The sequence below is a fragment of the Benincasa hispida genome, chromosome 6 (genome assembly GCF_027475165.1).
Source record: "Benincasa hispida cultivar pf3 chromosome 6, pf3_genome.v1.1, whole genome shotgun sequence".
In the NCBI taxonomy this organism is placed as follows: domain Eukaryota; kingdom Viridiplantae; phylum Streptophyta; class Magnoliopsida; order Cucurbitales; family Cucurbitaceae; genus Benincasa; species Benincasa hispida.
In genome coordinates this window covers 25,322,292-25,394,380 of record NC_143483.1, presented here as the reverse complement: position 1 = coordinate 25,394,380, position 72,089 = coordinate 25,322,292, and the positions used below count along the sequence as shown (strand labels likewise).

Below are 72,089 nucleotides of genomic sequence, written 5' to 3'. Positions count from 1 at the left end.
TCGCACCCATATAAATCAAATGATTGCCCTCAATGGCAGGAGTTCCCAACTCACTCAGGATTGAGGTCATGTTACCTATGGTCATCCTAGTGAAATGAAGTCTCTGTCATGAACAGTGTTATATACACTTTGTGGTCAGGTCTTATATAAAATCTTTGTATAGGACGCCCCCGCTCACATGTCCCCAACACGAATGATCAGGATTAGACCATCTGTGGCAAGTCACAACACTTGTGCCCATTCTACAAAGCGGGTCGCATCCGTAGCATTACCAGGATAAGGTTTCCCTCCTATATCCATATACTATAGATCATTTTGGTTATCACTGAAGACAAGATCCACTTGTATGTCATCACATACATGCTTGAGTCACATACAGATAACTAGGGATTTTATGTTTATTGTTTTATGGTAAAGCAAATAAAACAAATAACTGAGCAAAACAACAAGATGTGAAGTAAATATCCTATATTAATAATCACAGGTGTTCGTATATACTGTTTACAAACTACAAGACACGAGACTTTAGGACATCAACCCCAACAATCTCCCACCTCTCCTAAAGCGAAGTGGGGTGTACAAAAAACCTGAGTACAAAACAATAAACTAGGGCACATAAAGCCCAGTACAATAAAATCTCCCACTTGCCCTAGTTCAGCCATGGGTGATTCTGTAGACCCATGCTTCGTAGGTGACCCTCAAACACTGTAGCCGTGAGAGCGTTCGAAACGTGTCAGCTTATATCTATTCAGTGGAAGTTCTCTTTCTACATCTGGTCACTCTCTTAATAGGCATGAGTAGCTAAACTAGTTGAATGGGTTGAGAGAAACTAAGCTAACATGATCTAGGAAGTTCATTGCTTGCGATTGTCTTGTTTAATGTCGTGCAAAATACCCCATTAGAGTTACTCGAGAGAGAATCTAAAGAAAGAACCTAATGTCTCGAGAGAGCTAGGTTAGAATCTGGACTCGAAAGAGTAAGATTAGGCTTGCATAAACAAGAGATAGGGACATAGAGATAAGCTCTGTTTGTCAACTTGCATCACATGCATCCTAGGAATAGGAATGATATTATGTGGTCGCATATATGTATAAATGTCATGTTGTCATCGCATACATAGAGATAGGAGTTTATGTGTAAACCCTGTAGACTCATCGCATATTTATCGCATGCGTTCTAGCCATAGAAGCCGTGGCATTCACACCGAGAGGTGGTTTACTATTGTATGCATGTTGCATGATCGCAAGGCATGAACGCATCCTAGGGAGTGTTAGCCAAAACCCTTCTCAACCCGTTCACCGCATACTCATCATATTTCCCGTTTACCAACTCTTTTTGAACTCTGTCGCATTCGTTATTATTTTCATTAACGAAACAACAACCCAACAACAAATTCGATTCTGTTCGCAAGCGATCGAATAGGCCCATTAGGGACTATGCATCGCCAAACCTCTATGATTTTTCTCCAGGAATCATGAGGCCTGTTTGAGACAGAAGTAGATTTGAAATGAAACCAGTGATGCTACAGATGATCCAGGCTGCAGGTCAATTCGGAGGAAGGCGTGGCGAGGATCCGCACACCCATCTTCGAAGTTTTATTGAAATATGCAATACTTTTGTGTTCCCGAACATCTCTGCTGAAGAAGTTCAACTACGTTGTTTCCATTTTCTCTTTGTGATCAGGCTAGGAAATGGGCTTATTCGCTCGAACCAGGAGAGATCACTTCTTGGGAGCAGGTGGTGGAGAAGTTTATGAAGAAGAATTTTCCACCTACCGAGAACGCAAGACGAAGAAAGCTTATTACCAATTTTGAACAAGATATGGACGAATCGCTCAGCGATGCTTTGGCGAGGTTTAAAAGGTTGGTTCAAGACTGCCCACATAATGGGCTACCAGATTGCCTGCAAATGGAAATTTTCTACCACGGTTTGAATTCTGCTTCGTAGACCGCTGCCAATGCGGTAACAGCTGGCGGTCTGCTTGACAAGACTTATGATGAGGCAAAGAATAACCTGGACCGCATCTCCAAGAATCATGAAGACTGGAGGAATAGTGACCAGAGATTAAGACTCAAGGATTTTGACGCAAATAATGGTGCTATTGTCTCATTGCAAAACCAAATGACCGCAATGATGAATTTGATTCAAGGAATGATTATCAGCAGCCCAACACTGTAAGATGGGCAAATTAACGAAATAAGTCAAAACACCGCAAGGTGTGCGACTTGCGGTGATAGGCATGCGATGGAGGATTGCCCGCAAAATCCACAGCCTGTATATTTTGTAAAGAATAACCCCTTTTCAAACACCTATAACCTCGGGCAGAAAAACCATCCCAATTTTTCTTGGAAGAATCAACGACAAAATTTTCAATCTGTGGTGCAAAAAGAAGGGACACCAGGATACTTTCAACACAATAACAGTCAGCAAAGCAACCAAGCAATTAGCTCGCAACAACCAACGCAATCTTCTTCTCTAGAGAGCCTATTGAAGCAATATATAGAGAAAAACGAGACAGTTCTTCAAAGTCAGGCTACGTCCATCCGCTACCTCGAATTGCAAATGGGCCAGATCGCGAGTGAGCTGAAAAGTAGACCACAAGGGGCATTGCCAAGTTCAACCGAGCTTCCACGCAACCCAGGAGGATCAGGTAAGGAGCAATGTCAGGTTGTGATATTGCACAGTGGAAAGACTGTGGAGGGAGAAAAGAAGGATCAGAATAAAACAACTTCCATCACAACTGAACCCGAGATTGAGGTAACGCAAGAAAAAGAAAGACAGAATGAAGCAGTGGAACCTGAAGCTGCGTCGACCTCAAAGTTAAATGAAACAGGAACCGTCAAAGTCTAGTTACCACCTTTCCCTCAGAGGTTAAGAAAAAAGAAAAACGAAGAGGTACGGTACCAATGCTTCTTATCTATGTTAAAACAATTACATGTTAGCATTCCTTTCAGTGAAGCAATTGAAGACTGCCTATGCCAAGTTTCTGAAGGACATGGTAACTAAGAAGAGAGGCGCTGGAAAATTTGCCACGGTGGCACTAACGCAAAGTTCCAAATCTATTATCCCACCGAAGATGAGCGATCCTAGAAGCTTCACTATTCCTTGCTCCATAGGAGGACTCTATATTGGGCAAGCCTTGTATGACTTGGGGGCCAGCATAAATTAAATATGGGGCAACTTGTGCTCACATCCGTGACTCTCCAATTCGCCGACAGATCTCTAGTTCATCCAGAAGGTTAGGTGAAGGATGTGCTGATCACGATTGACAGGTTTATTTTGCCAATTGACTTCATCATCCTGGATTATGAGGCGGATAAAGAGGTGCCCATCATTTTGGGGCGACCTTTCCTATCAATGGGTCGTGCTCAAATTGATGTGCACAAGGGAGAAATCACTTTGAGCATAAACGGATAAAAGCTCAAATTTAACATAATTCGTGCCATGAAATTTTCTGATGAGGAAGACCTGCCAGATTCTGAAGATGACCTGAATTTGATTGAAGAAGAAAAGTCTGATGAAGAGTGTGAAGAAGAGGATGCCAACACATTCGTAGCTGCCTGCAATGCGATTGTAGCAAAAATAAACAAAGAAGAAGGATTGATCGCAACGCAAGAAGAAGAGTCGAAAGAAGAAATAAAAATAACGCAACCTTCTCTCATGGAACCACCAACACTTGAATTGAAAACCCTACCAACACATTTGAAGTACGCATTCCTGGGGTAGAATGAGAAGCTGCCAGTGATAATAACCTCCACACTTAACGAAGATCAAGAGAATGCGTTGATGAGCATTCTCAAAAAGCATGTGCGATCAATCGGCTGGACGCTCGCTGATATCAGAGGAATTAGCCCCGCGTACTGCATGCACCACATTCGTCTTGAGGACAAACACAAAGCAACCATTGAAAATCAATGCAGGCTTAACCCTGCGATGAAGGAGGTCGTCAAAAAAGAGATTATCAAGTGACTGGATGGGGGCATTATCTATCCCATTACCGATAGCACATGGGTTAGCCCCGTGCAATGTGTGCCAAAGAAGGGAGGAATGACGGTAGTCCTAAATGAGAATAATGCACTAATACCGCAAAGGACCATCACTGGATAGCGCATCTGCATGGACTATCGCAAATTGAATGCAGCCACAAAGAAACATCACTTTCCTTTGCCATTCATCGATCAAATGCTGGACAGATTAGCAGGGAACGATTTTTATTGCTTCTTGGATGGATAAACCGGGTATAATCAGTTCATGATAGCTTCTGAAGACCAAGACAAGATCACATTCACCTGCCCATATGGGACAATTGCTTTTCGCCGCATGTCGTTTGGCCTCTGCAATGCGCCAAGCACGTTCTAGAGGTGCATGATGGTGATCTTTTGAGATTATCTCGAGGACTCAGTAGAAATATTTATGAATGACTTCTCCGTTTATGGGAACACTTATGAAGTCTGCCTGCTTAATTTAGAGAAAATTCTGAAAAGATGTGAAGAGACAAACTTGGTGCTCAATTGGGAAAGTTGTCACTTCATGGTGAAGGAGAGAATAGTGTTGGGACACAAAGTCTCCCGAGAAGGGTTGGAAGTGGACAAAGCAAAGATTGATGCAATTGAAAAGCTTCCACCTCCAACCAACGTGAAGGTTGTGCGAAGCTTCTTGAGGCATGCCGAATTCTATAGACGATTTGTCAAGGACTTTTCTAAAATAGCAAGACCATTGAATGCGTTGTTAGAGGCAGACAAAAAGTTTGAATTTGACAACAATTGCCTCAACGCATTTAAAATTTTAAAAGATGCGTTGATTACCACATCCGTCTTGATTGTGCCGGATTGGGCACTCCCATTCGAACTCATGTGCGACGCAAGCGGGTATGCGATGGGAGCTGCATTAGCACAAAAGAAGAAAACTATTTTGCACCCCATCGCATATGCGAGTAAAACTCTGAACCTTGCTCAACTTAATTATACCACCACTGAAAAAGAGCTCCTCGCGGTGATTTTTGCGTTGGAAAAATTTCGGGCATATCTATTGGGAACCAAGGTACTCATTCAGATTGATCTCTCAGCAATCAAATATTTGATGACAAAGAAGGACACAAAGCCAAGGTTGATCAAATGGGTTCTCCTCCTTCAAGAATTTGATATCGAGATCATTGATCGGAAGGGAATAGAGAATCAAGTTGCGGATCACTTGTCCAGATTAAAAAATCCTGAGGTTGACTGCAATGAATTTGAAGTGAGTGTCGTGTTCCCGGACGAGCAACTGTTTCGCATAGAAGGATGCCCTGGTATGCGGACATCGTTAATTATTTGGTTTGTGAACAATTTTCTGAAGATTACCCCTACCATCAACAGAAGAAGCTCAAGAATGAATGCAGACACTATTATTGGGATGAGTCGAATCTGTATAAATGAGGTGCATACCAAATCATTCGATTATGCGTCCTAGATGCTGCTCAACAACGCATATTTTCGCAGTGCCACGATTCGCCATATAGAGGGCAGTTTGGAGGACAACATACTACAGCCAAAGTTTTACAAAGTGGATTCTTCTGGCCTTCATTATTTAAGGATGCTGCTGACTACATAATGAAATGTGATCGGTGTCAACGCACCGACAACATTTCATGGAAGAACGGAATGCCAATTAATACTATCTTGGAGATGGAACTATTTGACGTATGGAGGATTGATTTCATGGGACCATTCCTTCCTTCAAACAGTAAGCACTATATTTTATTAGTCGTTGACTATGACTCCAAGTGGGTAGAGGCAATTGCATACGCCGCAAGTGATGTGGTAGTAGTCTCCCAATTCCTAAAGAAAAATATTTTCACGCATTTTGGCACTCCCCGTGCAAGGATCACACTTTCTCAACCACAATATAAAAGAGTTGTTGCGCAAGTACAATATCCTGCACAAAGTGCCCACCGCATACCATCTGCAAACAAATGGCCAAGCTAAAGTGTCCAATCGGGAAATTAAATTGATACTTGAGAAGGTAGTCAAACCTTCGCGAAAGGATTCAACAATGAAGCTTGATAATGCGTTATGGGCATACCGAACCGCATTTAAAACACCTATAGGTATGTCCCCTTATGCGTTGGTATTCGGTAAGGTGTGTCACTTGCCTTTGAAGCTGGAATATAAAGCATTGTGGGTGGTCAAGAAACTGAATTTCGATTTGAAGAAAGCAGGGGAAGCGTGGTCGAGCTAAAAGAATGGAGGAACAATGCATATGAAAATGCAAAAAATTATAAAGAGCGCACCAAGCGCTGGCATGATCAACACATATGCAATAAGAACCTCCAAGTCGGGCAGAAAGTCTTGCTTTTCAATTCACGTCTAGGACTCTTCCTGGGAAAGCTAAAGTCTCGTTGGTCCGGACTGTTCATAATTCGACAAGTACTTTCGCATGGCGTGGTGGAATTATCAAATAACGACAGAACCAACATACTCAAGGAAAATGGGCAGCGAGTAAAGGCATAACATGGAGAAGACTAGCATCGCCAAGTCGACTCCATGGAATTAAGAAACCTTGAATGAAGAAGGAAGTAGGTGGTCCCTACGTTATCAGATGATCACAGGGACGTAAAGTTTTGGAAAATCTCAAGTATTTAGCTCTTTTCTCCATTACTCAGAATTATCCTTACTTTACTATCTTTTTATTTTTCACTTCTATTGTTACTACAAAAAAAAAATCCTTTTATTTTGTTTAAAATAATTTGACCCTCTCTTTGTTTTCCTTGCAATGATCGAGGCGCGGGATTACGGAAATGTTACGCGAAGCAACTCTTATCTTATTCCATCATCGCAACCCAACGAAGAATGATCGCTACAAGATGGATGCGTCAATACAATGCGGGTGACAGTGCTAAATTTGGGGGTGTACTCTTCCTTATCCTTACTTCAAATTTTGCGCTATCACATTGCATATTACTTTTCAAAGTTTTATCATTGCATCCTCCTTGACTACCGCAAACATATCACAAGTAGATAACCTTAGTAGTTTACCGTATGTATTCTTTGCCAAGTATGATTTCAATGATGAAAAATATGCTTCTATCTCTTTCGTATATACTAAAGTCAACGTAAATCTTAGGATAGTCACCTCATAAAATATTTCTCGAAGTTAGGGTTTTGCTAGCTTTCTTTCAAATTTTCTTTACAACGCATTCTATGACCGTCGCATGACTTATTTTAATCTTTTGGCAATGAGGACATTGCCGTATTTTAAATTTGGGGGTGGGGTATTTGTTCCCGACCTTTCTACAAAAAAAAATGAATAACAACTCCACTGTCAACGCAATGGGAAACCCATGTTGATAAGAGTTAAGTTGTGAAAGGCACTTATCCGTAGTTGGATGTCTACATGACACACATGGGGGTAAGCCAAAACGAAAGTAAGTCACCAGGATTAATGCACAAATAAATGACTGTAACTCCACTGCCAAGTTGGTACAAGTTTAGTCTGAGAAAGAGTGCATTGCTTGTAGTTGGATGTCCGCATGACACCTGTGGGGGCAAGCCAAAACAAAGGCAAGGCACTCGGATCGACGCAAGGTCAGAAAAAAATTGCAATGAAGAAAATTTTTGTGCAAGGATAAATCTGTTGACACTCCGGTGGAAAATTTTCTTTTTGAAATAAATCATGCGATGTTCCAGAATTCAGTAAAGTCCTTTTGAAAGTTAAGCTTGCAATCCCTAAGTCTTAGAAGTATTTTAGGAGAGATTTGAATAAGACTTAAGTAAATTTTGGCATATAGGATTTGAACGAAGTATCCTTGAGAAATCTAGGGAAAGAACTTTTCGGCTAACTTGCTAAAGGAATCTTTAGCTTATGCTTGAGAACAAGCATTGTTTAAATTTCGGGGTGTGATAACGGGCATAAATGCACGTTATCATAGTGCTAAATCCTTAAACAATGTTGGATTGCGTTGATGAAATATGTTAAATTGCATCCATTAAGCATAAATTATATAATATTGTGGTCGCTTGCGTCCAATGCATTAGAGCAGTTGATCTTTATATTTTTGTGCAGAATAATGCGTTAACGCAATGCAAAGACTGAGATCATAGGAATACATTAGTCGAGCGCAACTTCACCGCAAGACTTTGCGTTGATCGTGCTCGCAAACATTCACCCAAGAAGAATCACTGCAACATGGTGGATACATCTGGACGAAAAGAACAATTAAGATCGGTGTGACAGAAAGCTGACGGAAGTCGGATCCAAATTAAGTTGACAGTCGATAACGGTCACAAAGTACATCCAGCTTTATCGGTGACAATTATCCGGCACATCAATCAGGAATTAAAGCTGTACCATCTGCACAACCAAGAGAGAGAAGCCGCCTTTCACCTTTGATGCCCTATAAATACCAAGTGCATTCTTCAGAAAAGGGGTTAAGCAGTCGATTACCTCACCACCAGTATAAGTTCATACCTCTGTTCATAGTTTTCTTTCCCATTTTTACGGTGCAGCAAGAGAAGAGTGGTGACGCTAGAGATTGTCCAAGGCAGCTCGAGAGAGAACCTTAGGGCGTAAGAGCAAAGAGCGGGCTGACTCTCGCGAAAGCGAGAATATCTTGAGAGCACGAGTAGAAACAGTGTAACGCCTGGCAGCAAGAAATTGCTCCAGGCTCTTTACTATACTTGCATTGTTATTCTTTACTTCATCTTATATCTATCCAATGAAAGTTCTCTTTCTACATCTGCTCACTCTCTTAATACACATGAGTAGCTAAACTAGTTGAATGGTTGAGAGGAACTAAGCTAACATGATCTAGGAAGTTCATTGCTTGCGATTGTCTTGTTTAATGTCGTGCAAAATACCTCTTTAGAGTTACTCGAGAGAGAATCTAAAGAAAGAACCTAATGTCTCGAGAGAGCTAGGTTAGAATCTGGACTCGAAAGAGTAAGATTAGGCTTGCATAAACAAGAGATAGGGACTTAGAGATAAGCTCTGTTTTTCAACTTGCATCGCATGCATCCTAGGAATAGAAATGATATTATGTGGTCGCATATATGTATAAATGTCATGTTGTCATCGCATACTTAGAGATAGAGGTTTGTGTGTAAACCCTATAGACTCATCGCATATTTATCGCATGCGTTCTAGCCTTAGAAGCCGTGGCATTCACGCCGAGAGGTGGTTTACTATTGTATGCATGTTGCATGATCGCAAGGCATGAACGCATCCTAGGGAGTGTTAGCCGAAACCCTTCACAACCCGTTCACCGCATACTCATCATATTTCCCGTTTACCAACTCTTTTCGAACTCTGTCGCATTCGTTATTATTTTCATTAACGCAAGAACGACCCAACACTTATTTATTCAACTGGTTACCACAAGTTTTCATAAAAATCTCCAACGCAACTATTTTCACATGTCCCTGTGTTCGACCCTGGACTTATCAGGAAACTCGGAGGAATTTACACTTGGATTCTTCTGGGGAAACTTGAGTGCACAACGCAATCCACCAACACACATCATCCATAATTTCTACATCATAAAAATTCAAGCATCAGAGAGCGAACATGAGATCCTCAATGATTAGCATCGTCGTGATCATATGTTTCCATGTTGAAATTTTTTCACCAGTTAATTGGCGCTTAACAATGATAAGGTGGTTGCAGCCATTTGAAAAAGTTGCTAAAAATACGAACAAATCTTATTAGTTCTGCTACACCAATTAGTTTTGCAAAACAGTTTCAACTACCCTAAGTTATAGACTTCTATTTTGCAATGATGCCCCAGTGAGTCAGGACAAACGCCATCGGTGGGATGATCAGTTGTCCCTTCACTGGGATGAGACATTCTTAACCATTAGGAAAAACCAACTCTCGGAACTGAACCTAACAGCCACCATTTTTCGGTCCAAAATCATTAACATTTAACTATTCCGTGTAAGTGTAACCCTTCGTTTTCGATGCCAGAGTCTTGCCCTAATGTGCTTACCGTAGGGAAAAGATAGATTAGGACAAGAGACTAAGTTACCTTATCCTCTTACAGGAGATCAAATAAAGAAATGTGCAAAACTACCATCCTTTAGGGGGACACTCCTAGGGTGCCTCGAAGCGATGCACAGTGACTTTATTCAACCTAACGAGGGAGACTGAGGGGCATGCTGCCGCACTTCCTGCTCCCACTTACTATGAACATTCTCTCCATCCACCTTGATATTGACTTACCCAAACACCATCCGTTGGGGGGACATACCAAAGGTGCCGCGAGGCCAAGGATAGATCTCACGGTGTGAACTTAAGGAGAAAAGTGAAAGCTTTAAGGGAAGCATCTTATGCCCCAAGTACCTCTCACTGAATGTTCTACCTAGGGATTCATTAACCTAGACAATTTGGCTACTGGTTTTAGTCTAAGTGGTCTTTTTAAAGCCTGCTCATAAACAACGTTTGTTTATGAAATATAAACAAGTTCAAGTAGTCACATTTAAACACTTTAATGGACTGTCCTTAACTTGCATGCATACATTAAATCTATCTGATTCACCTTTCCAGGTAAGTTCCCAGGTAGGAGTGTTACGTTTCCGTCAACTTAAATACCTCAGCCTAGACAGAACCCGCCTTAGACAAAAGGTCCCTTATAGATAGATTTGCTACACTTTAACCTTTTATTAGCCAATTTAATCCTATTAAACTGATTAAAAGATTAAAGCCTTAGGGTTGCTAATCATATTAGAACCATGATCTTAGGTCTGTGTGGTCCAAGTTTTAAACATTTTAAAACATGAACTAAACCTAAGTGAGCATGCATGTCTTTCTTATTTCTTTTAGTTCTATTTTTTCTTTAACTCTTAAAAAGAAACAACTAAAAAACATTGCGCATAACGAGGCGTTTATAACAATTATAAAGTAACCTATGTGTCATGCTTCATGCAATGTCCAGTCATTACTATATAACTTTTATATAACACGTAATAACCAAGCAAACATGCTATCATTCACCCTTATACTATAACTATTATAATATAAAGATGATGCATGTCAATGCTTTTTATGCATGCATAAATATAACTCTTATATTATATGATGCATGAGCAAGCTCTTAGATAATAAAATCATGCTTCTCTAAATTATAACAATTACAATAAAGAGATGATGCATGATCAATGCATAACCTAAGGTGGGATTTACTATATGTGCATACCATATGACATTTAAAACATACATCGCATGTATTAAACAAATAGATTAATAGACCGGGATGAGCCTTTAAACCAAAAAAAAAGGACCGGAATGAAAAAACCTATCTATTACATTTTTCATCGAGAAAACCAGTTCACAGGCGAACCGGGTCTTCAATCGCCAGGAGGTCTCCATCTTGTAGTAATCTTTAGCAGGTAGACGATCTTTCAGTGCGCACTAGATGATAGGAACTTTAGCAAACAATCGCGTAGACGACGACGAGGCTGCGAAGCCTGATCGTCCATGCGATCGTGTAGCTTGACGATAGGTAAACGATTTACCTTGAGTTACTAAGTGATCGTTTAGTCAGTTACTAAGCGATGAAGCTTGCTGACCTAAACGATCGTCTAGCGCGCTTTAAACGATACGCGAGCGTTTGATCGTTTAACCGGTGCGTGCAACTTGGTAAACAATTTACCTTGCGATGCTAAGCGACTGTTTAGTCAGTTACTAAGCAATGAAGCTTGCTGACCTAAACGATCGTCTAGATCACGCCCACATTAAACGACACTCAGCGATCGCGTGCCCGATCGTCGTTCTGATACGACCAACTCTTGATTGAATACCCCATCGTTCAACTGATGCATTCAACCATGATCACTTAGTCCTTCATCTTCACGACGCGATGGACAGCGATCGCATAGAACCTTTTCTGCACAATGCGATTAACCCTAGATCATCTTCTTCCTCGAAGAGCCGAACCTTTGCCCAGAACATCGACGAACGACTCAAGACTTCAAACACTTTGAATGCAGACTCGATTACGATTATATATGCTCAAAAACGCAGGGGCTTTTACATACAACCGCAAATGTAAAAGGAATTTAAATAGACCGAGGTAATTCATCCCAAAAAAATCTATTAATCTGGCACATCCACAACAGTATTAACACTTAAAACAGTGCAGAAATGCACCCACCATGAATGTAAACGTTATTTCATTGCAACAAATAAAATCGGAGTATCAGAAACCTGTCCCTGATACCAATTGAAGGATCTCATACTGAGAGTTCCATGAGCAGGCTTAGATCGCTCCGATTTCACAGTAACCAGAACATAAACGATATACATTCCATACTAACAGTTATGCATATTAAACTGATCAACGGCATGCTCAGAATACAATAAAACATAGAGAAAAGGGGTTCATATACGAGGAAGATGGTCTTCGTATGTGTGAACCCAAAGCAGTTGAAAACTCCCACCGATCTACCAACACCCGGCGAGTCTATCGATTGTTACTCCATGATTCAAACGTACACGAACAAGGCTGTTGGGAGAACACCACCACAAGGGAAACTCGGGTATCCTCGGCGTCAAAAACCTAAAGAGTGGGCTCTTGTGAGTTTGGTAGAGGATGGAGGAAAAGACTTCGTGTAGACGATAAACGCGCGCGAGAAGAACTCTGCTCTCATATAGCGGAGACACTTATCGTATAGTAGAACTACATGATCGTTTAGGGAAACTGGACGATCGTTTAGAAAAGTGGTATACGATCATTTAGGGAAGCGTGAACTAGATATCGTTTAGACGAATGAGATTCTATCGTATAAGCTCTCGTGATCGCTCTTTCACATATTGTTTTTAGGGCGTGGGATATCAAATGTACGACTGAATTAATTTTTCAAAATGAAAATGATTTTCAAACTTTAACCTGCCGGTTACCTTAACCTTCACGGCCCCATCTTCCCACGTTCAAACATGAATTAATTGGTTAATTATTAAATAATTAATCAATTAATTTAATTAATAAATATAATCATTTTATATTTATATCCTATAATTTTGATATCATATATCTACTATAGTATTTTACCTCTACTTGATATAAATCACTAATTTCCTCCAAAATAATGTATCTCATACATTTAGCCAATTATATCATATATAATTAACCAATCCAATTGTATCATATATAATTGAACTTTCTCTTGTCAATTTGAACATTTCAAACTAACCCAAACACTGGTTCTCGACTTTATCCAAGCTACCCAAGTGACCTAATGGACTTGTGGCTCGAAACTCCAACGATACGTGAATAGCTGACTAAACTCTTTAGCCACGAGATTCACCATCTGTTAACTCATCATGAGTACGATGACCCTTCACACATGCTCGTAAGTATAGTTGTGCCAATTTACCATTTTTCCCCTGTAGTTACATCTCACTCTTTAAGTACCACCGATTTCTCTAATGAACAATACAACATAATCCAACTATGTGTGAACACCTCTCGGGCCAAGAGAAGGTATGTGGCACCACATCGTTCAAGCCCCAGAATCAGTCCTTGAGGGAGCCATCTATCTACTTACCCCTACCTGGGGAAGGATGAATTTCATCGTGTGTAGTTGAGTTCCCAGCTCCCAAATCAGACGAATTCGAAAAATGGTAGGTTTGAATTGGCGACTTGGCCACTCGCACCCATATAAATCAAAGGATCACCCTCAATGGCAGGAGTTTCCAACTCACTCAGGATTGTGGTCATGTTACCTATGGTCATCCTAGTGAAGTGAAGTCTCTGTCATGAACGGTGTTATATAACGAGACATTAACACTTCGTGGTTAGGTCTTATACAAACTCTTTGTATAGGACGCCCCTGCTCGCATGTCCTCAACACGAATGATCAGAATCAGACCATCTGTGGCAAGTCACAATATTGGTGACCCTTCCACAAAGCGGGCCGTGTCCATAGCATTACTAGGATAAAGTTTCCCTCCTATATCCATATACTACAGGCCATTTTAGTTATCATTCAAGATATGATCCACTTGTATGTCATCACATACATGCTTGAGTCACATACAGATAACCAGGGATTTTATGTTTATTAGTTTGTGGTAAAGCAAATAAAACAAATAACCGAGCAAAACAACAAGATGTGAAATAAATATCATATATTAACAATCATAGGTGTTCGTATATACTGTTTACAAACTATAGAACACGAGACTTTAGGGTATCAACCCTAACAAACAGGATAAGGTATCCATCCTTTATCCATCTACTACAGACCATTTAGGTTATTACTTAAGGCATGATCCACTTGTATGTCTCACACACATGCTTAAGTTACATGAAATAACCACGGATCTTAGTTTATTGGATTTGAGTAAATGCATATAAAATAACATTTATTTTATTAATAACAATATGTGTAAAAAATATTTACAAACTATGAGACTATCGGGAGAATTAGGACACCAATCCCAACACCTATACAAAGAGTTTGTATAAGACCGAACCACGAAGTGAATAGTCTTTCTTTATAATACAGAGACTTACATTTCACCAAGACAACCATATGACTGACCTGAATCTTGAGTGAGTTGTGAACTTCTGCCTATGATGGCGATCATTTGATTTGCATTGGCAAGAATGGTCAGACTCGTTGACTCAATATGCTTATCATTTTGGAGAATCATCTAGTTAAGGAGTTGGGGACACAAATACTAAGAACGAATTCGATCATTCCCTATTGTTAGGGTAAGTAGAGAATTTTCTCCCTTAAAAGTTGATTTCGAGGCTTGAACAATGTGACATCATACCCTCTCCTAACTCGTGAGGGGTGATAGCTTGTAGAAATACAAGCTATTATAGCCTTTTACTCAGAATTATGAGCGCTAACAAGCTGAATATGCGTTGATAATACTAAGAATTCATGTGAAAAGTGAGTTTGCGTCAATTAGCACAAAAAATCCTCACTAATCCTATACCATGCTTTATTCCATGTCAAAGTGTCCATTTTTGCAGATATTACAGGAATTGATCGCATGCATCGGCCCAAATCACCGCAAGGTTGACTGCATGAGTTGATTGTCATAAAGATTAGTTTGCCGCATGGAATGTTGCGTCCACAGAGTGATAATCGTGATAGAAAACTGCCCGCAAGGTAGATGGAATGTGTTGACACCTCAGGAGAAATAAGCTTGAACACATACCTTGGCAGTATCAGCAAGATAAGGTGATGTTGACATTCCCCATACCGCGACAAAGGTAGTAGTGAGTCAAAACGCAATCATCAATGATGTCAGCGTTTAAGCTCTATAAATAGCGCCTTGGAGCTTGACTTCAAAACATCCGAGCTTCTGCCTCAAAGCAGATCCTTGTGATCATAGATGAGAGCATGAGCAAATACTCTTTCAGGATTCTCCACCTCCACAGTCCCTTCCGAGTGACGATCGAAGTTACATCGAGGATAGAATTCGAGAGAGACTTCTCCACCATCCATCCATGGCGCCACCAACAGCTTTGACACATTTTTTATGAAAAGCAAGAGATTGATTGTATCTAGCCTTCCATATCTCCTATTATCTTTGTATTGTATTACATTTTGACATAAGACATTAATACATTTTGTAATCAATGCATCTATTAGTTCCTTCAACTCCATTTCTTCATTTTCTTCTCCTTTATCACCGTTTACATTCATCGTTTAGTTATCAAAGGTAATCCCATACTCAATCATGCAGCCTAGAGATAGGACGCATGTAGCAACCCACGGAGAGGTGTGCATTGCAGGAATATAGTGAGTTAATCTTCTTCGCTTGGTGTGAGGCAGTAGCAACATTTGTCTATGAGCCATCGCAATGCTTGTCTATGAGCTGATTAGCCACAACTAACTGCCTAAGAGGGTGAGTAGTAGAACACACTAAAGCAAAGTAAGCTTTGTTCCTAGAGATAGGCACAATCTTATGCTCGACACAACCATGCATTATAGATATATAGACATGCGGCTCGCCACCGAGGGGTGTGCGATGCGTTAGTGTGACGAGCTGGGATTACTTGGGCGACCTAACATAATGAATATTATTATGCATTGACAACTACTGCATCTCTACCAATTCTCATAGTTAAACTTCCATTGCTCAATCTGTTTAGTGAGGAGTAGGAGTAGCACATAATCCTTTAACTTTTGTCTTTTTACTTTTATTCATCGCCTCAACGCATTACTTCACAAACAGTATTAAGTTACAAGTCCCTATGTTCGACCTCAGATCACCTCAAGAAACTTGCATTCTCGTTATACTTGGCGAGAAAGCGAAAACTTGTGACAGGAACGCATGGTCATCGCATACATGCTTAAACGCATATTGTATATTTTCTAGTCCAATGCATGACCATCGATGCATGGAGATCAACGCATACATAAGATGCATATTTATTTTCCTCTCATTTTCCAACGCAACAAGTTTTTGGCGCCGTTTTTGGGGACTTGGCAGCTAATAGCTTGTTAAGTTTCGTGTTTTCGTAGGCACCCTTTTAGTCTTGGGCATGTTGTATCTTGTGCGGCCAAGTTGCAAACGATATTTGAGTAAAGGCGATGCGTCGAAAGTCAATTTTTGACCTCGAGATAGAAAGGCTATCTGTTGCACGAGCTGGAAGCAGTCTTAGGAGCATGTCAACAAACATGCGACCAACAAATGCTAGAAGCTCTAATGGTAGGGACAGCGTCTCTTGACGTAAGCAGTTGAGATCAATCTTCTGCATGGAAGACTCCTTGCGGTAGCTTCACTCCAATTTCTCCATGGACGTCTTCCACTCTATCATTACTTTGCTTTCCTAGTTAACTCTAGTTTATTTATTTGATTACTGTCATTTTAATTTGCAGCTGCTTTCTTGGATGTGGTGTGCGTTTGCTCCTTGTGGGTGCGATAATAATTCCTCTCGGTGCGTGGTTTCAACGGAAGATTTCTTTCTATCATTCAACGCATGGCTATTTCCTCTATATGAATTCTAAAGTATTGACGCAATTGTTATTCTGCTCGTAGGTTCTTTTCTTGTTATCTTTTATGCATTATCCTTCTTAAATTCTCTTTTGTTCGCTTGCCTCTCTTTGCATTGAAAGATTAGCACCCACAATAATACTTATAATTCACTCTAGCCACTAACTAAACGTCGCAAGGTTCACCTCACTTTAACAGCTTCTTCAAGGTTTGACAGTCTGAGTTTTATTATATGTAAACCTCTACTCAAACATCTTTTACCACATTCTTGGCGAGTTTGTTTTTAGCTTTTTGGCAAGGACACTGCCACTTTCTAAGTTTGGTGATGGCAGTGGTCCGGAAAAATGCGTCCATCACATTGCGATGACTTAAAAAAAAACTCCAGAATCAGCACAAAAGGGGAAACTCAAGCTGATAAGAGTTAAAGTTGTGAAAGGTAGTTACCCGTAGTTGGATACTTCGCATGACACCCATGCAGGTAAGCCAAAACGAAAGTAAGTGGCCAAGATCAACGCATAAGAATAACTCCTCTGTCTAGCGCAACCCAAATTAAGACAAGAGTTGAGTTGAATATGGCACGCAACCAAAGTTGGATGCCCGTATGGCACCCGTGGAGGCAAACCAAAACGAAGAGCGTAACAAGGTTCAATGCTCCAATTCAATAATATATTGCAGAACTTTGAATTTTATTAAACGAACGCATTGTAAAAAGCTAAAAGCAAAGTTGCTTGAAATGAGTAAACATTTTTTGAGCGAAGGCTTGCCCGAATTAAACTTAGAAAAGATCTCTTAGAAGAAGTAGCTAAATTCGATGGGAGTGCTGCTACCAAGGTTAGAGGTGCAACTGATTTATATTTTGAAAAGCTGGTCAATGGAAAAGGAAAGCCAGAGGATAAATTTTGAATTTCCTGAGTATAAGACATGCTTGAGGACAAGCATGATTCTTAGTTTGGGGGTGTGACAGCTTGTATAAATACAAACTATTGTAGCCTTTTACTCATAATTATGAGCGCTAACAAGCAGAATATGCGTTGATAATATTAAAAATTCATGTGAAAAGTGAGCTTGCATCAATCAACACCAAAAATTCTCACTATATACTATGTGTTATTCCATGTCAAAATATCCATTTTTGCAAATATTACAGGAATTGATCGCATGCATCGGTCCCAGACCGCCGCAAGGTTGACCGCATGAGTTGATTGTCATAAAGATTAGTTCGTCGCATGGAATTTTGCATCCACAGAGTGATAATTGTGATAGAAGATTGCTCGTAAGGTAGATGGAATGCGTTGACACCTCAGGAGAAATAAGCTCGAACACATACCTTGGGAGTATCAGCAAGATAAGGTGATGTTGACATTGTCCATACCACGACAAAGGTAATAGTGAGTCAGAATGTAATCATCAATGTTGTCGCCGTTTGAGCTCTATAAATAGCGCCTTGGAGCTTGACTTCAAAACATCCGAGCTTCTGCCTCAAAGCAGATCCTTGTGATCATAGATGAGAGCATGAGCAAATACTCTTTCAGGATTCTCCACCTCCACAGTCCCTTCCGAGTGACGATCGAAGTTACATCGAGGATAGAATTCGAGAGAGACTTCTCCACCATCCATCCATGGCGCCACCAACAGCTTTGACACATTTTTTATGAAAAGCAAGAGATTGATTGTATCTAGCCTTCCACATCTCCTATTATCTTTGTATTGTATTACATTTTGACATAAGACATTAATACATTTTGTAATCAATGCATCTATTAGTTCCTTCAGCTCCATTTCTTCATTTTCTTCTCCTTTATCACCGTTTACATTCATCGTTTAGTTATCAAAGGTAATCGCATACTCAATCGTGCAGCCTAGAGATAGGACGCATGTAGCAACCCACCGAGAGGTGTGCGTTTCGGGAATATAGTGAGTTAATCTTCTTCGCTTGGTGTGAGGCAGTAGCAACATTTGTTTATGAGTCGCCGCAATGCTTGTCTATGAGCTGATTAGCCATAACTAACTGCCTAAGAGGGTGAGTAGTAGAACACATTAAAGCAAAGTAAGCTTTGTTCCTAGAGATAAACACAATCTTATGCTCGACGCAACCATACATTATAGAGATATAGGCATGCGGCTAGCCACCCAGAGATGTGTGATGCGTTAGTGTGACAAGTTGGGATTACTCGGGCGACCTAACATAATGAATATTATTATGCGTTGACAAATGCTGCATCTCTACCAATTCTCATAGTTAAACTTCCATTGCTCAATCTGTTTAGTTAGGAATAGGAGTAGCGCATAATCCTTTAAGTTTTGCCTCAAACGCATTACTTTTAATCTCATACCAATTCTCATAGTTAAACTTCCATCGCTCATAATCTATAGTTTTTAATTTTAATCTCCTTCACATTAAATTTTAGCCTATAGTTTTAATATGAATCTAATTCATACTCAAATTTATTAAATCTCCTTGTTATAAAGTTTAATTTTTAATCTTATTCAAAATTAACTCTATATTATATTGTGCCTATATACATTATATTAAATATATAATATACAAATAATTTTATTTCCTTTAATAATTTGAATAATTAAAATTCTTCCAAGATTATTCATCCTTGTTCATTCGTTTGAGCTAGCATGGAGACCTAATGGACCTACAGATTAGAAGCTCCAGTGAGTCGACATTAACTAATTAAACTCTTTAATTAAGTTAATAAACATTCATTAATTGTGGGTTACTCTATTAAAGACCCACGTAGACCAACGATTGCACTCTTCGCACTATGGAATATTTCTACATTCATGGATTTAACCATTACAGTAAGTCGATCCTTCACAAGCAGTTTGTAATTACAACTAGGTCAAATTACCGCTTTGCTTTTGTAATTACCTCTCACTTCTTAAGTACTACTGATCCCTCCAATGAACAATATGCTTATGGTTCTACCATAAACCAAGTCCTGTTGGGATTGATGTCCTATATCTCTTTGTAATCTCGTAGTTTGTAAACTTTGTATAAACATATTGTTGTTAATAAAATAAGTGTTATTTATCAGCATATACTCAATTTAATAAATTAAGATCCAAGGTTATTTCATGTAATTTAAACAAGTATGTAGAGACATACAAGTGGATCTTGTTTAAATAATAACCTAAACGGTCTGTAGTAGATGGATAGATGGATATGACCCACTTTGTAGGTATTACAACTGTTGTAAAGTGCTACAAATGATCTGATCCTGATCATTCATATGGAGACATGTGAGCGTGGGTATCATATACAAAGAGTTTGTATAAAACTAGACCACTAGAATGACCATAGGTGACATGACCTGAATCCTGAGTGAGTTGTTAACTCCTGCTCATAAAGGTAGTCCTTTGATTTGTATGGATGAGAGTGGCCAGATTGCCAACTCAACATGCCTACCATTTTGGGGATTAGTCTAATTGGAAAGCTGGGAACACAGCTACACGAGACAGAATTCACTCCTTCCCTGATGCAGGAGCAAGTAGATAAATTGTTCCCTTAAGAGTTGATTCCGAGACTTGAACATAGTAGTCACACCCTCTCCTGACCCGAGAGAGACTTGGTCATAGTTGGATTATGATTTATTGTACATTAGAGGGATCAGTGGTACTTAAGGAGTTAAATATAACTATAGGGGCAAAAAGGTAATCTTGGTCCAACTGTACTTATGAACAATTTGTGAAGGGTCATCACACTGTTGATTGATTATATCGAATGGACACAGAAATTTATCTGTAGTGCGAAGAGTGTAGCTGTCGATCTTTAGTGGAATGACCGGCAGTTAACAGATTTTAGGTAATTTAATTAAGGAGTTTAATTAATTATCCAGTATCATTGAAGCTTCAATCTACAAGTCCACAAGGTCCCCTTTGTAACTCAACAGGGATTTAATTAAGAATTAATTTAAAGCTTTCAAATTAATTGAGGGAATTAAGTATATATAAAATAATTAATTAAATTAATTATATATGTAATATAATTAATATAATGTATTTGAAACATTATAATATAAGGTATTATGAGAGGAATTTGAATATGATTCAAATACTAATTATATGAATGAGATTCATGTAATTGATTTAATATAAATATGATTTATATTAAATACCATAAATAAGTTAAAAATAATTAAATATTTGAATATGATTCAATATCAATTATATGAATGAGATTCATATAAATGAATTTAATATAAATGTGATTTATATTAAATGTCATGTATTGTTGAGAGAAAATAAAATCTATAGGTTATGTTGTATTTGATATAACATATAGTGTATATATATATAATAAATACTTTATTATTATTATTATTATTATTATTATTATTATTATTATTGTTATTGTTATATATTATTAATTGAATTTAAATTAATTAAAGGAAATGAGTTACAACTCCCTCTCCCAATTTTCTCTTATTTAATTATGTGGGCTAAGAAGGAATGTCGTGGAGATTCATCTTCTTCCTTAATGCTCTCTGAGAGAATAGTTCTCTCTGAAAGAAACATAGAGAAGAGAATAGTTCTCTGAAAAGTCCCTCTCTTCCTCTCCATCTCCATTCCCTCTTTCAAGGATTCAAGCAAAACCCACGACTCTTACTTCAATCTTTTGTCCCAAGAGAATACAAAGGGTTTTCAAGTGGTGGTGTTCCTTTTGGAGAAAGAGGTCCATTCGTGACTTTTTCAAGGAATCCTTGAAGAAAGTGTTATTCAAAGGTAATGGTTTCTAAAACCCTAAGTTTTTCTTTATTTATTGCATGCTATAATTTATATAAATGCATGTCTTGTTCTTGTTTTACTGTAAAACCTAAATTCAATGAAAAATAGAAATTGGGTCGATCTTGCTTCCGCTTAAGGATCTCTCCTCAATTAGAGTTCCTTCAATTAACGACATTACTATGAGAGTGAGAGATAATTGTATTTCACGATTTAGTCTTATACAAATTCATTGTGTAAAATACCCACACTCGCATTCTTTACATGAATGAATTGTTTGTAACACTTACAAAATTTATAACAATTACAAAGTGGTCGTATCCATAGTGTTACCAGGATAAGGATAAGGTACCAAATCTTAGTTCATATTCTATAGACCATTTAGGTTATTACTTGAAACATAATCTAACGGTATGTCCACTATATATTATTCAAGTCTTATGAAATAACCTTGGATTTTTCCTACAATGGATAACTAACTATTGCATATAAAAAATAACTAATTAACTACGAGACTTTAGAGCATAAATCCCAACAATCTCCCACTTGCACTAAAGCTGATAAGTCAGTGAGTGAGATATATATTCTAAGGCATACTCTATACCCAACATGTTCTCCCACTTGCCTTAGTGCATAAGTTACATGTCTCATAGTCCTGAATATTCTAAATGACCCTCACACACTTTAGTCTAGAGTCTTTATATATATATATATATATATATATATATATATCAAAATATCGTAAAACCATATTGGTCACTACTATGATGCTTTCTCTCAAATTTCCTTTACCCTTGGTGTTTCCTAATATCCTTAGTTTCACTCTTTGCACCACTATTATTTTATAAAGTGTGATGGACTAATTCATATATGAAAATAGACTAATTCATATCTGAAATAGCTTTCAGATTTTTAAGGATATGTTATGGCTATGCAAATTATTACTTCACAAGCAAAATAATTGCCTAGTAGACCAGGCTACACCAACCAAGATAAATCTTAACATGGATTTCTTTAGATCCCTATAAGATCTAGTATATCTTAACATGGATCTACTGGATTTCACTATTATCTTATAAAGTGTGATAAACTAATTCATATTTAAAACAACTTTAAGTATTTTAAGGATATGTTATGGTTACGCAAATTATTGCTTTACAAGTAAAATAATTGCCTAGTAGACCATGCTACACCAACCAAGATAAATCTTAACATGGATTTCTTTAGATCCCTATAAGATCTAGTATATCTTAACATGGATCTACTGGATTTCACTATTATCTTATAAAGTGTGATAAACTAATTCATATTTAAAACAACTTTAAGTTTTTTAAGGATATGTTATGGTTACGCAAATTATTGCTTTACAAGTAAAATAATTGCCTAGTAGACCATGCTACACCAACCAGAATAAATTTTAACATGGATTTCTCTAAAGCCCTTTATGAGCTAGTGTATCTTATCAAAGATCGAATCATAAACTCCATACACATAAATTTCTTATTATCCATAAATATTTTGAGAAAATTTTAATTTTTTTACTCAGTGGTCATATCATTGAATTAACCGATATGAATAACAAAATTGGTATATTAAATGTTAATTAAGTATCATATATTAATTGTCTCCTACTTAAAGAAGATAATTTATCATATGTCCTCAACACTTGAGGTGTCTTAGGGGACTTTTCCCTAGACTTTATTAACTTCACTTTAGAGCAATACACTATTATTCTATCTGAAATTATTACATTGAATATTTGACAACAATTTTGTAACTGTAAGATACCTGAGACAAGTTTAACATCATGTCCTTAAAACCTCTATTTTGACATCTAATATACAAAATAATTTCAAATTAACTATTTGAAATTGATTAGGTAATCAAACTTTTATATTTGAATTTTACTTCGTTCATAATGGATAGTAACAAATCAATATAAAATAGATAAAATACCCACTTAGCAATAATTTTTTTATCTGTACAAGAATGTTATTATATATTCAAAATCATGGGTTATGATACTATATCAAACCCTTATATCTAAAGATTCTAATTGTGTATGTCATTTCTCAAATGAACATATACAATTCTGCAAACCTTTTGATATTCAATTTTTGATAATTTTCTTGATTTGTGTAGATGCATTGATCTTCTTTTCACAAAAGAAATTGTTCATTTTACATATCTCATATGCAACAATGAATCAATTAATGCTTAAAAAATTCACTATAGCCACACATGAGAAATTACACATAGGCAAAATTCTTCACCAATTACGGTGTCAGCTTTCACCTTTTTCCAAGAGTCTCATTTGAAAATCTATATCTTCACTACACATTTATGTCTCTTTTGTAGATTTATTCATATCATATGAGTTTTATCCCATAAAGAAAATCTACTAATTCAGATTGAAACGAAGTATATTGTAACGAACCAAGTTTAGGAGGGATACATGAATGAACCGGTATCACATCCGAACGAAAGGGATCCTGAGGACATGAAAGTATGGTTAAGAAAGGCTTAAAAGAATTGAAAGTTACTATCTATACTAACAAGGTGCACCTTCCTTTTTGGTGGCTCAATCATAAGAACTCCAAAGTTAAGCGTGTTTAGCTTAGAGCAATCCTATGTTGGGTGACCTCCTAGGAATTCTGAAAGGATCCGTGTTGGTTTATGGGGACAACTTTCACTTCTAAAGCATTCAAGGCAAGGGAGGAAGGGAGGAAGAAGGGAGGATGACATAGCTGTCATCTAATATGACAACCTTGACTTCCATATTAAGTCATTTTAATGGTTGAATCATCTCATAACTCTCCCACTACATTTGAAGTTAATAAGCCTTCAACTTGTCATCAAACATGACTATATTAACTTCAAGTAAGTTTTTGTTAAAAGTTGAGTTATCTCATAATTCTCCCACTACGATGAAGACTCATCTAGTTGACTATTAGAATTCATTGGACTCTCAAATGCAATTAAAAGATTAACAACACTTGTTCAAAATTAAGTGATTTTACTTGGAATCAGTTCATCAACACTATTTAGCCTTTTTACAGGTTTGTAGCATTTTATTGATCACTCTCAATAAAAATAGTATTAGTCACACAAATCCATTATTTTATTTGGAACTCCTCTAAGATGACCTACATTTCGGTGTATCTTTGAATATTTATTTCTTTACGGATGAGGGTTTGCTTTGATACGAGTATCTTAACATACCCAAGTACAGAAAATGTCGTAAACAAGTTTTGCAGCACTTCTGTAATCCAAATTCTCAAATAGTTTTAGAGGAAATAATGTTAAAATGCAATCTATTTTGCATATCCTAACCAGAGTATCACAATTATATGTAATTTATTAATGATGTGATCTTGTTCGACAAAATATTTATCATTAAAATGACCAAGTCTTAACAAGGTCTTCTTTCTCCTGTTTCAGCACAATTTCAACCAAATTGTACCTAATGCTTGAAGTTGAGATCTAATCTCATAGTACAATAAACTTACTATAATATTCATTATGATCTGAAAATAATGTCACAATAGACTTTCCTAAATGACTTAAACTTTAGTCTAATTTCTTTTGAACATTTCAAAGAAAATAAGATCTCAGCTGCATTAGATTAAGATGCTTTTACTCATAAATACTTACGATATCAGACTTACTCTTTCATTCACTAGATCACTTGGGTCAAAATGTGTAAGCCCAATGTGTTCTCTGGCCATGTAGCCTTATCTAATAAGGTCCAATGACTTTCTTAGGAAAGATCTTTTGACCGGTAAAGTAAGTTAATTCTAACCCTTAGAGAATTACCTGTAACAACCATTAAAATTGATGATAGTCGACTTTAATTGCCAAAGACAAGTATCTTTCTCAGAGAAAAGAATTTGTTTTTCTTTCTGGATTCATTAATCTTGAATTTCTCAGTATAGTATTCACATGTGTTAACTTTTAATACACATAAAATTGCATTTATTTCAAACTAAACATATTTTCAAACAATTTTTTAAAACATACTTTATTACTGAAACCATCATACTTTATGAATTATATTGTAATAAAGTTTGGAGAAGTTTAATTTCTCATATGGTGATAAAAGCACCATTTTCAGCTTAAATAAACATCTTAATGTCTCCCACTACTTTAACTAAGATGAGTTTCCCAATGCCAACTAGTAAAAGTTATTCTATATATTTAAGTATTTTCCAAGAAATACAATGTAATTGTAGTGAAGAAAAATTTTGATAATGGATCCAAGTTCATCTGTCTAGGTTTGAATCTTTATTTTTCACAAAGAACTCAGTAAATCAATCTACCTTAGTTCTTATATTCTTTCTACCTTAGTTCTTATGTTCTTTCCTTTTGAGGTATTTCTAAAATTCTTCAAAATACGACTTCTCGAGCTAATTTGGAACAATTTCATTATTAGCTTCAGTCACAAAAGTTATATTTTCTTAGACTATCATAATATTTAATCTTGAGAGTATTTAGACAATTATCTAAATTAAACTTATATTGACTTCTGTAGGGATGAAAGCCCAAACGTAGCGGAAAGCACAGAACCAAAACTCATTATTAAATTGAGATTTTTGAAATACTCATACACTGGACAATTAAAAAATAATATAAAAAAAAAACAAAATTTAGCTTACTGAAAAATTAGAACCTAGGTTAAGCATGCTTAAAATATACAAAAAGGGAATAGAAAACCTTTACCTTTATAGAACCTAGTAAGAATATTCTCCAATTGGGATTTCAGAACACCACCAAAAGAGAAAACTTGCTATCCTTTGAGAAACCTTTGGTAATCTTTTTGGTTTGTAGGAACCAATTGAATTGGGAAAAAGAAAGGAAGAATGAGGAATTTTCTTTAAGAGAAGTAAAAGGCCAAAAGTGTTATGTGCAGGATTTTTCTCTTTTTCCCTATGATAAAAAATCACTGAGGTAGAGAAGGAGAGGAATGTGGAACCACCCACATTTTTAGATAATTCCCTACGTGGGAGTTATCTAATTAATTTAATTAATTAATAATTAATCATTGATTAAATCTAATTTAATTAATGATTTCATTTAAATCATATTAAATGAAGCATCTTTCACATAATCTATAGTTTTAGTTCAATTAATTTAATTTCAATTAAATTATTTTCAAATTAAATATAAAAAATATTTAATTTGGCTTACATTTGAATCATATTCAATTGTATTTCTCTCATAACCTATAGTTTTAATGCGTATCATATACACATTAATTTTAACTTATAGTTTTAATATGAATCCAATTCATTAATATTTGAACTCCTTCCAAAATTAATTTTGAATCATATCTAAAATTAATTTATATTATAAATTTAAACAAATATGAACATTATATTATAATATATCATTATAAATTACATTATTTCCCTGAGCGAATTTGAACATTTCAAACTGTATTCAAAGCATAGTTACCTTAATTCCTTTTACAAGCTAGGAAGGGGACCTCATGGATCTACAGATCAGAAGCTCCAAGGATGTGAGATTAATTGGCTAAACTCATTAACCAAATTAAACAATATTCGTTAACTGTGGGTACACTCCACTAAAGACCCATAGTTGCACTTTTCTCAGTGCAGATATATTTCTGTGTCCACGGATATAGACCAATGACAGAAAATTAGTCTTCCACTAGTGTTCGTAACACCAGTTGAGTCAAATTATCATTTTACCCCTAGGTTACCTCTGTATCTATAAGTACTAGTGCTTCTTTAATAAACAATTTGTTTATGATCCAACCATTAAATAGAAACCCTTCTCAGGCTAGTGAGAAGGTAGAGATCTTTGTTGAAGTCCCTAAGACACCACTTAAGGGAACACTCATCTACTTACCCTAAAGTCGGGAAGGAGTGAAATCCATCTTATATTATTATGTTCTCGGCTCCCTATTCAATCTTGTCCCAAAATGGTAAGCATATTGAGTCGATAAATCGGGCACTCTCGTCCATACAAATCAAAGGATAATCCCTCGTGAATAGAAGTTGATGATATACTCAAGATTAAGACTAAGTTGCCTAGGTCATCCTATTAAAATAGAAACATAACTAGTCAATGGAATTACATCTAATGGTTACTATTTTGTGGTCTGATCTTATACAAACTTATTACATAGGAGACCTCCACTCGCATATCCCTTATATGGATGCATTGGATCATTATTTTTGTATCAAATACAAAGTGAGTCGTATCCATAGTGTCACCGACATAAGATACCAGCCTTATCCATATACTATAGACCCTTTAGACTGTACCTTTTACATTGATTCTCGTATGTTTCCACATATAATTCAAGCATACAATAGTCTAGGATGTTAGTTTATTGGATTAGGGTTATTTACGCAAGATAAATAATAATTTATTGTATTAAACATTAACAATATTTTATTAATAATCAGTCAAATGGTACATTTACTATTTACGAGTTTCAGTGCATAAAACCCAATAACTTCAACATTCTATGTTGTTGTCTGATCCTTTACCTCTAAGTTTTTCATTTAATGTGTCTATTAGAAGATAAATATGAGTTCTCTCAGTTTATGTTCATGAACTATTCATGGCAATTGTATTTTGAGAATGTTTTTCAATCCAAAGACAAACTTTAAAAATTACATCGTCATTTAATGTCAATGAAATTTTCCAAAACAACATTTTTATCTATTCATTTTACTTATATCGGTAATCAAAAAATTAAAACACATGAGAGAAATATACATAACTTTGAAATATATAAAATATGTTACTTGACAATATGCAATCAATAATCCATTCAAGTTCAGCACAGAAATTAGAAATGAACCCTATAGATATAATATGAATCTCATTCATATTAATTTAAAATTTCTATTGCTATGATACTTAATGATTCAGTGATTTAGAACAAGCATCACTGAATAGTGGTCAGTTATTCCTTCACTAGATTGAGACATCCTTAATCAATCATTACACTAGAATAATTCTTATTCCTATAACGATTAGTTTCCATTTATTCGGTCAAAAAACTATTAACTTGCTTAATGATTTCTTGTAAGTATGTCCCTTCATTTTAGATCCTATAGCCCTGCTTCAATAAGCCTACCGAAGGAAAGGACAATAATGGTGCAAAAACTATAGCGACCATATCCATTTCTAGAGTTTACCTTGATATCAACTCCATGCAAACACTTTCTGAAGGGAGGTCGCACCCAGGATGACACGAGACCGTAGGATATGTTGACACATGCCCTTCTCCCACTTACTATAAATACTTTCTCAATTCATCTTGATATTGACTCCTGTAAATACCTTCCAAAGGGAGATTGCACCTAAGGCGACACGAGGCCGAACATGAATCTCATAGTGTGAACTTATATGGAGAGGTAAGAGAAATGGAATATCATATACATCTTTTTCTCCCACTAAGCATTTTAAAGTTGAGGGTTTAAAACTTAGGTAAATTAGGCTAATATATTTATCTAAGTGAATTTTGTTTCCCCAATATAATATTTATATTGGATAGTTGTACTATTTTAATGTATCAAACATTTTAGTAAATTAATACATCAGTGCATGTTTAATAAAATACTGATTTAACCTTGGGCTACCATGATAAGATTTCGCCAAAAGGATGCCTAGAGGTGAAGGAAACTTAATGAAGGTCTGAGTTTAAAGCAACCGAAGCAGGCTAAAGTTTTTGAAGCATTCTAAGTTCTTGAGGAAGAATTAGAAGCTCAATTTTAGAGGTAAGCTTCTTAAGACAATTCTTAACATGTTTCATGAAAGAAGTTTTGTTTGATTTGAGTTAAAATTGATGGTATAAGTATTGGAAATGAAGGAAGAAAGATTGGGGCTAACGTTGAAGTAGCTGAGGCCGCAAGACCATACACCAACTCATACCATGCATCCAAAAAGGGACCATTCAGCCAGCTTAGTTGTATAGTGAAGAAGTGTACTTTGGCTTAAGGAATTCATAAAGTCTGAAGAGCTAGGAAGGGGACTAACTAAGAGTGAGTGACTTCTAAGTTTAAAAGTATTTCAAAGTATACGCATTTGCTAGTTTAAAAGTTAAACATGTTGTGAAATGTCTAAGTATGATTGCTAGTGAGTTTAAAGCATGTTTTAAGATGAATTTATCTATTCTTGATGAGCAATGTTTTTCCTTAAAATTAGTAGGGATGAACACATGGTTAGGTCTTATAAACAACTAAGTAGTGAACGCATAGATTGATTATGGCATCAATGTTTTAAAGAAAGCTAAAACATGGATCTTTTAGTGAGTTAAAAGATGCATGTCCAAACGTATGATTTAATCCTAACCATAAAGCATGAGAACACAAGGTTAGGTTTTATGGAACAATGTTTTCAAGCATACCAAACCATGAGTAATCCTTTCATGAGCTATGTGTTTCAATATGTTCAAAGTAGTTTTAAGTACAAATGTTTCCTATTTAATCTAGAAGCTCCAATGTTTTCAAGTACTTTTATAGTATGAACTTTTCATTAAGGAATTTATGTTCCAATGTATGTTTAGTCCCGTATAACTTGTTTATGATTTTCCAACAAAAGGGCTAATGAGTATTTATGACCAATTAATGAGGTTTTTGAAAAGCATCTAAAAAGTGCTTTTATTACCTTCAAATTTAGAACTAATATTGCTAGTTTTGTTTAGTTTGACGTGGTTTATTGAGTACTTTCAGGAAACTAAGCATCAGGAGCAATTTGTGCGAAAATGAACAAAAACCTGGGGAAAAACTCTAATTTTGAGCAATTACGGGTTGGCTATGGAATTAAGAAGAAATCAACGATCCAAGATAAAAAAAATAAAAAAATAAAAAGGCAAATTTGGAAGGCAATTCAGGGGAGCTAGCATTGGGAACGTTGCAACATTGCTTCCTGACACTGCAGATTCGAGAGCAATTTGGAACAGGGAAATATTACAACGCTACAACTTTAATACACGACTGGCATGGTGCCAGCGTTGCAACACTACAAGCATCTTATAAATATCAGTGTGCGCCGCCAGGTCTGAAAGAGAGGAAAAAATAAAGAGCTGACTTGATAGATTCTAGTCCGTACAAGAGCTAAAATAGAGCCATTCTGATCGTTTTTGATTGAAGACTCGAGATTTTGATTGAGAGTTGATCTGAGAGCATTTCTGGATTGATCATGACATGAAGAAGATCATGATTGTGCAGTTTTGTTGAAGAAAAATCTTATATTCGTGGCGAGAGTCAAGAAGATCATGATTGGGATTCGAGCCTATTAAGGGGAGATCGTTCTTCTTTGTTAATTTATTTTTGTGCCATGATGATTGGTTGTTTATTGAATACTGTTATTGGAATCATGCATGGCTAAACTTTGTTTCTAGGGTGTTTGTGGATTTTAGGGATATTACTTTGAATATTGAATTTACAATTGATTGATTTTGCATAGATTTCTAAATTATTTGTACTTAATGCTTTTGATTAACTAGTCACTAATTGAATGAACTTAAGTTAATTAGATGTCTCGAGAGAGAATTTAATTTGTTGGACCCAATAATTTAGATTGTTATTTAAAATTGCATGAGAGTGAATTTAGAATAATAAGGGGTGCGATTGAAGGATCTTAATGTTGTAACTATTCAAGCGATAGAAGAGATTCAAGTTGATGGGTAGTTATTAGGATGGTTTGAGCTCGAGAGAGGATTTCCTGATTTTAGAACTTCTAGCCTCTATCAATTTAAATCAATTGTGTGTCATATTCATTGTATTCCCTAAATGAAATAACATCCTATAATTGTTTTGTTCTGAATCGTTCTTATGTGTGACTAAATTTTTGTTACTCATAGTTATAGATAAAAATCATCTTTTGGTTGCCTAGATGACGAAGAATTATGATAGCTAGGTTAGAAAAATTTTGCTCACGTCGGTCCCTGAGGATGATACCTTATTTGGGATTTATTACTTCAATTGTGTGCTTTTGCACATACCGTAAGTTTTTAAGGATAGATTGTGGTTTGGAATAAAATGGTTTCCAACCACTTGCTAGGTACCCTGGATTGCTAACATACGACAGAGACAATTGATGGGAATTGTCAGTATACACTAATGGGAATTGTCAACGTACTCTAGTATGTCTAGTTGAAAATTATATGCATGTGCACATGGGGATGGGATATGATTAAGTACAGGTCCAATATATTTACCATTTTATGAGAAAGTTCATTAAGATTAGTTATCATCATTCAAGGAGAGGAAACTAATGATAACCAGTATGTTTTATGGTTTTAAAAGGATAAATGATTGTAATCCATGGATGTACTAAGATATTATGTTATATTATTATCATGTTTTAGTATATCTTCACCAGTCAAGGGGATGAAGCTGATGCATGACAGTTTTCCATAAGCTAAGTATGTTTTTCTTAGATTTTACTGGAACTATGTTTAAAAGTATGTTATGATCTAAGTATGAAAATTTTATGAAAGAAGGCTTTGGTTTTAACTAAAATGTTTTAATAAATGATATTCTTAGTTTTGTTGGAACTTGGGTATGAGAAACCCTCTAGTTTAATGTAAAAGTTGATGTATGGTTTTAAGTGAGAGTTTTATGAATACAACATTTTATGTTGAATATAAGTTCCAAAGGCTTTTTGAAGCTAGAGTTTGAAAGACAAGTTAAATGATTTGTGTTATGATCTGGCTCAATTGATGATGTTGTTTTGAAAAGGAATTTCCAAACAAAATTTAATGTCTTTAAATATTCCACTCTCTGGGTTTCCCACCTCATGCTTTTCAATGTTTTTGTCCTCCCTTCCGCCCTCCCCAAGGTAGTAGGAGAGTTCCAGGGTTCCAGGGTTACGGGTTGCTTGTCAAAAGAAGTTCAATCTGCCACCGTCTCAAAGTATTTAATAGTCATGTCTATGCTTATGCCCAAGGTGTAATTAAATGACCTTTATAGAGGAAGAGTCAGGGTTTGGTCTATAAAGAATTGTATTCTGGTTGGTATTATAGATAGTAGAGTTATGTTGAGATGAACTAAGTTGTATTCTGTGATAGATATGTTGTTACACAGGTTTAAAGGTTAAAGTCTAAAGCAAAATAGGTTGTTAATGTAACAAGTTCAGTTGGTAATAGATGTCATAAGAAGGTTGACATTTGTTGTCCTCATATTTCCTTCTCAAAGAAAGAGGTAAATCTGGGAGGGGATGTGACAACTGTGATTTTAAGGAGCAATGTGTAGAGGACCTATACTTCAAAGAGTGATCATTTGGTCCAGTATGGCTAAAGACATAAAAGTTAGCACTTCTTGGGAGGCAAACCAAATATTTTTTATTTTTTATGGTTTATGGATTTTGTTTTGATTTATTTGGTTAAGAGTTATCTCATGATGATTTTTAACGATTCCCAAGATTATTTTTGTTGCCCAAGTACATTCAAGTACAAGTCCGCTAGCCAGATTTCATAGATTACCGCTTAAGCCTAAACTTGTATCACTCATATATTGTATGATCTATTTTATTTTTCATACATTGAGGACAATGCATTGTTTTAAGTTTGAGGTGGGGTCATATTGCGTACTTGGTACTTGTGCCGTCTGTTTTGATTGATATGGACACTAATTTTGTTTAAATAATTTATGCATGATAATATATTGGATGATCTGAGTTTTGAATTTTTTTTAGGAATTTCATAGTTTTGGTTAGATTTTTTTTTATTAAGGCTGAACAAATGAGAATCATGGATTGTATGCTCGGACTACGATGGTTAATGATTTGTTTCAAGTGTGTGTGGTACCTTGAAATAGAAATAGGATGGCATATGCCTGATTTGGGTCTTTCTAAATCCCTCTTTGGATCTCCTGTACTTTGAACACAATGTCACTTTAACTTATAATAGTTAATTGAAGGTGATTTTAAAGTGAGTCGATTTGGTTGTCACCCCAAAAGGTTTTGATTTTTGCTATTAAATGCTTGTGTTGATATTTGCTTAAGTTTGTTTAGTTTTGGAAAAAAAAAATAAAAAGAAAAAGAGTGTGAAAAAGAGAGTAAATAAGTAAAAAAGGTTACTCCACCTTCCTTCTAGTGTCGGTAATTAAGGGCGACTATGACACTGCAGTTTTATTTGCATGAAAGTACTCGAGGGAGTGAGTATGTTTAATGTTGTAAGGCCATTTGTATTTTGTAAATCCAATAATATTCTCTAAAAATTCACACAAATTTTCTCCTTAAAGCCCAAGTATAAATTAATTAGGTGGTAGTCTCGGTAAGGACCGAGGTTAAACGTGGGGATCTCAATTAAAGCAAGAATAAATTCAATTAATGACTTTCTACTATTGAACGTTGGGAGTGCTTGTCAATAAATGGTGTAGTGATTTGTGTAACACATAAACTACTGAAATGTAAGTAATGTTATTGAGAAAGTATGTGAGTTAGAATGTGATTGTGAATGCATGGCACAGAAAAATGTGATTGTGAATGCATGGCATAGAAATACATTGAGAAAGAAATAGATGAGAAGACGGAGTTGGAACAACCAATCCTCATACCTTTGAACCTAACGATAAGCTTATGTTCATATTCATAACCTTTAGAACTCCACCTCTCGGTGAGTTAACCATATAAATCATGTCTTCATGATGAATGCTTAGGTTACTTGGAATGGATGAAGTATTTATCTCTAAACAATTCACTTACTCGGATAAATGAAATCCACAATCAATTGTCCCACTTCCCTCCCCATTTCATCAAGTGTTCATGCCCTTGGAATTTATAAGGGATTTACTTGTCTTTGTATTCTATTCGATCTTGCCATTTGGAACTTTATCAATAATTTTCTTGTGTACGGTACCCCCGGGAATAGATCTACTGGAGACGGGGTGGGGCCTGTCGCTCATAAATATATTCAACCAACTTCAATCCTTTTACTCATTAAAATCTTAGAAGATTTCACAAGACCCGACTTGACTTGATATTTTTTCTGTATCAAAAATTCAAACAAGGTTTAGGAATGTTTCCAATAAAAATTGTTTATTCTTGCATATCCCTGCGGGTTTTCCAAATTATTGCTCTCTTGAGTAGTTAATTGTCATCTCATGATTCAATGGTCAAAAGGAATGACAAGTTAGATTTAAAGCTTCATTGCCAAAACGAACAATTGCTCAAACATTAAGCTGGCTGGAATGAAGATTAATTCCTCAATTCACTAGGAATTTAGCTACTCATGGTAAGAAAAATAAAAATGGGGGAGATAGATTATGAAATCATGATGTAGATATTAAAATGGAAATAAGTTTGTTACAATATGAAATAGAAGTGTTTAGAAACGAAAATATAGGAAATGGAGAAAATAAAATAAAAGATGAATAGGTAGAGATGATAATCACTGGAGTCACTATCGTGCCCTCTGTGATCTGAAATGGATGTGAATTTGTGCTCTGTAGTAGACAATGGAGAAGATGCTTCCTCGAGTCTTCTTCTCTATTGGCAATGAAGGATATTCTCCAAGGAAGATCACCACGGGAATGGTGGAGGAAGAAGGTCATTGATGGAGTTAGCATACAATTAGCGGAAGAAATCAGAATCATTAAGCACTCTAATTCATCAATTTTAGCAACTAAGACAACATGCACATAAGATAAAAAGAGAGTTTCAGAAATTACCTTTAAAGATTTCAAAATTCTTTAAAATCCAACTTGATTCTCCTCAGCAATTCGTTGTAGACCACCACTTGATCTTCCCTACTATTCTCTTGGACCTTAGTTTAAATTGTGGGACTCAAAATGAGTTTGTAATTGAGGAGGATTTTAGGAGAAAAGTTGGTTATTCTTCAAGTTTGAAGAATTCTTCTTCGACTAAGAAAACCAGGAAAAATTCAGCTTGCATCCATCTCATTCAGCTCAAATTGAACTACTTTTTAATGAATTTCAGCATGTAACTTATTTTTCATCTCAAATTGAAACCTCAAGCTTATCAAATTGAAGCAAGCAGGAGGTGGAATCAAAGTGGAGAAAGTGCGTTCAACTTTGAATAAATTTTGGAAAAATTAAATATAAAACTGATTATAATTTGAAATCTAATTTAAAATTCTAAAATCAATTTAAATAATTAATTTTACCAAAAAATAATTCTAATAATTAATTTTTAAATAATGAATTAAACTATTTAATTCTTAATTTAATTTATATCAAATATTAACTAAACACCAATGGATGCCCTCACTCGCATAAGTCCTAAGAAATTTTCTAGCACACTTAACTTGTGAGTTCTTATGATTGAGCTATTGAAAAGGAAAGTGCACCACGTTGTTATAGGTACTAGCTTTCAATTCTTCTAAGCCTTTCTTAACCATACTTTCATGTCCTCAGGATCCCTCTCGTTCGGATGTGATATCGGCTCATTCATGTACCACTCCTGAACTCGGGTCATTACAAATAGTGTTACCAGAATAAGGTACCCAACCTTATTCGTATACTATAAATTGTTTTGGCTATTTACTCAAACTTGATCCATCTTTATGTCTCCACATAAAGTCGAACTACTCATGTAATAACCATGGATCTTAGTTGATTGAATTTAGTCTTTACAAGTGCAATTTACATATTCAATAACAGTTTTATTTAAATAAACATCAATAACATCTTTATTGCAGATAGAATATGTTTAACATTACAAACTGCAAGTTTTAGGACATACAACCTAACAGTTCTCTGGAAATTCTCTGAATTCTAGAGAATGTTCTTCTTTCTCTGAAATGGTGAGTGACTCTTTGTGATTCTTCCTCTCGGAATTTTGTATTAGTTTTTATCTTTGGGTGATGGTGTATATATAGAGTTGGGCGCAAAGACCACTTCTGTCACACAAGACATTGGCAAGTGCATTAGGTAACTTTTGCATGTTCGTTTCTATAGTTGTCGGTGGTCTCCTTAGATGCACTTAGCTTTTATCGTCAGCGAATAGTATGCTTCACGGCATGGTTTATCTTTGAGTCCAACGTATAGCTCCTTCTTCTTTGTTTTCTCTTAAATTCCTTATAATAAACACATCAGTGATATAAGTCTCGCTTAAACTATCTTTTGAACTCACCGAACACATAGGAAGAAATTTTGCTCTATTCTCTTAAGATTTCAACGCATATCTTCTCAATTACTTCTAAATATTCTAACTTTAAGTGAAAATAATTTTTATAAATATAGGTTAAAAGATGTGTTGCTCATAGTTGAATATTTTTCATGTACTTCATATGGGCAAACCAAAACGAAGGTGATTTTGAAAAGGATCCTGTTTGGAAAAAAAAAAAAAAAAAAAAAAGATAATTATTGGCATATGAAGGCAAATGTATTGAACTAAACCAATCCATAACTGATTTGTCCTGTATTGGTATTAGTCCGTCTAGGCCGATAATACCCAACGCATATCCGCTCTCGGCCACGTTGAGCCTAGTTGGGCTTAGATAGGCTTGAGCACAACCCTTTCTTGGATCCTCACTTGACTTACATTGTGTTGATCTCGTGATCCGTGTATATTTTGAGTTTAATTTTATCCTTTTAAGAGTTAAAGATTATCAATTTTGATTTGCTTTTGAACCCTCCTTCAATTTCCCTTCTTTGTGCCTAACATCTCTACTAGTATGTCCATATTTGTATTCCTACCATCTTTGTAACTATATACCTTAAAAAATTAGGTGCAAAAGTTACCGATTTGAAACCCAAAGCCCATTGCCTGCGGACGCATGAGTGTATGAGTGTACCGAAAGAGCAGGGTTCCGCAGAATTTCCTGATCAAGCGCCAATTTCCGCCAACGAATTGCAAAATGCAGAGACTTCGTGTGCTGCCGATTGTCGCTGCTCATCTATTTTTTGCATTTTTCACCATCACTTCAGCTCAGGATTCCCATCTCGGATCTGCTCGTGTAGTATTTCAGGTTCTTCATTACCTTCTCTGTCCATAAAATTTGAATCCATGTACAACTTCACTACGTAGTGTTAAGTGTTCGCTAACAGATCAAACTGCATTTTCGATTACCCAGACGAATTATGGCGATATCGAATTCGGTTTCTACCCGAAGGTAGCACCCAAAACCGTTGACCACATCTTCAAACTTGTTCGTCTCGGATGCTATAACACCAATCACTTCTTTCGGGTATTACAACTGCAGATCTTTTCTTCTGTATGTTTATGTGATTATGTAGGGAAAATTGCGCGTGAGATGAGTTCACATTGTCAGGTTGACAAAGGGTTTGTGGCGCAAGTGGCAGATGTAGTGGGGGGAAGATTAGCTCCCATGAATGAGGAGCAAAGAGTGGAAGCTGAGAAGACTGTTGTTGGTGAATTTAGTGATGTTAAACATGTTAGAGGTATTCTTTCTATGGGGAGGTTAGTTCTTTCTATACTACTCGCAAATTTGCTACTGCTTTCTTTTTTCTAGGACAATGCTCAGTAGCTCATGTTCTGTCTATAATGTGTGATGTAAGGTTTGAATATTCTTAAAATCTTTGATGTTTTCCATCTTTCAATGGAACTCCTTTTGTAGAAGTAGAAGAAATGTAAGTGCTCAGGCAGAATCTGTTCTGTTCACATGTTTCATTGTTGTTTATCCTGGGAGGTTAACTTGATTATTTTTGCTTCCAGTAAAAGGCTGTCGAATTGAGTTAGAATGTCATGAGTTCACCAGCCGTTGGTGCCATCCATTTCTCTCTAGTTCTAACCCCCTGCCCATTTTTCCCGACAGCTTTGTGTTTGGACATTGACAAAAATGTCTAAATTTGAAGGTGTTAATAGGTTTTTAACCCACTATTCTTAAAAAGTAATGGAGTTCTCGTTGATGTCACTTTTAACATTTAGGCCTTGACGATAACTATTTGGTGTTTAGAAACTAAGCTTGTAAACACTAGTGCCCCACCTACCAATCCAATTTTGGTGCCAAAAGACATTCTAGATGTTCGTTTAATTGAAAATGAACTAATTGATGAATGTGAAAGGAAAAAGAGATAAAGGGATGGTTATAGAGCTTTGATATTGAGAAGGCTTTTGACATGGTTGTTTGAGATTTCATAAATGATATTCTTCGAGTCATAGGCTTTGGAAAGGAGGAACCAGTTATTTAGAAAGTTGAAAAACGGTTCTTTATTTGGGGATGATCTCCTTTGTCTAAGGATGACAGGCTTACTCTTATACAAGCTACTTTGAGAAATCCCCCTATTTACTACTTGTCTCCTTACAAGACTCCCACAAAAGTGGCTTAACAATTAGAGGAGCTTTATAGAAACATCCTTTGGAGTGGTAGCAAGGAAAACAAGGGCCTTCATCTCCTTAAACGGGATCCTGTTTAATCCTCCTGGAGGATGGTGGCCTTTGGACCTTGGGTATACAACAAAGGAATGCTTTGCCAATGGTGAAATACTAGGCAGTCATATTCAAGAGAAGAGTACTAAAGAAGAAGGAAAATTGCCGGCTTCAATTCCTTGCCAATATAAGGGAGAGAAGATTTAGGAAGATAGGACCCTTACCTAGTTCCAAGATCTTTGTCAAGAACATATGGTCAAGAGAGTACGAGGAAGAGTGGAGTGTAAATAGCAACCTCAAATTCGGGTCAAGACTTCAAGTTCAAGCCAGAAACAGAGCTAGATACATCTTCAACATAGTTGGAGACCAGCCAGAGGAAGATATTGTTAATAAAAGAAGAATTAGAATGGATACTAATCATGAGGGCTTTCTAAGATTGTAAGATCAAGAAGGACGTCCTCCCTTTTGATGGATAATTGGACCTAGATGGTTTCCCATTATTTAGTGAAAATTGATGAATCTTCTTTTTCTAATATATCCCCGAGAAGAAAGGAGAAAAGCAAAATTACTTGTACACAAAATAAAGGCAGAAGTGGAAACTTGGTGGGATCCAATTAACAGCAAATAGAATGAGAATGAGGAAAACACATATCAAGCTGTAGGCAAAAATGAGAATGTTGTTGAAAGAAAGATTTATCCAAAAGAATTATGAACTGTACCTGGATATCAAAATTGTCATCAAGGAACTTTATTTGTACTAGAATATGTATAGGAATAGGTATTGCCTAAACACTTAAATGATCTAGTTGAAAACTTTATATCAGCAAGTGATCCAATTTTTTCAGGGATAAAACAAGAGAAATTCAAGATTAAATTTACCCTTTTTTCCCTTTATTTCTTATAGAAGCCAATGCCATAGGTTAGGGGATATAAATTCAAATGAAAAAAAAAATAAAGAATAAAAAATAAAGAATAAAAGAAAAGAGTACAGATTGTTCCTTTTTGTACGCTCCTTTTGTACTTTCTTCACTTAAGTCACGTTGTCCACAGTTGGAGTCTGTGTTTGGTGATGGTGACTGTGTTCATGCTCTTCTAATTTTTCTTGTGTTTTCCTTATCTATGTATATTCATATGAATTACTCTTACTTGTAGTGCAATAACTTTAACGGCTACATATTGCATGTTTCTCATTCTTCCAGTTGAGTTTATCATTTAGCTTCACTGTGAACACCAATTTGAAAGCTTACTTCTACCAGTATTCTCTTATATGTATGCAACCATGCGGTCATATAGATGTTTAGCTTGCTACCTTCTGTGCTACATGGTGCATCGTAGTCTAGCTGACTACTGACTCTGTTTTGTTTTTTATATTCCCTATCGAGTCTTCTTTTTCGTGCATGAAAAGTTTGGTCGTTCTTCCTTTTAAATTTACATGTGATCTGCGTAGATATGATGATCCAGACAGTGCTCAATCCTCTTTTTCTATGCTACTGGGAGATGCTCCTCACCTTGATGGAAAAGTATGCAATTTCCATTTTAAACATCAGACTGAAAAATCTGTTTAGTCTAGATATTTGGAACAGAAGCTAACGAATATGTTTGCATCTACTTTCTCAGTATGCAATCTTTGGAAAAGTTACCAAAGGCGACAATACATTGAAAAAACTTGAAGAACTTCCTACTCGCCGTGAGGGTATATTTGTAATGGTAACATAATATCCTTTCTTTTAGTCCAGCAGTTGGATAATCAAGGCTTGATAAGATATCTTTTGCTTGTGGCTTTCAAGAATTTGTTCAAGTTTGTGCTCTCACCTCATTAAGTGCATATATTTGTGCATAGCCATTTGCTAGAACTCCACCGTTTGTTGGCCTTCTTCTGGAATATCCTTTCATTTTCTTTGGCACTTGGCTTGTTCAGCCGTTCACATATGAATGTTGCATTCAAGTCTTTTTTGCTGTTTTTTATATTTTTCCATTTCTTCTGAACATGTTCACCCGATCATATTATTATATTTTCAATTGATGTATATGCATTTCCCCCTTATTTCTTGGCATTAAGGGGGGTATTGTGCTGTACAATAATCACAATAAAAAGTATGGGTAGCAGGAGTATTTTAGACTCATTCCCCTCCGAGTATTTGAAACTCATTCCCCTCCCTTCATTACCAATTAATTACCTAATGCCCCATTATATTTTGAATAGAGGGACTTAAATGGTTAATTTATAATATAATAAAACCCAAATGTATTGAAATAAGACACTAGACTGCAAGATAAACCAACTCTCAGACCCTAAGTCACTCACCAAAATAATGTTTAACCTCTTCCTTCTTCATTCCCTCTATTTTAACAAACTCCCTAAGAATTCTCTTCCTAATTTCTACTATACCTTTAATACTTTAATAATATTCGTAATTCCACCCGAATAACATTCCTATCATGATGTTCAAGCATTCATGCATGGGTGGAGTTACTCTAGCCATTCAACTTTACATGGTTTGATCAATTTGGATGATGTAAACTCACTATGCTACGATTGACATTTCACTGAATATTTATCTCCCGTAGAAGTTTTTCTAGTTCCATGTTACATTGATTGCTATTATCTTCTTTCGCATCACTGTTCTTGTAAATTGATCATTAATCATGTTTTCTTTCAGCCAACTGAGCGCATAACAATATTATCATCATACTATTACGGTGAGAATATTAATCCTTCTACTGTACTCTTCTCCTGTTGTATTTAGGACTCATGTTTTACATTGGGAAATGTATATTGTCAATTATTCTGATCGTCGTAGCTCCTACACCTAATCTTGTGAGGTCTCGACGTCACACGTTCGGTCTCTTTTGCATTTAGATACCAATTTGGAGAGTTGTGAAGAGGAGAGATCAACCTTGAAGCAAAGGCTTGCTGCGTCTTTTGTCGAGATTGAAAGACAGGTAAGAAAAGCCAAGTTTTAGACTACAATGAATGCTTAGACCTGGAGTATTTTATGTACGTCTTATTCTTCGTTCATATTGCTCCATAAAAAGCTTGGTTCCTTGTATATATAAAATGCTTATGGATGGACTGATCTTTTGTTGTCTGCAGAGAATGAAATGCTTCCCCTAAAATGAGCGGGACGACAAAAACTCTGACAGGGAAAACTAGAAGAGAAATGCAAATAGAAACGGTTTGTTCGATATTTTGTTCAAATCTTTGTCTCTGTCCCTTTCGCTTGACACATTTCTTGCAAGGATATAATGTATTAAATGAACAAACTATTATACATGTTGTATAAATACTAATTTAATAACATTTAAAATCGCCATAATAGTGTAGTTTAGTAGTCAAGTCATCTACTTCGTTGTGTCAAAGGTTCAAATCTTCACCCATATTGTATTAATAAAATATATGTGCATTCATGTTAGATTTAGTGTCCTATTTGGTATCCAAGTCTGGAATACAATAAATATATGAAATTTTCATGTGGTGGTGAGCCAAAATGTAAAAATAAATTTGGAAAGAAGATTTACTGGCAGCTTACTTCTGATAAGTATCAGTTTTCAATATTTACAGATTTGAGTATTGGAAAATGTTGAAAGCAAGGGATTATAATCCTTTGATATCAAACCATGCAATGCAACTCTCTTTGCACTTGATATCTTTGTCTAGCCTGGAACAATCTTGGGATCAATTAAGATGGATCCTTGAAATTGACAAATTTTCTGAAGGCCCCACATTCAGCAAGCATTGGGTCCACAGTTCTATCATCAAATTTAAATTTAGAATGTGTTTGCTTTGACTTTTTGAATGATGCAAGATACTCATTGTGAAAAATTAATCCATCCCATCATAAACTTCTTTTCTCAAACTCCAAGTGAGCCTTCATATTTAATATTATGTTGAGGTTGTTTAGGAATTAGGCCTTGTATTCTTTAAGAATTAGAGCATGGGGTTTACATTATCAACTTTAGAATCTTCCATTCAATATATCAGAAAGCTATCTGTCATTTCAAAATAAATACTTTTAATGGCCCGTTTGGTCCATAGGAATAAGAGGTGGGAACGAGAAATGATATTCTATTATCAAGTTCGGTACAAGTTTTTAACTTTGGAATGAAAATATTTTATTCCAAAGCATTTTATATTACCATCCATGAAAGTTTTTCATAACCATTCAAATAGATGAGTTTTCTCCATTTTCAATGGTTTTTTTTTTTCTCTCTTACTTTTTCTCTTTTCATTTTATTTGTTTTCCTTCTTTCTTGATATTGGTTAATTTATTTAATTTTTATAAATATGTTTAAATTAAATTTATAATTGACATATATAATTAATTTTATTAATAATAATGCTAATATAATATTTTATTTTATTATTATGAATTAATATGAAAAACCATAATCTTCTAAAATATTATGAATAACCATAATTATATTTGCTTAAATTCATTTTTTATTGGTAATATATATTAACATCATAAATTATTTATTAAATTTATTAATTAGTCTTTAAAAAATATTAATTAATTAACTTATAATAAACTAAGTTAATTTTTTTTACTTAAAACAATCTTATACACTTGTACTTCTAGTTTTAGTCTACAATTGTAGTTATTTTTTTAAAATTAAAAATATTGTTTGATGATTTAAAATCAATTAATTTATATCAACTTCTTCTGTATGGTTCAAGCTTGGGTACAAAAATCATCCTTTTCTTTATAGTCGTATCTACTTTAATAAGAAAGTGCTCTTAGTTCAGTTCGGTAGAATGTGGATCTCCAAAACCTGATGTCGGTTTGAATCCTACAAAGTGTGATTCCGTTCTTGTTAGATCTAACTACAATGAAATAACTTCACTAACTTGAATAGCAACCTAGTTTTGACCTCTCTTGTCTCTTAAAGGAACAAGGAATATATTAAACTGGAGGGTAAGTGGGTAAATTTAGTTAAATTTTAATAATGGCTTAAAATTGATTTATAACTTAAGGTAATAAAAATTAATTGCATAAAAAAGTTTTAACACATTCCTAGACATCCTAGTCTCATTCTCATATATAACCAAATACATTCATATTTGATTCTCGGACATCTTATTCTCAGACATTCTTTATTCTCAGACATCTATAAAACCCTAATCCAAATGGCCCATGGAAGTTAATAGGATGAACTAATGAAACTATATAATGTATATGAAAGGCAAAGGAAAAGGACGTTGAATACCAGGTATTGTTTATTAGCATATATAAGCATTGTATATAGAGAATGTAAACCATATATGAAATGCAACATTATTTTAAAACGAGTTTAATTGTCAGGTTTTGACTATCAACTTAGTGCATATGTTGAGAGTGGTTTTGAAATGGTTAAAATCATACTGAAACATCATTGTTGAGAATCGTTGAGTTGAGCATCAAGGTGAAGCACAAGATCATGTTGACCAAAGATGTTGGCAAAAACAATTGCCCTGTGCTGAGGGAGTTGGCTGATATTTGCTAATTCCTCCTTACTCAATGACCAATCAAAGATGTCAATGTTCTGCCTCATCCTCTCTTTGTTGGAGCTCTTTGTCACTATCCATACATATTTTTTTCATTTTTTTTATTACAAATATATCTCTAACAAAATTCAATATTGGAAAAAAAAAAAAAAAACATTTCATCTGCCACCAATGTTTGTGCCAATTTGAAATTAGCTTCATCATATTGTTATTTAAATATTACATTATCCATTACAACAAAAATGAAAGATTATTAATGTAATGTAATAATAGTATTTGGTAAATATAAAAAAATGAATCAAAATATTTACAAAACATAATAAAATTTTAGAACTATCAATAATAGATAGATAGACTTCTATCAGTGTCTATAAGTGACATTGTTAGACATTGATAGAAGTCTATCAGTGTCTATCAACGTCTATAATTGATAGTTCCGAAATTTTGCTATATTTTTTAAAATATTTTCAACAGTTTTTCCATTTGAAATAATTTCCCTAGAATATTTCTAACAAATACTTTTGAATGATTATATATATTTTCAAACGAAGCATTCAATGATATAAAATATATACAATGAATAATATATTCTTTTTGGTTTTAAAAGAAAAGTATAATCTCGCTCTTCAATCTTAAACCAGAGCAATATATATATATATATCAAGTGTGTTTGTTTTTGGCACAAAGGAAGAGTTAGAGCAAAATTAAGCATGAGTGAGAGTGGAAGGAAGAGCAAGAGAGGAATTAATCGATAAAATCACATATCAATTGGAACTCGAATTCGAGATCCGAAATCCAAAAAAATATCAATAATATCACTCTGCAATTTAAAATCAAAGTAAGAAATACTTACCGTGTCTGGTTTTAGTCATAGAGTAAGAGTTGGAGCACGAGTGAGATCAAACATGAACGAGAATAGGATGAAGAGCGAGAGATAAATTGATCGATGAAATTGAAGATCAACTAGAACTCGAATTGAAGATTGGGTGTCCAAACTTCACAGATTTTGATGAGTTTGTTGATGGTGTTCCGAAGAGACAGAAGGAGGAGTTTAGTAAAAGGATTGAAAAGAAGAAAGTACAGAAAAAAGAATCAACAAAGTAAAGTGTGATTGTGAATATGTGAGTACATACTTGCACTTAACGGTAGTTTGGTGATGGTTTTATTAACTCAGAATTGTATTTATGAGTTTCCTTTTAAAACTCTGATTTATGAGACTGGAATGAGATTGAAAAGTTTTATGAGCTCTGATTTTATTCCTTTGAATGTGTGCTCTTTTGATTGGGACGTAAAATGTGAACTGTAGATGGAGAAGTAGATGCCATGAAGAAGAAAAAGCCTAAACCAAGATGTAGAAGATCAAGGGAAAGACAAAGTATGTAAAAAATTCGAGCGGGTCCATATAATTCATCAATCATAATCGGATTTCCATCTTAGTTGAGAGTAATAAAATTGCGTAATAATGGATAATTGAAAAAGATGTGTCCGTAAATTCTTTTGGTTTGTAGAATTGGATAAACTTCCATAAAAGTAATCTAATGGATCCCACTTACTTAAATTGTGTTGTTAGAAGTTGGTAAATAAGGTTTCAAATCATTAATGTAGAGATATGTGAGTGCATTCATCATAGATTAGAGGTTATTATTGATAGTTCGATGTCGGGTTTGGGCTCAAACCAATGCCTACCATCGACTAGTCATCTAAAATGATCGGTGATTATCAATTTTGGTTTTGAAAAGACAAATAATCATTAACTATATATGCAGGTAACGATTACTTATATAGGTAATTATTCATGGTTTTGAATGTGCATTAATTATGCCAAGTTTTATTATTTTTCTAAAGATGATCGTGGTTCGGTAGGGTTAAGGTTTTTTTTAAGGCTTTATTGACCTATTGACGGCTGATTGTTTAGTATGAAAAATAGACCATCGACTGCATAGGTTATTAAGCTGATCGAAGTCAGTTCGGTCAATTTCCGTTGGTCGACTCTATTTTTCGATTTAGTTTGTTCACCTCTATTATAGATAATGAATTTGTATAAAATTAGATCATGAAATGTTTAATCTCTCTTTGTTACTTGAAAATATCAATATTTCACAAGATAATCATACGTGACTAGGTTTCAATTTTGGTAGAGATATTCTACGTGTAGGAGGTTATCTTTTGCTTTACATGGATAAGAATGACTATAACCAAATCAATAAATCTACCATCTTGGAGATTTGTCAAAATAGGAAGTTGAGAACATTATCTCACATGATGAAACTCACTCATTTTCATATGGGTTAAGTAGTATATGAGTTAGAAATGTTAATTTGAGTTGAATATGAGTCTTCTCTTCATCCATGGTTATCTTCACAAATTGCAAGAGAGAGAGACTCAGTTTGTGATTGCAAATTGTGCCTCCTACACAGCTTCCAGGACTTGATGAAGGAGGAGCATTAGCCGAACGTTCAACCATTTTGGCTAAAAAGGCTACTAAGAGGAATTCGACTTACCACTACTTGACTGCTTGTGTCTGCTAAAGTTGGATGCAAGAAAAATGAGACTATTGCCACGATTAAAGGTCACTAATTATAGGAAATATACAGGAAACGATGACCATTGAATGGACTACAATCTAACAAACAACAACGGTCCAACACAAATTGGCGCTTCCCGGAGGCAGGATTGACACAACCACTTGTTCACACTCCAGAAGAATAACCAATGTGAAAAGCTATAATTACCCTCGCCACGTGCAAATGATTGCATCACCCCTTAAGAAGCTGACGACCCAACTCTCGACAAGACCACAATTCAACTTGTTTTGTTTCGTTAAAGGTTGTCCCAAACAAGACTCAAAGTCCATAGGATGCCCAAGCTCAAAGGAAACTAAAAGGCGACATAGGGGGATTGCATGTTCTAAAAGGGCAAACTCTAACCATCGGGTCCTGAGTTGATGAATCGAGCTTAAGAAATTATACCAAAAGGGAAACAACCAAGTTCTAACACTCTACAACTTCGAGGGCCGCAATCATCCTGACATTGTCAGCATTACACATAACTCCAAATAGGAGCAAGGGAGGACCTTATAAATAGCCCTAATGAGAAGAAGTAATCACCTCCAACTGAGAAATTCTAACTCTCTCTCTGTATTTAACCGAGGCTATAAATATTTTTTATACTAACTTAGACACCAAACTGTATTGGACTCAACACTATACTAGTGTAAGTACTCTCGCATAGGTCAACTCAAACAATATGGTCAAACTAGAAGAATGGGTCGGAGGAGCATCCAAGAGCTGTGTGCGAGTTTCCACACCAACATAGTACATTTTATCAACTATATGTTAGTCTATTTCTACAATTTAAAATTCACAAACTAAACACAATTTTCAAATTTTAAGTTAGAATCTAAAGTTTTTAAATTGAAGTAAAATACCTGTGCAGTTGTTTTTCCCTTAGCCTCAGCAATTTGAGAAAGAACATGAGACTCTACAATTTTATTATGGCCCCAACTTGTCCCAGCTGCCCCCAAAGGAGAATAGGCTGTGACATGAATGCCCTTTGCTTTACAAAACTCCCTCAATTTTTTCTGATGCCAAACTGCACTTATCTCCACCTAATTTACACACAACACTAACCATTTCAGGTAAAATACCTAAAGTTTTTATACAATTTTAGAATTGTTTACCAAATTAGACACGTTAAACAAGAAATAGTTATAAAATACATAATTAGCCTCATTCGATTTGTGATTCTTTTCAATTTTTTGGTTTTAAAAAATAATGAATACAATGGAAAAAAACAAAAAGATCTCATACCAATGTGTAAATAATTTTTCTTACTCGTTATATTAATTATTACTTCCTTCTCTAATCAAATACCCTCCGAATAGAGAGTACATACTTAATTTTTGCCAATTGAGTCGCACTCAAATTGACTATTGATACTTCTAGATATTTATGGCTAAACACAATCTTCGAACTCATTTTAATTTATAGTTTTTCAGCATACAACCAAACATATTTATTTAAGAAAAAAAAATCAGCGATAGGTAATTTGGCACTACATTTGAGACTTTGTTTATTCCAAACATAGGGGTATTAAAAAAATTCGATGATCCAAAAAAATAGATCAATCTAATCCAATCTATATAGTTTGAGTTGGGTTATCGATTCATCTAAGTTGGGTTGAATTCAAATAAATAAAAGTTTTATGGGTTGGGTTGATTTATGGATTGACCTAAACTAATCCAAACCAACCCGAATCAATTCGAACTTATTATTAATTTAAAAAATATATTATTTTTACTTATGATACAATTATTTTTATATTTTTATTTTTTATTTGATTTTATTTCATAATTTTTTTAATTAATTTATTTTCCAATAACTTTTAAAATATTTTTGTAGTATTTTGGAAAGAAAATTTTTATAATATAAATTAAAATTGAGCTATTAATGTTAATTAAATATATGAAAATAATTGAATAAAATTTTTGCATATTAACATTTTACTTTTTTTTAGAACAAAAATTTAAATAAATGATGTGACTAACCTAAACCAACCCAATCCAAATGTTTTATGATTGGTTCAGGTTCGGTTCATTATTTTTAATAAGGGTTATTTGGATTAAAGAAATCTACAATCCAACTCAACCCAACCTATGAACATCCTTATCCAGACAATTTAAAAGCTCATCGAGATTCTTATACTTAGGAATGAATAATAAAAATTTAATCTAACTAAATAATCATTATTAATGAATTTTAAGGTAATTGTTTTAAATGATAAAACTGCCTAAAATATTTTCAAATATAGATAATGATGTTTTGCTATATTTTTAAATAAGTTAACTCATTTTTCTATATTTAAAAAAATCCTTAATTTTAATTAATTAATAAAATATAAATATATTATTTAGACTTAATAAATTTCACTTAATATCTTTATAATATCTAAGCTATTTAATATCAAAATTTTATTATTAAAATATTAATATTCTAATTAGTTTATACGTATATAAATGTTTAGTAATTAAATAAAATTTTGACTCATCAATATTTAATTTTAATTAAGTTTTAATGTAAAATTAATAATTATTTTCATAGAAATGGAAACGAGTACAACAATGTATAAATACTAAATTTAATTTATGATTACAAAGTTCCGTTACATACAATTAATTATTTAGAGAAATATCAATTTATACTATAAAACTTTAGAAATTATATCAATTAAAATTTTGAACTATAGTATCAATTTAAACCTTAAACTTTATTACAAATGTATCAATTTACACCCTCTACTACATTTTCATTGAAAAAATGTCATGTGAGACTTATATCAATTAAACCTCAAAACTTTCATAGTTAAATCAATTTAGATCCTTAACTAGGATTTTGTTTTAGAACTGACCATGCATAAATTTTAATAATTGATTTTGTAAAATTGATATATGAATAATAGATATGTACGAGAATTTATGCATGAATGGTTTTCAAAAGTAATCGTGATGAAATGTCAAAATTGTTAATTTATGAAAATTTAAGAGTTTAATGGATACAAATTATAAGTTTCACACAATATTTTCAAATGAAATCTGAAGAAAAATGTAAATTATTGTACAAAAGTAGAAGTCCAGGGTTTAAGTTGATACAATTTTCAGTTAAGAGTTTTAATTGATACGACTCCAAAGTTATTTAAATATATAAAATTTATATTTTCCTTATAATACAAATGTAACGTAGCTAACATTAATTATTCAACATATCCAAACACAAATATTCAGGAGCTGTTTGTTTTTTGGTAATATAGATAACTATAATTTTTAGATGCCGAAATTATAAATGACACGAATTACATATGTTTGACATTTTAAGAAAACCATGTTTGTTTTGTATTAACATTTTTATAGATATCTAGGAATATTTAGATAACTATGTTTGTTTATTTTTATTTGAAAATGTCTTCAATTTAGATAATGTTAAAAAAAATCTCTTTATTAATTTATAATTAATTTAGCATAATTTGAATTTATGTAACATAATCTTTTATTAGTTTAAATTTCGTTTACATTAATGTTCTTTATATTAACTTTATAAGTTATTTTTTTCTCAATAAAATAATATATATTAATTTAAGATTTCTTATACAAATAAATAATTTACATTCAAATATGAATATCTTTCTAAAAAAATCAACTGCAATAATAATAATAATAATAATAATAATAATAATAATAATAATAATAATAATAATAATAATAATAATAAAAAAAGTGATATGTATATTTGGTAATATTTATCTTAATCATAAAATATAGATAAAGAAAGATAAAAAAGAGTGATACATATAAGAACAAAAAAAAAAATGAAAGAAAAAAAAATAGAAATGAAATGTCCTCGACATGGGAATCTAGAAAACTCATAGGATGCTCTTCGTAAGAGCACCCTAGGATGTCGAGAATATATAGGTATCAAAACATCTTATATTATCCAAAAAAACACAATAATTCAAATTGAAAATCTTAGATGCCCGTGAAATAAAAGATCCGAACAATTAAATCGTAGATAGTTAATATTCATACCGAAACGAAAGAGGTAGAAGCATAGATGAGTAGAAAAGTAGAAGGAATTTACTTGATTGAGAGCTGGTGGGATTTTAGCAAAGGAAAGAAGATGAGTGAGGGTTGGAACGGAGAAATTACTAACACCAATGGCTTTGGTGAGGCCAAGTATTTTGCAATGTTCCATCATTTCCCAAACCCCTTTCACATCCATTGCTGAGATATCATCCTTTCCAACTTCCCCTCTGCCTACTCTCTTCAACTTTAGTGGAATGTGGATCAAGTACATATCAACATACTCCATTTTCAATTTCCTATCATTTTCATTTTTTTATAACATCATTATTTTAGGAGAGAAAATTACCATTTTGACCCTTAAATTTTAAATTTAGTTTCTATTCGGTCCTCGAATTTCAAAATATTACACATTCGGTTGTTACGTTTTGAGTTTGATTTCAATTTAGTCCATAAATTTTAAAATGTTATATTTTCCGGGTTTTGTTTTAATTTAGTTCAGAGGTTTCAAAATATTATAATTTTATGTTTGAGATTTGAGTTTTGTTTCAATTTGGTCCCTAAGTTTACAAAATTTACGCTCTTTTAACTTTGATTTTTCATTGAATACTTACTTTCAGTTATTGACATTAATGTCTACTAATTAGTTCAAAATGATTATGAATTTAAATTTTCGTTTTAACTTTAAAAGTGATAAATAATAGTGAAACTTGATTAATTATAATTTTTTAAGTTAGTTGATAGACTTTAACACGAAATACGGAAAGCAAGTATTAAGTAAAAAAAATTGGTCTCACTTGGTAATCATTTCGTTTTTGTTTTCGGTTTTTGAAAATTAAGCCTATATCCTTCTCATTTCCTACAATAATTTGTATATTTCTTAAGTATAATAGTTTAATTCTTAGTCAAATTCCAAATTCCAATGACAACTTTTTAAAAAGTTTTTTTTTTTTAGTTTTCAAAATTTAGCTTTGCTTTTTAATCCATTGGTAAAAAGTAGATAACAAAGGGAAAAAATTTGGAGGTGAAAGTAGTGTGTATAGGCTTAATATTTAAAAATAAAACTAAAAACAAAATGAATACCAGACAGACCCGTATATTAAAAGCGTAAATCTTGAAACATAGTACTCAAATTGAAACAAACCTAGAGTAAAATTGTCACATTAATTTTGTAACGCGTATGTACTAACTTAAAATCGAACCCAAAACTACCTTCTTGTTTTTTGTTTAACAATTTGAAATGATCCATACAAACTAAATCCAAAACCTAAAAACTTCGAGAATATAGATAATTTGAAATATATTGAGAGAGAAAAGTACTCAAGGGTAGCTTGAATGGCATTAAGAACAAGGGAGGGATGGGCAAATGCAGGAGAGAGCTTGGAAGTGATGAACAACTCTTCTCTACTCTTCACAATTCCCAGCTCAACACCCTCTCTGATTGCCTCTCCCAATGCTTTCTCCGTTCCGTACGAATACGCCGTGTCGAAATGTCGGAATCCCGCCTTCATTCCTTCCACGATCGCCGCCTTCGTCTCTTCTTCCGCTGTTATCGACGCCGTCCCCATCGCCATCACCGGCATCTGCTGCCCCTCCATTAGTCTCACACTAGGAATCTCACTCTTTCCCATCATTGATCCTCTAATTCCCTCATCTCTCTGCTCTATTCGTTTGTTTGGTGATTTATATGTCCTCTCTTCTCCTTGTTCGCAGCTCGAATATTCTCTTTTCTGCTTATAGTTTCAATGAAGGTTATGGCCTAAATCTATGCTCCAATTTCTGGCCTTTTCTTCTCTCCCATTATTCTTATGCCATAGAAGTTGTAATTCAATAATAAAAATATTCTGTGGATCCTAAAGTACATCCATCTTTGTATATTCTACTAAAATTTTCAGTCATAATATGCCACATGGCAAATTCTTCTTACATTTTTTTTAAAAATATTTTAATTTTTTTATGTGTGTGATGAAGTAGGATGCATAGAGAGGTATATCTTCGAGTGGATCAAAATATTGCTCATCTAATAATGTTTGTGTATTTTTCACATTGGTTATTACTTTCACGTTGGCATCCACTCATCTTTGTGCAAATACTTTCTAATCACACACAAAAATTTCAAAAATATCTTTTTTTTAAAAAAAAGTAAGAGGAGTTTGTCACAGGTGTTTTAAAAGAAATTAAGGTAAAGTCTAAACTTTTGGAAGTTTAGAATTTGTTTCAAAATTGAACAATTAAAGTCTCCAAAACATTTGGAAATGCTTGATTTCTGCTCTTTGACCAACGGTTTCGTAATCATCCCACTTTGATAAGGCAATCCTAATCCTAAACTAAAAGATTTAAGCTTTTGTTGAAAGAATCCTTGATTCTAAAAAACTAATGCGGGCCTTTTTATTCAAAACTCATATCATCAAAAACAAAAAAAATCAAACTTGATAGATTTGGAATCTTATTTTAAATTGAATCATTGAATTATCAAATTTGATCAAGACTCGATTGAATGACTTGCATATATTCTATCACAAGAAATGTAAGAAAAACTTAGAAATGATATAGAATGTCGTTGGATTCTGAAAGAAAGCTCTCAAACTCAATAGTAATAGCCTTCATACAATTTCATAATATGATTTTTTACCTTCTAATTTTGTTGGTTTCTTTAGCAACCACTTAAAAGTATGTCTATGTTTAGTTATCCCTATAATTAATTAGGGGGTTTAAACTTAACACTTAAAAGCTCAAAATACATTAAATATGGCAACTCAAGTTTATTAATAGCACACTCTATGGATCATTGATTGAAGAACACAGAAAGTTGATAAAAAAAGATGTGGACATGACAGTCGAAATGAAGTCGAGGCAAGCAACCCTCCAAATATATTGTTCTTTTTTCTTTCTTTTGCATGAGTTAACGGAACTGATAATTGATGGACCAAAAAACATATTTAAATTGGTATATGAACGATTGGATATATATATAGTAAAAGAAAGTGAAACAATTGAATATTCAATCATAAACTTGAATCTAATTGTGTAGATTGAATTCGTTATTTAGAAATTTTCAAATTGGATTCAAACTTTAAATTAAAACGATGTTTCATGTGCAAATTTAACATGTATGAAAGTTAAATTTGTAGTTTCTTCAATTTGAATGAGTTATATTTGATTTTTATCAAGTAACAACAAAAAAAAAAGAAAATGACAAATGTTTCCATTTTTTTTTATTTGATTTTTTTTTTTTTGAAGAGTTACTAAGTTGCTAGCCTACAAATAGAAACTTGGTTCTTCATTTGTAGAATCTCACTTCAAATTGAAGAGTTCTCTCATTTCTTTCTTTTTCCTTTGATCTTGAGTTGAGTTGAGAGCAATTATCTAAGAGTTCTGCCAGATTTGAGTAAAATGAGGTTGAAGTTCTACCAAAGTTAGTTGTTGTATCATACTGAGACAATCGTTGTAATCTGCTTACAGCCCGTGTAGAGCGAATAATTATCTTCAGAATATCGCTTATCAGAAGCATGCCTTGACTACATTTTGAATCTCCAAATGTTTTAAGGTTTTTTTCAAGTCTTCGTTTATTTCTATATCTAAACCTTGTTACATCATCTGCCCTATGTTTGAGTTTAAATATTATACAGTGAGTGTATTGTTTCTAGTGAGATATAATCAGTTTGCTAGTGTATTCAGTTCATATATATCATTTTCCCAACATGAACTTCAATTATTCAATTTTAAAATTTAGTTGTCAACATATTCTTTTGTACAGTTATTACTTGTTAGGGATTTGAAATTGGCCATATTTGTTTAAGGTAGCTTGGTTCGTGTTGAAAGAACTGCCTTGCTAATTGTCTCATGGGATGTCTCTCGGAATGTCTCTCAAAATATCGATTCTACATATCATTTTTTTTCCTTGTCTAGAATACTCAAGATTGTTATTTCTATGGCAAGTTTTCCTTATTTATTATCCGTCAATTTTGAATGGGATTATATTCCTTCCTTCCTCTGTGCCTATTTAAGAGTAAGATGTTGTCTTGCTAGGTTTCCGCTTTTGTGTGAAAAAGTGAAGTACGATTGTATATTGTGTCGAACAACAAAGTCTCTGTGATTTGAGAGTTTAGAAAGCAAGAAGTTTGATCAATCTTTTCCAACATGTTGTATCTGTTGGGTTTTATGCCCTAAACTCGATATGTAAACAAATAAACAATTCATTGATTATTAATAAAATAATTTGTTATTTTGTTTTGTCTTAAATTTGCATAACATTGTCCAATAAAGAAAAATCCAAGGTTATTTATATGAGAAAAATCCAAGGTCATTTACATGAGACTTGAACAGTATGTAGTTGACATATAATAGATTATGTTCAAGTAATAACCTAAAGGGTCTATAGTAGATGGATAAAATTGGGTGTCTTATCCTGGTAACACTATGAATACGACCTACTTTCTAAGTGTTACAAATGATGTAATCCAAATCGTTCATGCGGAAGACATTGCTTTGCATACTGCATTGAGTTGTGGATCATTGTAGGCCAATAGCAACCCATTCTTTTTTATTGATGTTGGGCCTTTGGTCTAGACTGATGAGCACCACAGATGCTGGAATGTGCTTCTTCTAAGGCTTCTACTGATTCTTCCTTCCCTAAGTATCAGAGAAAGAGGTATTCGTATAAATGTCGATAAAGTGTACCATTGTAGTAGATAAATCGAGTAGCTCTTCTTCATGCCTCAAATTTATGTCAAAGATTTGTGAGACTTTTCGTGTTGTAGATAATCTATAATGCATTGTCGCCAATCTTTTTTCTTTGATCACACAAATAGATATCATATTGATCTCTTCATAATTGATCTTCGATTGGTGGAGCGATCCACTTTTGACAAAGAAAAATGTTTATAGGTGTTGGGATTGATGTCCTAATTTTTTCGGAGTTTCGTTGTTTTGTAAGGATACACATTATTTGATGAATAAAATAATTGTTATTTAATTCTGGCGTTTACTCATATCCAATAAACAAAGCTCCTTGGTTATCTTATGTGAACTTATGCATGTATATGTGATATACAAGTGGATCATGCCTTATGTGATAACCTAAATAGGTTTGTAGTATAAGGATTAAGGTGGGATACCTGATCCTGGTAACATTACGGATACGGCCCGCTTTGTAGAGGTTTGCAAGTGTTGTAAACTACTACAAATGGTAGATTCTGACCATTCATGTGGAGACGAGCGAGGGTGTCCTATATAAAGAGTTTGTATAAGACCTGGACCACGAGATGACTAGACTCTGTACATAACGCCCTTGATACTAGAGACTTACATCTCACCTAAACGACCATAGGTGACACGACCTCAATCCTAAATGTTTTGTGAACTCTTGCCTTTGAGAGCGGTCCTTTGATTAGTATAGGTTGGAGTGGCCAATTTGCCAACTCAACATGCCTACCTTTTTGGGGACTTGTCTGATCTGGGAGCTGGGAACTCAATTCACAAGATGAAGTTCACTTCTTTCCCGAAGCAGGGATAAGTAGAGAGATTGCGACCTTAAAGGCTGATTTCGGGACTTGAACATAGTGGCCACAACTTCTCTTTGGAAGAGAGGACTCAATCATAGTAGGACTATGACTTATGTTCATTAGAGGGATCGGTGGTACTTAAGAAGTTAGATGTAACTAGTTCATTAGAGGGATCGGTGGTACTTAAGGAGTTAGATGTAACTATAGGGGCATAATGGTTATTGGTCCAGCTGTACTTACGAGCGATCTGTGAAGGATTGTCGCACTGCTGATTGGTTAAGATGGACACATAATATATTTGTGGTAAGAAGAGTTCAGTTGTTGGTCTTTAGTGGAGTGCCTGGCAATTAACGGATGGTGGATCCTGTGACTAAAGAGTTTAGTCAGTTATTCACGTACCATTGGAGCTTCGAGCTACAGGTCCATAAGGTTCTCTTGGTAGCTCAATAGATTCAGTTGAGGATTAGTTCTTGGTGTTGATTTGAAATGTTAAAATTGACAAGATGTATTTTGATTATATATGATATTAGTATGATGTATGAGATACATCTAGTGGAGGATTAATGTAAATAAGATTTACATTAAGTACCATGGAATGGAAAAAGAACTATGGTTTATATGTTTCATGAGATGAAATATTAAAACTATAGGTTATAAATATAGTATGATAAGTTTTTTATCATTTATATTTATAATAATATTAATTATTGGATAATTAAATCTTTTTTCTCTAATAACCAATTGAGTGGTAAGTTATTGGTGGTTCATGGTAACCGTGAGATAAAATGAAACTTTTTTTCCTAATTTTAGTAAGTTTTGTAAAATTTTGAAAAAGTGATTTTGAGATTTTTCTCTCGGAAAAACATCTCACGGAAGCTGTCAAGTAAATATGGATTTACTAAGCGACAGCTTGTTTTTAGTAAACGATCGTGTAGTGTTTGTGGGCGACAGATACATTGCTAAGCGATGAGCTAAACGATCACTTAGCTTTTGCTAGACGATCACTTAGCTTTTGCTAGACGATCGCTTAGCTTTTGCTAAATGATTGGGCATCGACCTATACAATAGGTCCAGTCTTCTCCCACTTGTCCAATCGTGTATACAATTGTTTAATCCTCTTTCTTCTACCTCATACCAAGTCTAAACAGAGCCCACCCTATGGATTCTCACACTGAGAATACCAAGGTAGCCTTCTTGGTGGTGTCATACTCAACTCAACACCGTCGAGGTTTTGTGGAGGCCGTTCGTGTTGCTAGGGTGCTCGTGACTGAGGCGATCGCTGAGTTCGAGCGCCAAGTGTTCGTGCAGTGTTGCGATCGTGTTGTTCAAGCGTTTGAGGTTGCTGTGTTCGAGCATTCGTGAGCAAGGAGCGTAAAGATGAGTCTACAAATGTTCGTAGCTTTTTCCTTATTCATTTGTAGTTTTCATGATGTAATTTCTATATTGATTGAATAACTGTTTGTTTTGTTTACGACTGTAATGTGTAATATTCATACATGATTATAATTTGGAATGATCTTTTCCGCTGCTCATGGAAATCATCGTGTTCGATTTCCTTCAATTGGTATCAGAGCCAGGTTGTTCTAATATTCCAAATTACAAGTCTATTTTGAACTTCATTTTACAGTCGCCATTGCATTTGTGTTTAATCGTTAAGTTCATTTGTGGATGAAGTCGATGAATGTTTCGGGCTTAATTTCTTTTTGTTAAAGCTTTCTGAAATTACAAAGTGTTAATTTGTAAGGGCCCCTGTGTTTTTGGGCATAATTAACTTTGCAATCGAGTCTATAATTCAAAGAGTTTGAGTTAGTCGAATCGTTCGTGATGAAGTTTTAAAGCATGGAGATGTGGTTCTCAACGAAGAAGAAGACCAAGCGTTGGTCGTATCGTGTAGCCTCAGGTAAATAATCATTGGGGTTTAACTAAACGATCATTTAGATTTTTCTAAACGATTGTTTAGTTATTGCTAAGCGATGGGGTAAACTCTTACTCTATCGTGTAGCATTGGTTGCTCGATCGCGTAGGTGCTGGAGGTAGACGATCGTAGTGGGAGCATGTGATGCTCATCGTTTAGTAAAAGGTGCGCGCTAGACGATTGTGTAGTTAGAAGGCATAACCGCTTAGCTTCTACCTACACGATCGTACGTATAAGATACGGAGGCGCTAGCTATGCAATCGCTTAGGCGATGGTGCTTCGCGGCATCGTAGTCATTTAGACAATCGCGAAAGGCGAGCGTTGTGCAGAGCGTGCTAAGCGATCGTGTACCTCAAGCTTCATCGCTTAGTAAAAGGTATACGATCATGTAGTATTTTCTAAATGATCGTTTAGCTCTAGGAGCGTTGGTAAGCGATAGAGAAAAGTGTTTGTTTTATCGTGTAGACGATCGCAGGGAGTTTTGTACACGATGGTTGGAGACACGATGCTTTGCCCGAGCTGTTCAAGATCCAATTCGCTTGTTTGAACCGAAGACTCCATGTCTTTGTAATAGTTAGCTTTATTTTTTGTGATTTTAAGGTAATTTTACCCGGTTCATCAACATTTATTTATTATACATGTGATGTATGGTGCTTATATGCCAAAGTGTTTGACATATAGTTTAAACTTACCTTAGGTTGTGCAATTATTCATGCATCATGTATTATAAATATTATAATCGAGCATGAAGAAATTACTTGGAAACATGCGCATGCATCATGAAATATAAGAGTTATATTTTGCATGAAGTGAGCATTGTCATGCATCATCCTTTTATTATAAGTGTTATAGTCGAAGGGTGAATGGAAGCATGTTTTTGCTTATTTCATTACTGTTTTGTATAAGTGTTATATAAAAGAAGTAGCAATGGATGGACAATGCATTGAGCATGACACTTAGGCTGTTTATAAGCGTTATAAATGCCTAGCATGTGTTAGCTTAGCATTGTGATTATGGTTTCCGTTTATAAGCGTTATAAAGGAAATTAGACCTAAAATCAATAAGAAAGAGTTGCATGCGGACTTAGGGTGAACTCAAGTTTTTTTAAGGGTTTTAAAATTAGATTGAGATAGACCTACGTTCAAGTGGTTCTAAAGAGTTTAGTAACCTAGATTAATCTTTTAAAATCGGTTTAATAGGATTGAATTAGTTGGTATAAAAGATTAAATTTTTTGTAAATCTATCTATAAGGAACCTTTTGTCTAAGGCGGGTTCTGGCTAGGCTGGGGTTCTAAAGTTGATGGAAACGTAACACCCCTACTTGAAAACCTACGAAAACGTAACACCCCTACTTGGAAACCTATTTGGAAAGGTGAATTAGATATATTTTCAACAAGCATGCGACGATTTGGTCAAAGACTCCGTTAAAGAGTTTAATGGATGATGGTCAAAAGTTGTTTAATTATCCAAGGTAAAAGTTACTATTGGGCAAACCTAAATGTCACTTAGTTAAAATTCTTAGCCATGTTTTTTCTAAGTAAGCTAAACCCTAGTCTATAAAATACTCAATGGGAGGAAGAGACGTATCTGATATGTCTATGATTCCACTCACGTTTCTCCCTATATGCTCACACCGTGAGATTCATGCTTGGCCTCGTGGTGCCCTGGGAGCACCCTCTTTGGATGGTGTTTGCATGAGTCAATATCAAGGTGGACAGAGAGAGTGTTTATAGTAAGTGGGTGAAGGGTGTGTGTCAACACGTTCTATGGTCTTTGTCATTGGTTCACACAGTGAGATTATTCTGTACTCTCTCGTGTCGCCTTTAAGCGTCCCCCTTCGAATGGGTTTTTTGTAGTTGGTCAAGATCAAGGTGAACTCCAGAAATGGATAGGGTCGCTTTAGGTTTTTCCCCAATCGAATTTTTTCCCTTCGGATTGGCTTTTTGGGGCGGACCTCTAAGGCCTAAAATGGCAGGTCAAACTTACAGGAGATTGTTAAGTTAATGGTCTCTAGGCAAAATCAATGATGGCTAGTCGTTATAGGAGCAAGAGTTGTTCTGGTATTAATGACTAGTTGAGAACTTCTCAATTCAGATGAGGGATAACTAACCTCCCTTCGACGGCTTTTGTCCTAAACCTTTGAAGCGTCATTGCGAAACTAGATGTCACACGGAGTTCATATTAGTTTTGCTAAAACTTTATTGGATGTTGTTTTGTTTTACAATGAGTATTTGCTTAAAATCTAACATAGGTCAGTGTGTTTTTCTTTTTAGCAACTCGTTAGTATTTCCATTTAAAGCTTTTAAAATGACTGATTACTTATAGTGGAAAGAATTGTGAAACAAATTCCATGGCAAATGATAATTGGCAAAAATGCCAGTTATTATAAGCCTTTTATTTAGAATCATGAGGGTTAATAAGTAGAAAATACGATGATAATACTTAGAATTTTCGAAAAATTGAGTTTTACGTCAATTAGCACCTAAATCTTCACTGACCCCAATATTATGCATTACTCCATGCCAAAGTGTCTATTTTTGTAGCTATCGCAGGAATCAAACGCATGCGTTTGAAATAAGCAATCGCAGACAAATGCATGCGTTGAAGCCAGGTGATCGCAAAAACAAATGCATGCGCTGAAAGTTACGGTGATCGCATGGAAGTTACGATGATCGAATGCATCCATTGCATGAAAATTGCGGTGATCAAGCGAATGCGGTGATCAATTGGGAATTGCAGCCACAGAGTGACAACCATAATAGGACGATCACAAGATGGGTAGAACGCGTTGATGCTTCAGCTGAATCAAGCTCGGATGCATACCTTGGAAGTATCAATAAGATAAGACGATGTGACATTGCTCATACCGCGACAAAAGCATCAGTGAGCCATAACGCAATCATGATAGTTGTCGACGTTTAAACTCTATAAATAGCCTTTGGACCTTCATTTCAACACATCTGAACTTCTGCCTCAAGGTAGAGGTTTATGATCACATATGAGAGCTTGAACAAGATTTTCAGTGAGAATTCTTCACCTCCACAATCCAGAGAAAGTGACGATTGGAGCTTTCGCCGGAGATAGAGCTCGAGAGAGACATCTCCACCATTCATCCATGGCACCACCGGCAGCCTTGACGCAGAGTCCTTTATTTCTCTTCTAATCTCTATATTGTATTACATTTTAGCTTAAGATATTAAGACATTTTGTGATCAATACAAATCTTGATTCCTTCATTGCTGTCTTCTTCATCATCTTTATCTCTATCATAGTTTATCTTCATCGTTTATTTATCAAAGGCAATCGCATGCTTAATCGTGTAGCCTAGAGATAGGACGCATGTAGCAGCCCTCCGAGAGGTGTGCGTTGTGCGAGTAAAGTGAGTTAATCCTCTTTGCTTGGTGAAAGGTTGTAGTAACGTTTGTCTATGGGATGCTGCATTACTTGTCTATAAGTAAATAGCCACGTCTAACTACCTGAGAAGGTAAGAGATGGAATGCACTAAAGCAAAGTTCGCATTGTTCCTAGAGATAGGCAAAATCTTATGCTCGACACAACCATGCACTATAGAGATATAGTCATGCGGCTGACCACCGAGAGGTGTGCGATGCGTTAGTGCAATGAGCTGGGATTACTATTGTATAACGCTGGGGTATGAGATGTTCTATGCTCGAAATGATGCAATACTACTTCTAGATATCCGTTAAGTATGGATGTTCACGTAGTATGCCATGCATTGTCATAAGTTTTCTTATGATGGAACCAAGTGTAATTCCACCGCAAGTTTCTCGGTGTGATCCGAGGTCGAACACAGGGACTGTTTTAGGTTATTGTGGTATGTTCATGATATATACGACCAGGTTTTTCAATTTTTAGAAATGTGTTTATACAAGTATTAAATTATGGTAAAATAAAGTAAAACAGTAAAAATGCGATAGTAAAATAAAAATACAGTAAACCTAAGCTAGATGATACAAGATACAGGCTTCTTGTTACAATATGTTGGGGTCAATGCTGGCTATGAAAGTTATGCAAAGAACGTGGGATGCAGTGGCAAGTCTTATGAATAGAACAGGAAGAGAAAGATAAATAATATAAACAGTGCAAGTTCTCAATTGCGTTGAAGCTACAAATACAATTCCGCTCTTCTCTTGGCGTACACCTTTCAGTGATCGGTCGTGCTCCCACATGTCTGTGGTGAAACAAAGATTACGTAATGAACGCAAGGTTGCTTCCATGCCTAGAAGTACTACTTGCATGATTTAACACATTCTTCTAACCTTCTCTCGATAGATCAGAATGGCATCTTTACTTCTGCTCTCACAGGTGAAGATGTCGTCTAGCATGCCTTAGCTAAATGCATTTTATATCTTTAACACAGATTAAGTACTTGTTTAATTCATATTAATTATCAGGGAATCAAGAAAACATCATGAAGAAAGTGATTAACGGATGAACGGAAATAGACAGAGAATGGAATATGAAATCTATCGAAACATTTAATATGTCTATTAAGCGTTTGATACATGGTGCGTGAATGAAAAAATAAAGAGACAGTGAACTACAACGATGAAAGAGATAGAACAGATACAAACAAGTGCCAATGTCATGGCACCAATTCAATTGAGATCTGCTTGCTGGATAGGATGGATTTGATGGTAGGAAGAGCTTCCCTTTCAGGCTTGCTCCACCGATAGCAGAGATCTATGCATAGAGCTTCCGATAGGGTATTTGGTAGATTAAATCTGAGATTCACCTCTCGGCCTTATCTCGTCTTCTTCTCGGATTTCTTCACTTAAGCCCTCAGCTCAGCCTTTTCTCTTAACACTTTTGCAGCATTTAGCCCCGTATCAAGTAGCATAAGTTTTCTCTGAAATCTATGGGGTATTTATAGGTGCAAGTCTTTGACTCCGGCCCTGTGGTCCCCACTGATTGTTTTGGAAATTCCGAAGCCGAAGGAATAATTATTCCTTCTGTTATGCAATCGGACCGTCAATTTTGCACAACCGTTAGTTGTACACGTGTCTCAATCCTTCGCTTTTGTGGTCCTCAGCTACATCTTTCGATCGTGGATTTTCATGCGGCGTTGTTTTTATTACCGCATGCGGTTGAAATACAGCTCTGGATCGACTGTCGCACTGCGCCGTCATTGCGGTAATCGTCTCTTCATTGTTGATTGATGGGCGCAATGTGACAGAGATGCGTTGATCAGTTTCTCGTGAGCCTTGATCGCAAGCGGTGACTTGGTTTCCTGCAAAACAAAGTAAAATTCGGCTTGTCTTCCATCTTTATGGTGTTAATGGGTGTAATTGCGGCCATTTATAATTATTGAAATTCTAGGCTAATTTCCATACAATCAGCGCATATTCACTAACTTTTGGCCGTAATATCTAGATAAGGTGGCATAAATAACTTGTATTTCTACAAGTTATCAATTACTCGGGCGATTTAAGATAATAAACTTTACTACACGTTAATGGTTGTTGTGTCTCTACCTATTCTCATCGCAAGTCTTCTATTGCTCAATCTGTTTAGTTAGGAGTAGGAGTAGTGTGTAAATCCATTAAACTTCTTCTTATTTTTTTATTCATCGCCTCAAACGCATTGCTTCACAAGCATTATTGAGTGACAAGTCCCTGTGTTTGACCTCGGATTACCCGAGAAACTTGCGTTCGTGTTATACTTGACGCGAGCATAAGAAAACTTGTGATAGGAACGCGTGGTCATTGCATACTAGATTAACGCATTTTCATTCCGACGCATGACCTCAGACGCATAGGCATAAACGCATAACTTAAGCCATGTCTAACGCATGCTTGCATGTACAACCCCATCCGTCCCTAATAATAATAATAATTTTCCTTCCAACAAGTTTTTGGCACCATTTCCGAGGACTTGGCAGCTAATATTTTGTGAAGTTTTGTGTTTTCGTAGGCACCTTTTCAATCTTAGGCATATTGTAGATTGTGCGACCAAGTTGCAAACAATATTTGAAGTATAGGCGATGCGTTGAAAGTCAAATATTGACCCTGAGACTGAAAGGCTATCCGTCACATGAACTGAAAGTAGTTAGATGCATGTCAACCATCATGCGTCCAACAATTGCTGGAAGCTCCAATGGTCAGGGTGAGCCCCTTGACCCAAGTAGTTGAAAGCCATCTCCTGCATGGAAGACTCCTTGTGGTGACAACACTCCAATTTCTCCAGGGATGATTTCTACTCTATCTTTATGTTGTTTTCTTAGTTTAGTTTATTGTCTTTATTTATTGTAATTTTGGATATGCGGCTGCTTCCTTGGTTGTGGTGCATTTGCTCCTTGTAGGTGTGACAATAACTCTCCTCGGTGCGCAATTACAACGAAAGAATCCTCCACATCCTTCAATGCATGGCTTCAATCGCATGAATTCCAACGCATCGTCGCATGCGTTATTCTATTTAAGGTTTTGTTCTTGTTATCTTTTATGCCTTATCCTTTTGAAATTCTCTTTTTCTAACTGCGGTTCTTTGCGATGCATCTATAATGGTACAAATAATTCACCACATCCTCTAACTAGTATCGGAAGGGTCTCCATACTTTTAATAGCTTCTTCAAATTGTGAAAGTCTATAGTTTTATTGTATGCAAACCCTTGCTCAAAAATTTGTTATCACATTCCTATTGAGTTTGTTTTTAGCTTGCAGTGAGAACGTTGCCACCCTCTAAGTTTGGAGGTGGCAGCGGTCTCGGAGAATTGCATTCATTATATTGCGATCATCTCCTTAAAAAAAAACACTTTTGAAAATAACAACTCCACTGCCAACGCAATGGGGAAACCCATGTTGACAAGAGTTGAGTTGTGAAAGATACTTACCCATAGTTGGATGTCCACATGACACCCCTGGGGTCAAGCCAAAACGAAGGTAAGTTGCTAGGATTAACGCATAAGCGCAATTCCTCTGTCTGGCGCAAGCCAAATTAAGCAAGACATGAGTTGAGTTGAATATGGAACGCAACTGAAGTTGGATGCCCGCATGAAACACGTGGGGGTAAGCCTGAAGAGCGTAACCAGGTTCAATGCCGCATTCGAATAAGTAATGACATAATCTGGAATTGTTTTGAACGAACGCATTCTCAAGAGTTAGATGCAAAGTTGCTATGAATGAATAAAAAATTTTTTAGCAAAGGCTTGCCGAATTTAACTTAGAAAAGATTTCTTTGGAAAAGCAGCCGAAGTAGAGGAGAGCATTGCGTCCATAGTTAGAGGCACGAGTAAATTATATTCCGAGAAGATGGTCATTGCAAAGAGACGCCGGAATGTGAGTTAAGAATTTCTTGAGTATAATGCATGCTTGAGGACAAGCATGATTCTAAGTTTGAGAGGGTGATAACTAGCAGAAATGCCAGTTATTATAAACCTTTTATTTAGAATCATGAGGGTTAATAAGTAGAAAATGTCGTGATAATACTTAGAATTTGCGAAAAATTGAGTTTTGCGTCAATTAGCACCTAAATCCTCACTGACCCCAATATTATGCATTACTCCATGCCAAAGTGTCTATTTTTGTAGCTATCGCAGGAATCAAACGCATACGTTTGAAATAAGCAATCGCAGACAAACGTATGCACTCAAAGTTGCGGTAATCGCATGCGTCCATCGCATGGAAGTTGCGGTGATCGAATGCGTCCATTGCATGAAAATTGCGGTGACCAAGCGAATGCGGCGATCAATTGGGAATTGCGGCCACGGAGTGACAACCATAATAGAACGATCGCAAGATGGGTAGAACGCATTGATGCTTCAGCTGAATCAAGCTCGAATGTATAACTTAGAAGTATCAACAAGATAAGACGATGTGACATTACCATTACCGCAAAAAAAGCATCAGTGAGCCATAATGCAATCATGATAGCTGTCAGCGTTTAAACTCTATAAATAGCCTTTGGACCTTCATTTCAACACATCCAAATTTTTGCCTCAAGGCAGAGGTTTGTGATCACAGATGAGATCTTGAACAAGATTTTCAATGAGAATTCTTCACCTCTACAAACCAGACCGAGTGAAGACCGAAGATTTCACTAGAGATAGAGCTCGAGAGAGACATCTCCACCATTCATCCATGGCACCACCAGAAGCCTTGACACAGAGTCCTTCATTTCTCTTCTAATCTCTATATTGTATTACATTTTAGCTTAAGATATTAAGACATTTTGTGATCAATGCAAATCTTGATTCCTTCATTGCCGTCTTCTTCATCATCTTTATCTCTATCATAGTTTATCTTCATCGTTTATTTATCAAAGGCGATTGCATGCTTAATCGTGTAGCCTAGAGATAGGATGCATGTAGCAGCCCACTGAGAGGTGTGCGTTGTGGAGTATAGTGAGTTAATCCTCTTTGCTTGGTGAAAGGTTGTAGAAACGCTTGTCTATTGGGATGTTGCATTGCTTGTCTATAAGTTAAATAGCTGCGTCTAACTTCCTGAGAAGTTAAGAGATTGAACGCACTAAAGAAAAGTTCGTATTGTTCCTAGAGATAGGCGCAATCTTATGCTCGACGCAACCATGCACTATAGAGATATAGTCATGCGGTTGACCATCGAGAGGTGTGCGATGCGTTAGTGCAATAAGCTGGGATTACTCGGGTGATTTAAGATAATAAACATTACTATGCATTAATGGTTGTTGTGTCTCTACCTATTCTCATTGTAAGTCTTCTATTGCTCAATCGTTTAGCTAGGAGCAAGAGTAGTGTGTAAATCCATTAAACTTCTTTTTATTTTTTTATTCATCGCCTCAAATGCATTTCTTCACAAGCATTATTGAGTGACAAGTCCCTGTGTTCGCCCTCAGATTACCCAAGAAACTTGCATTTGCGTTATACTTGGTGCGAGCGTAAGAAAACTTGTGATAGGAACGCGAGGTCATTGCATACTAGATTAACGCATTTTCATTCCGATGCATGACCTCAGACGCATGGGCATAAATGCATAGCTTAAGCCATGTATAACACATGCTTGCATGTACAACCCCATCCATCCCTAATAATAATAATAATTTTCCTTCCAACAGCAAACGACCTCGATCCCACTACTCTTCAAAAGAGGAGACAAGACAATAAATTTGATTTATTGGCCTTAAAGACGTGTCTGGTAGAGAATGATGATACTGTATGGATTCTTGATTCGGGTGCTACCAATCATATCAGTTCCTCTTACCAAGGATTCAGTTCCTGGCAAATGTTGCCATAGGGAGAGATGAATCTTTGAGTTGGTACTGGTGAGGTTGTTTCAGATGTTGTTCTAGGCAGGCTGAAGTTATTTAATGATAAGAAACATTATCTGTTACTGGATAATGTTTTTGTAGTTCCTTATATTAAGAAGAACTTAATCTCAGTTTCTTGTCTCATTGAACAAGGCTATACCGTCTCCTTTTCTGAGAATAAAGTGTATTTTCAAGAATGGAATGGAGATCGATTATGGTTCAATGGAAAGTAACTTATATGTACTAAGGCCGTTAGTCATAATGGCCTTATTTAACACTGAAATGTTCAGTACGACAACAACAACTAAAAGACCAAAGGTTTTTCCTAAGGAAAACGCCCATCTTTGGCATCTAAGGTTAGGTCACATCAACCTCAACAGGGTTGAGAAGTTGGTGAAAAGTGGACTTCTAAAGAGTTTAGAAGAAAACTTCTTACCGGTATGTGAATCGTGTCTGAAAGGCAAGATGACCAAATGACTTTTTACTGGAAAAGGTTATAGAGCCAAGGAAGCCTTGGAGCTTGTATTCAGACCTCTGTGGTCCGATGAATATTAAAGCTCGAGATGGGTATGAATATTTCATCTCTTTCATAGATGATTATTCAAGATTCGGGTATCTCTGCCTAATGCAACGTAAGTCTGAAGCCCTTGACAAGTTCAAGGAGTGTAAGGATGAAGTTGAAAACTTGTTAAGTAAGACAATAAAAACACTATGATCTGATCGTGGTGGAGAGTATATGGACCTCCAATTTTAGAACTAATGATAGAACATAGGCTTGAGTCCCAACTCTCGGCCCCTGGTACACCTCAGCAGAATGGTGTATCTGAAAGAAGAAACAGAACCTTGTTGGACGTGGTTTGGTCTATGATGAGTTATACTCTTCTTCCAGACTCATTTTGGGGTTTTGCAGTGGATATTGCATGTTATATCTTAAACAACGTTCCCTCGAAAAGTGTTTCTTAAACACCTTTTGAGTAATGGAGAGGCCATAAAGGTAGTTTACGTCACTTTAGGATTTGGGGTTGTCCGACACATGTGCTAGGGACTAACCAAAAGAAGTTGGAACCACATTTGAAGGCTTGCCTCTTTGTAGGCTACCCCAAGGAAACGAGAGGTGGATACTTCTATGATTCGAGTGAGAACAAAGTGTTTGTTTCTACAAATGCTATCTTCTTGGAAGAAGACCACATGAGGGATCTAAGCCACGAAGTAAGCTCGTTTTGCGGTTGAATTAGTGAGACTGAGACTGTTGAGGGTTCAACAAGAGTTGTTGAACAAGTCGACAAATCAATAAGAGTTGTTGAGGTCGGAACATCTAGTCAACCAATTCAAGAGTTGATACTGCCTCGACGTAGTAGAGGGTTATGAACCCACTGGATCGCTACATGGGTTTGACTAAAGCCCAAAATGTCATTTCGAATGATGGGGTCGAGGATTCGTTGTCTTTTAAGAAAGCAATGGAGGATGTTGACAAAGATGAATGGGTTAAAGTCATGAACCAGGAAATGAAGTCTATGTACTTCAATAACGTCTGGGAGCTTGTTGATCCACCTAATGGGGTAAGACCTATTAGGTGTAAGTGGATTTATAAGCGAAAGAAAGTTGTAGATGGAAAGGTGCAAACCTTTAAGGCTAGACTCGTGGCAAAGGGTTATACCCAGGTCGATGGAGTTGACTATGAGGAAACTTTCTCACCTGTTGTCATACTCAAATCTATCAGGATTCTCCTGTCTATAGCCACATTTTATGATTACGAAATATGGAAAATGGACGTCAAGACTGCCTCTCTTAATGGTAATCTTGAAGAGACCATCTATATGACTCAATCAGAGGGGTTCATAGTTCCAGATCAAGAGCAAAGAGTTTGCAAGCTTAATAGGTCCATTTATGGGTTGAAACAAGCATCTAGATCTTGGAACATCAGATTTGACACCGTTTTCATGTCATTTGGCTTTGACCAGAACATTGATGAGCCTTGTGTATACAAGAAGATCATCAATAGCTCAATAGATGATACCCTACTCATTAGGAATGATGTAGGATATCTGACTGATATTAAAAAATGGCTAGTTGCCCAGTTCCAAATGAAATATTTAGGTGAGGCACATTATGTTCTAGGGATCCAGATCATTCGAGATTACAAAAACAAACGTTTAGCCTTGTCTCAGGCATCGTACATTGATCAAATGTTGATCAGGTACAGGATGCAGGATTTCAAGAGGGGTTTATTACCCTTCAGGCATGGAATCATTTTGTCTAAGGATCAATGTCCTAAGACACCTCAAGAGGTTGAGCAGATGAGACGGATTCCCTATGCTTCTACTGTAGAAAGCTTAATGTATGCAATGTTGTGTACCAGACCCGACATTTGCTATGCAATAGAGATTGTCAGTCGATATCAGCCCAATCCAGGATTTGATCACTGGACGGCGATCAAGACGATCCTCAAGTATCTTCAGAGAACGAGGGACTATATGCTCGTGTATGGAGATAAGGATATGATCCTTACAGGATTCACAGACTCTGACTTTCAGATCGATAGATATTCTTGCAAACCGACATCGGGGTTAGTGTTTACTCTGAATGGAGAAGTTGTAGTCTAGAAAAGCATCAAGAAAGGATGCATCATGGACTCCAATATGGAAGCCGAATACGTAGCCGTTTGTGAAGCAGCTGAGGAGGCTGTTTGGCTGAGAAAATTCTTTTCAGATTTGGAAGTCGTTCCAAATATGATTTTTTTCTATCACTCTTTATTGTGATAACAGCGGGGCTTTGGAAAATTTGAAGGAGCCTCGGAGTCATCGTCCGCGTAAGCACATCGAACGAAAATATCACCTGATCAGGGAGATTGTGCATCAAGGTGATTTGATAGTCACGAAGATCGCATCGGAGCACAACGTTGCTGATCCCTTTACAAAGGCCCTCACGGCTAAAGTGCTCAAGGGTCACCTGGAGAGTCTGGGTCTGTGGGACAAGCGACATCTTGTCTAGGGTAAGTGGGAGATGATATTGGGGTATGCCCTAGTTTATTGTATATTGTACATTTTTATATTGCATTGTACATTAATCTCCCGAGTCATTAGGACAAGTGGGAGATTGTTAGGATTGATATCCTAATTCTCCCGGAGTCTCGTTGTTTTGTAAAGATACACATTGTTTGATGAATAAAATAATTGTTACTTAATTCTGACATTTACTCATATCCAATAAACAAAGCTCCTTGCTTATCTTATGTGAACTTAAGCATGTATATGTGATATACAAGTGGATCATGCCTTAAGTGATAACCTAAATAGGTTTGTAGTATAAGGATTAAGGTGGATACCTGATCCTGGTAACACTACGGATACGGCCCGCTTTGTAGAGATTTGCAAGTGTTGTAAACTACTACAAATGGTAGATTCTGATCATTCATGTGGAGACGAGCGAGGGTGTCCTATACAAAGAGTTTGTATAAGACCTGAACCACGAGATGACTAGACTTTGTATATAACACCGTTGATACTAGAGACTTACATCTCACCTAAATGACCATAGGTGACACGATCTCAATCCTGAGTGTTTTGGGAACTCCTACCTTTGAGAGCTGTCCTTTGATTAGTATAGGTGAAAGTGGCCAGTTTGCCAACTCAACGTGCCTACCTTTTTGGAGACTTGTCTGATCTGGGAGTTGAGAACTCAATCCACAAGATGGAATTCACTCCTTTCCCGAAATAAGGATAAGTAGAGAGATTGCTCCCTTAAGGGCTGATTCCGGGGCTTGAACATAGTGGCCATAACTTCTCTTTGAAAGAGAGGACTATGACTTATGTTCATTAGAGAGATCAGTGATACTTAAGGAGTTAGATGTAACTACAGAGGCATAACGGTTATTGGCCCAGCTGTACTTACGAGCGATCTATGAAGGGTTGTCGCATTGCTGATTGGTTAAGATAGACACATAATATATCTATGGTTAGAAGAGTTCAGCTGTTGGTCTTTAGTGGAGTGCCTGAAAATTAACGGATGGTGGATCCCATGACTAAAGAGTTTAGTCAGTTATTCACGTACTGTTGGAGCTTCAAGCTATAGGTCTATAAGGTCCCCTTGGTAGCTCAATAGATTCAGTTGAGGATCAGTTCTTGGTGTTGATTTGAAATGTTCAATTTGACAAGAGGTATTTTGATTATATATGATATAATCGGTATGATATATGAGATACATCTAGTGGAGGATTAATATAAATGAGATTTACATTAAGTACCATGGAATGGAAAAAGAACTATGGTTTATATGTTTCATGAGATGAAATATTAAAACTATAGGTTATAAATAGAGTATGATAAGTTGGTTATCATTTATATTTATATTAATATTAATTATTGGATAATTAAATCTTTTTCTCTAATAACCAATTGAGTGGGAGGTTATTGGTGGTTCATGGTAACTGTGAGA

At 35.5% G+C, this 72,089-nt stretch overlaps 1 protein-coding gene and 1 pseudogene across 2 annotated transcripts; one reads left to right on the top strand and one right to left on the bottom strand.

The window, feature by feature from the left end:
• The first annotated feature begins 37,013 nt into the window (after positions 1 to 37,013).
• LOC120079352 (Cyclophilin-like peptidyl-prolyl cis-trans isomerase family protein) lies at positions 37,014 to 43,016 on the top strand. Of its 2 annotated transcripts, XR_005482218.2 has the most exons (9): positions 37,101 to 37,579; positions 37,685 to 37,798; positions 37,883 to 38,031; positions 40,388 to 40,460; positions 40,558 to 40,647; positions 41,601 to 41,640; positions 41,801 to 41,883; positions 42,035 to 42,116; positions 42,503 to 43,016. XR_005482218.2 is itself a non-coding variant. In XM_039033513.2 (8 exons), exons 1-8 carry the CDS (start codon positions 37,469 to 37,471, stop codon positions 42,053 to 42,055), a joined length of 681 nt encoding a protein of 226 aa, XP_038889441.1. In that variant the 5' UTR covers positions 37,014 to 37,468; the 3' UTR covers positions 42,056 to 42,353. The 2 variants fall into 2 exon arrangements, 1 of the variants encoding a protein (XP_038889441.1); XM_039033513.2 differs by lacking the exon at positions 42,503 to 43,016 and having other exon boundaries at positions 37,014 to 37,579; positions 42,035 to 42,353.
• Positions 43,017 to 44,310: 1,294 nt separating this feature from the next.
• On the bottom strand, positions 44,311 to 52,627 carry LOC120079163 (D-galacturonate reductase-like; annotated as a pseudogene).
• Positions 52,628 to 72,089: the final 19,462 nt, after the last annotated feature.

What these genes read in the sequence shown, in the direction of transcription:
- LOC120079352 (XM_039033513.2), top strand. Translation starts at nt 37,469, where the DNA reads ATGCAGAGACTTCGTGTGCTGCCGATTGTCGCTGCTCATCTATTTTTT. An exon ending in GGTATTCTTTCTATGGGGAG is followed by an intron (nt 38,032 to 40,387) that starts GTTAGTTCTTTC and finishes TGATCTGCGTAG; the next exon opens with ATATGATGATCCAGACAGTG. An exon ending in TTGTCGAGATTGAAAGACAG is followed by an intron (nt 41,884 to 42,034) that starts GTAAGAAAAGCC and finishes TGTTGTCTGCAG; the next exon opens with AGAATGAAATGCTTCCCCTA.